We start from the raw sequence: 51,398 nt of genomic DNA, 5'->3' as shown, positions 1-51,398 counted from the left end.
TTCATGTCCTGGAGTGTCCAGTCCGACTCTTAACGTGACTCTCCTGTCTCTGCTTCAGAAGCGCTGGTGCATCTTTTTGAAGTCCCTGAGCTGCATGTCGGTGGAGACAGAAGATCAGGACGAGCCAATGGAAGTGGCGGAGACCGTATCTCAGGAGAGGAAGAGCGAGGGAGAGGAGGAGCAGGCTGCTGGGAAGGACAAGAAGAGGAAGAGGAGGTGCAGGTGAGCAGACAGGGGGGCGCCACCCGGTCGTGTCTGTGATTCAAGGAGGAGTCTCCTCTTGCTGTTTGATGTCATGGTGACGTCTGTGTCTGTGTCTGTGTCTCTCACACCTGCAATAACAATATTCTTTCCAGGTTCCTTTCCTGGTTCTGTGCCTGCTAAGATCTGGACTGGACTGGACTAGACTGGACCGGAGCTGAGGGGCCCCAGACTGTGCTGGACCGAAGCTGAGGGGCCCTAGACTGGACTGGACCTAAGCTGAGGGTCCCCAGACTGGACTTAATCTGTATTGTAATTTTTGTTCTTTTGTTAAGCATCATTAAAATGGTTTTAAAAAAAATCTGTTTAGCTTTTGGTTTTTTCCCTCCCCCCCCACCGAAACGAACGAACAGAGTCTGTCCTTCTCTTTCATCCCGGAGAGTTTGTGGTTGACGGATTGAGGCCGAGAGCCCTCGTCGTCGACGTGCCACCAGTTGGCGGGGATATAGCAGGGGGGGGCACCGTGTCCAATACTCCTTGAAACGAGACAGATTTCAAGCCACCTCCTTCTGAAGAGCAGGAAGTCGACCACGAAGTCCAGGGTGTCCTAGGAAGCTCTTTAGCCCTCGTTTGCCCAGCAGCCATCTCACCCTGCAGCTCCCAGCTGGCAGCCCCCTCCCCACTGGAGCCCAGCAGGTGGGAGCCTGGTCAGTACCTGGAGGGGAGACTCCTGGGAAAAACTGAGGTTGCTGCTGGGAGAGGTGTTAGTAGGGTCAGCAGGGGGCGCTCACCCTGCGGTCTGTGTGGGTCCTGATGCCCCAGTATAGTGACGGGGGACACTGGACTGTAAACAGGCGCCGTCCTTCGGATGAGACGTCAAACCGAGGTCCTGACTCTCTGTGCTCGTTAACAATCCCGGGGTGTTTCTGGAGAAGAGTAGGGGTGTTACCCCAGTGTCCTGGCCTGATTCCCCCCCTGGTCTTGACCCATCATGGCCTCCTAATCACCCCTGTCTCTGAACTGGCTCCATCCCTCTGCTCTCCTCCCCACTGAGAGCTGCTGTGTGCTGAGCGGACTGGAGCATCATCCAGGTGGGGGCTGCACACTGGGGGGACTGGAGGGGATCCCCCTGACCTGGGAAGAGCTCTGAGGGGAGGGTCCAGACTTATTAATTATTATTATTATTCGTGCTGCACTGGGCTTCAGTCCTGGCAGTGAGAGGGGGACTCTGTGATCAGGACAGATACTTATGACTGTATAATAATACACGATAGAAATGGAAACAGGGTAGCGCTGTAGTCTCTTCGAAACGTATTGAACTGCCAGAAGAAGTTTTCACAACCCGGACTCATGAAGGTACAGGTCTTCTCCCTTCGGCCGGAGCAAGGTGTATCGTGTCCTGGTGATTGCTCCCGTTTTGAACGGAGTTTAATGTTGCGTTTCTACTTTATTAGAGAGAGGCACTGAACATCCTGTGATGGACTGGTGTCCTGTCCAGGGTGTGTGAGTGTGTGTGTGTCCTGTGATGGACTGCTGTCCTGTCCAGGGTGTATGAGTCTGTGTGTGTCCTGTGATGGGCTGGTGTCCTGTCCAGGGTGTGTGTGTGTACTGTAATGGACTGGTATCCTGTGAAGGACTGGTGTCCTGTCCAGGGTGTGTGTGTGTCCTGTGATGGACTGGTGGATCACAATATTAATTCTCCTCCTTGATTCCCTCCTTCATCGCCAGAGTGAAAGCGGGACACGGCAGTAAAAGCTCAGCCCTGCGGGTGGTGGTCCTCTCGGCCACACGGGGGCGCTGTGGCTCCACGGGGGGGGTTATGTTCAAGTCCCGCTGGGAATCGCACCGACGCGGCGGAGTTCGTGAACGTCCCCGACAACAAAAAAACGAGAGAGAGAAAAAAGGTCGTTTTCGGGGTTCAAGAAGCAACCCCGAGATTCAGGGAGTTTCCCCGCTGAGCTTACTCTGCCGAAAACACGCAGGTTTTATTTTTTTCCCGTGCCCCCCCCCCCCCACACACACAGGCCGTTTCTGTAGCGTGAAGTTGTGTTTTTTTGCGCGGCGGTCGGTGAGGGGCGACATTTTATTTATTTTTATTTTTTCCCACGGTCTGAAACAGAAACAGCCGGGTGGTGTTGTAGAGAGGTCGACGTGCCTGGGTTTCCTCGTCTGCGAAGCCCGTTTTTTTTTGGGGGGGGGGGTCGTGAGGTCCCACGCAGCGCTCGGAAAAGAAAATGGCGTCTCTTTTCCCCGCAGGACGGGGGGGACCCGTGTTTTTTGGACGTGGCGTGGCCCGAAATGTCCGCCCTTGGGCGCTAAAGGGGGGTGGAGGTTGGTCTTTCTTTGACTTGGGGGTCGGGGGGGGTGCTACTTTCACTGAACCCCACCCCACGGAAACCCGTGTTGGACGTGGGGGTGCTGAATGCGCCCTCGACGTGATTTTGTCTTTAAATTCAAGTGCAGCTTTTGTCACCCTTGGGCCGGAAACAGCTGGACCCGTTTCCCCTGCCTGTCCGAGGTGGCGACTACCGGGGTCGTACAGGGACACCCGGCTGGCCGCTGAGAGTTGGAAAAATAAAATGTCCGCCCCCCCAAAAAAAACAACCGCGAAAAATGGCGGCCATTTTTGTTTCGCGGCCGAGCCGTGAGCGCGTCGGGGGCGACGTCACGGGGGCGTCACAATGAGCCGCCTGACGTCACAGAGCGGCGGATTCTAGCGGGGGGCGGCGCCGGAGCCCCGTGAGCTCAGAGGAGTGAAGAGAGAGGAGGAGGAAAGACCTATATAGCGCTTAATAAACAGAATCGCTCTTCAGTATCCCCGTGAAATCGGTAAGTCAGTCAAAAGCGCCGCTGGCAAGAAATAACAAAATAAGTGGAGAAATAAGTTGTTTTTTTTTTACCGTTACTCCACTCTTATGGGTGTGATCGTGCTGTAAAAAGATATTGAGAGGAGCTGCACCTCTACACAGAGGGTGGTGGGGGTGGGGAACAGGCCGCCCAGTCCGTGTGGTTGAAGCCGATACCCTGGCTTCTCTCCAGACACAGCTGGGTGAGCTCCTCCAGTCAGGACAGGGGGCTCTTCTGTACACAGAGGGGGGCGGGGGTGGGGAACAAGCCGCCCAGCGGTGTGGCTCCGCCCCCTCCCCTCCCCTCTGTGACTCTGCTTGTCTCGGCAGGACGATGGACCGACAGAGATGCCGCACGGCCGTGCGCGGTCGCAGCAGGACCCGGGCCCGGCGAGGCGTCGTAAGTCCTCCCCTCCAGCGTCCAGCGTCCAGCGTCCAGCCCTCCTCCGACTGGCCTCTCCGCCCCCAGCAGCGCTCGCTGTATTATAATAATAATAATAATAATAAACTTCACTGATAGAGCACCTTTCACACACATAGCAGCGCAAAGCGCTTGACAGACCAGGTCTCACGGTAGCACCTCCAGACGAGGAGAGACACTTCCAGTGGTGATCTTGACTGAGGACACGCCTCGGCTCAAGAGACAGGGTCGCGGGTCCGAGGAACACCAAGCTGCAGGTCCATTATGGCCTTCTGAGAGCACAGATTGCCTCTGGACGTCCCAGACTCTTCCTGGACACACTGGACACACTCACCTGTCCAGACTCTTCCTGGACACACTGTAGAGACTCACCTGTCCAGACTTTCACTGGACACACTGTACACACTCACCTGTCATGACTCTCACTGGACACACTGTACACACTCACCTGTCCAGACTCTCACTGGACACACTGGACACACTCGCCTGTCCAGACTCTTACTGGACACACTGTACACACTCACCTGTCCAGACTCTCACTGGACACACTGGACACACTCACCTGTCCAGACTCTCACTGGACACACTGGACACACTCGCCTGTCCAGACTCTTACTGGACACACTGTACACACTCACCTGTCCAGACTCTCACTGGACACACTGTAGAGACTCACCTGTCCAGACTCTTACTGGACACACTGGACACACTCGCCTGTCCAGACTTTTACTGGACACACTGGACACACTCGCCTGTCCAGACTCTCACTGGACACACTGGACACACTCACCTGTCCAGACTCTCACTGGACACACTGTAGAGACTCACCTGTCCAGACTCTCACTGGACACACTGTACACACTCACCTGTCCAGACTCTTACTGGACACACTGTAGAGACACACTCATCTGTCCAGACTCTCACTGGACACACTGTACACACTCACCTGTCCACACTCTCACTGGACACACTGTACACACTCACCTGTCCACACTCTCACTGGACACACTGTAGAGACTGCCCAAGGCCCCTAGTCTCGACACGACTGGGCTGGGCTGTGTGGTTAGAGCTGTCTCGGAGATGTGCTGTCTGGCGTCTTCACAGGTCACACCGGTCAGGCCGAACCCGGACTGGCAGCGGGAGAGGTCCCGGCCCAAGTCCCGGTGCTTTTCCGTAAGTCTGACCCGGTCGCCTTCCGCGAGACTGGACCGGCCGCCCTGTGGTGGGCCCGGTGCCCCACATCTACCCTACAGCTCCCCACACTGACCCCTAAACTCCCGATACCCCACAGCTCCCCACACTGACCCCTAAACTCCCAATACCCTACAGCTCCCCACACTGACCCCTAAACTCCCGATACCCTACAGCTCCCCACACTGACCCCTAAACTCCCGATACCCTACAGCTCCCCACTCTGACCCCTAAACTCCCGATACCCTACAGCTCCCCACACTGACCCCTAAACTCCCGATACCCTACAGCTCCCCACTCTGACCCCTAAACTCCCGATACCCTACAGCTCCCCACACTGACCCCTAAACTCCCGATACCCTACAGCTCCACACTGACCCCTAAACTCCCGATACCCTACAGCTCCCCACACTGACCCCCACAGTCCTGATGGCCGAGAGGTCTCTGCTTGCTGTAGTGATTGAGTGAGCTCTGTGGACCTGACCTCTGTCTTGTGTCCTCGTTTCCAGCGTCTCCTAGTGGTCCGGCATTTCAGCAGGCCTGAAGGTGAGATCTGGGGAGGAGACAGAGCACCCCCTAACACCCCTGAGCTGGGTTACAGGGTAAGACAGCTTCTTACTGTTGGACACACCTGTCCACACTCTTACTGGACACACTGGACACACTCGCCTGTCCAGACTCTTAATGGACACACTGTAGAGACACACCCACCTGTCCAGACTCTTACTGGACACACTGTACACACTCACCTGTCCAGACTCTCACTGGACACACTGGACACACTCACCTGTCCAGACTCTCACTGGACACACTGTCCACACTCACCTGTCCACACTCTCACTGTCCACACTCACCTGTCCAGGCGTAGTCTCATCCCCCCTGCGTTGTGTCTCCCCCTCTCCCCGCTGGACAGAATCCCGAGGTGTCTTCGTGTCTCCCTGAGCTCGTCCAGAAGCTGGAGAGGGCGGCCGAGCTGCATCTGGAGCTCCCAGAGTCGCCCGGCTCGTCCCGCTCGGGCTCGCCCGGCTCGTTCCGCTCGGTGTCCCCCCCGTCCTCGCCCGAGAGCCCCCTCCGCCCCCCGCCCCCGGCCCCCCCCTCCGGCCCCCTCCGGCCCCTGACCGCCCCGCCCCGCCGCCACCCCTTCCTCGCCGCCATGCCCCTCGAGCCCCCCCTGCTGCCCGGGGCGGTGCCCCTGCCCCTGCCCCCACCCGTCCTGCCCCCCATCGCCCGCCCGGCCCCGCCAGGCCCCGCCTGGGGCTCCCCGGTGCGGAGGGCAAGGAGAGAGGCGGAGATGTCTGACGAGGCAAGTGGGGCAGAGTCTGTCCGTCTGTCCGTCTGTCTGTCCGTCCATCTGTCCGTCCATCTGTCTGTCTGTCTGTCTGTCTGTCTGTCTGTCCATCCGTCTGTCTGTCTGTCTGTCTGTCCTTCTGTCCATCTGTCCTGCTGTCCTTTTCTCTGTCCATCTTTCCTTCTGTCCATCTGTCCCTTTCACTGTCCTTCTGTCTTTCTGTTCTTTTCTCTGTCCATCTGTCCTTCTGACTTTCTGTTCTTTTCTCTGTCCATCTGTCCGTCTGTCTTTCTGTCTGTCTGTCCTTCTATCCTTCTATCTTTCTATCCATCTGTCCTTCTGTCCTTTTCTCTGTCCATCTTTCCTTCTGTCCATCTGTCCCTTTCACTGTCCTTCTGTCTTTCTGTTCTTTTCTCTTTCCATCTGTCCTTCTGACTTTCTGTTCTTTTCTCTGTCCATCTGTCTGTCCGTCCATCTGTCTGTCTGTCCATCTGTCCCTCTGTCCTTCTGTCCTTTTCTCTGTCCATCTTTCCTTCTGTCCATCTGTCCCTTTCACTGTCCTTCTGTCTTTCTGTTCTTTTCTCTGTCCATCTGTCCTTCTGACTTTCTGTTCTTTTCTCTGTCCATCTGTCCTTCAGTCCATCTGTCTTTCTGTCCTTTTCTCTCTTTCTGTCCATCAGTCCATCTGTCCTTTTCTCTGTCTTTTTGTCCGTCTGTACTTCTCTCTTTCTGTCTTTCTGTCCTTCTATCTGAGTCTCTGTGTTTGTCCCTCTCTCCCTGTCTCTCTCCCTGTGTCTCTCCGTGTGTCTCCCTGCTCTCTGTCTGTCCTGCGTTGTCCCAGCTGGGTCTCCCTCCCTGTGTCTCCCTGCTCTCTGTCTGTCCTGCGTTGTCCCAGCTGGGCCTGTCTCCACGGCTCTCTGCCTTCAGCTCTGTTCGCCGATGTCCCGCCAGCCCGTCTCTCTCTCAGCCTGTCTCTTGACTTGCAGGAGGAAGAGGAGGTGGAGACAGCTCCTCCGGCAGGAGAGAGGAAGGAGGTCAGTGCTGGTCCCACCCTGCCCCCTGTCCTGTCTGTGGTGGAGTTTCGCCGTCTTGTCTGTCCCTGGGTCTCAGTGTCTCTCTCTCTTTCAGCCCTGTCTGTCAGTGTCTCTCTCTCGGCCTGCTGTCTGTCTGTCCCTGCCTCTCTGTCTCTCTCTCTTTCAGCCCTGTCTGTCAGTGTCTCTCTCGGCCTGCTGTCTGCCTGTCCCTGCCTCTCTGTCTCTCTCTCTTTCAGCCCTGTCTGTCAGTGTCTCTCTCGGCCTGCTGTCTGCCTGTCCCTGCCTCTCTGTCTCTCTCTCTTTCAGCCCTGTCTGTCAGTGTCTCTCTCCTCCTCCTCTCTGTCCTCAGTGTGTCTCTCTCCTCCTCCTCTCTGTCCTGTGGTGTCCAGGCAGTGTGTCTCTCTCCTCCTCCTCCTCTCTGTCCTGTGGTGTCCAGGCAGTGTGTCTCTCTCCTCCTCCTCCTTTCTGTCCTGTGGTGTCCAGTGGGTCGGTATTAGTGGGCTACACCCAGGCTCACTCCCTGCGAGTGTGATCTCAGCAGAGTCTCTGTACTCTTGGGACACTTGACTCACCCGTCTCTGTCTTTCTCTCCCTGTGCTGTCCCTCTCCTGCCCCCTCTCTCCCTCCTCGGACTCCAGCTGGAGGAGGTCCAATCACCACCTCCTGTGAGACAGAAGAAAAAGAAGGTGGGTGATGCTCTGATCCTCTCTTTACTCCTGTCCAGTGTCCAGTGTCTGTATGAACCCTTCTCTCTCTCTCAGTGCAGTGTTCATGTCCTGGAGTGTCCAGTCGGTGTGTCTGTATGAACCCCTCTCTCTCTCAGTGCAGTGTTCATGTCCTGGAGTGTCCAGTCAGTGTGTCTGTATGAACCCCTCTCTCTCTCAGTGCAGTGTTCATGTCCTGGAGTGTCCAGTCAGTGTGTCTGTATGAACCCCTCTCTCTCTCTCTCAGTGCAGTGTTCATGTACTGGAGTGTCCAGTCAGTGTGTCTGTATGAACCCCTCTCTCTCTCTCAGTGCAGTGTTCATGTCCTGGAGTGTCCAGTCAGTGTGTGTGTATGAACCCCTCTTTCTCTCAGTGCAGTGTTCATGTACTGGAGTGTCCAGTCAGTGTGTCTGTGTGAACCCCTCTCTCTCTCTCTCAGTGCAGTGTTCATGTACTGGAGTGTCCAGTCAGTGTGTCTGTGTGAACCCCTCTCTCTCTCAGTGCAGTGTTCATGTCCTGGAGTGTCCAGTCAGTGTGTCTGTGTGAACCCCTCTCTCTCTCTCTCTCTCAGTGCAGTGTTCATGTACTGGAGTGTCCAGTCAGTGTGTGTGTATGAACCCCTCTCTCTCTCAGTGCAGTGTTCATGTACTGGAGTGTCCAGTCAGTGTGTCTGTATGAACCCCTCTCTCTCAGTGCACTGTTCATGTACTGGAGTGTCCAGTCAGTCAGTGTGTCTGTGTGAACCCCTCTCTCTCAGTGCAGTGTTCATGTACTGGAGTGTCCAGTCAGTGTGTCTGTATGAACCCCTCTCTCTCTCAGTGCAGTGTTCATGTACTGGAGTGTCCAGTCAGTGTGTCTGTATGAACCCCTCTCTCTCTCTCTCAGTGCAGTGTTCATGTCCTGGAGTGTCCAGTCAGTGTGTCTGTATGAACCCCTCTCTCTCTCTCAGTGCAGTGTTCATGTCCTGGAGTGTCCAGTCAGTGTGTCTGTATGAACCCCTCTCTCTCTCTCAGTGCAGTGTTCATGTACTGGAGTGTCCAGTCAGTGTGTCTGTATGAACCCCTCTCTCTCTCAGTGCAGTGTTCATGTACTGGAGTGTCCAGTCAGTGTGTCTGTGTGAACCCCTCTCTCTCTCTCTGTGCAGTGTTAATGTACTGGAGTGTCCAGTCAGTGTGTCTGTATGAACCCCTCTCTCTCTCAGTGCAGTGTTCATGTCCTGGAGTGTCCAGTTAGTGTGTCTGTATGAACCCCTCTCTCTCTCAGTGCAGTGTTCATGTACTGGAGTGTCCAGTCCGACTCTTAACGTGACTCTCCTGTCTCTGCTTCAGAAGCGCTGGTGCGCCCTTCTTAACTCCCTGAGCTGCGTGTCGGTGGAGACAGAAGACCAGGACGAGCCGATGGAGGTGGCGACCGTAGCTCAGGAGAGGAAGAGCGAGGGAGAGGAGGAGCTGGCTGCCGGGAAGGACAAGAGGAGGAAGAGGAGGTGCAGGTGAGCAGACAGGGGGGCGCCGCCTGGTCGTGTCTGTGATTCAAGGAGGAGTCTCCTCTTGCTGTTTGATGTCATGGTGACGTCTGTGTCTGTGTCCCTCACACCTGCAATAACAATATTCTTTCCAGGTTCCTTTCCTGGTTCTGTGCCGGCTAAGATCTGGACTGGACTGGACTGGACTGGACTGGACTGGACTGGAGCTGAGGGACACCAGACGGGACTGGACAGGAGCCTAGGGACACCAGACTGGACTGGACCGGAGCTGAGAGACACCAGACTGGACTGGACTGGAGCTGAGGGACCCCAGACTGTGCTGGACCGAAGCTGAGGGACCCCAGTCTGGACTGAAGCTGAGGGACACCAGACTGTGCTGGACCGAAGCTGAGGGACCCCAGTCTGTGCTGGACCGAAGCTGAGGGACCCCAGACTGTGCTGGACCGAAGCTGAGGGACCCCAGTCTGGACCGAAGCTGAGGGACACCAGACTGCACTGGACTGGAGCTGAGGGACCCCAGACTGTGCTGGACCGAAGCTGAGGGACCCCAGTCTGGACTGAAGCTGAGGGACACCAGACTGTGCTGGACCGAAGCTGAGGGACCCCAGTCTGTGCTGGACCGAAGCTGAGGGACCCCAGACTGTGCTGGACCGAAGCTGAGGGACCCCAGTCTGGACCGGAGCTGAGAGACACCAGACTGTGCTGGACCGAAGCTGAGGGACCCCAGTCTGTGCTGGACCGAAGCTGAGGGACCCCAGACTGGACTGGACTGAAGCTAAGGGACACCAGACTGGACTGGACTGGAGCTGAGGGGCCCCAGACTGGACTGGACTGGAGCTGAGGGACCCCAGACTGTGCTGGACCGAAGCTGAGGGACCCCAGTCTGGACTGGAGCTGAGAGACACCAGACTGGACTGGACTGAAGCTTGTAATTTTTATTCTTTTGTTAAGGATCAATAAAAAAAAAATTAAAAAAAATCTGTTTAGCTTTTGGTTTTTTCCCTCCCCCCTCCCCCAAGGCTGCTGCTGGGAGAGGTGTGAGTGGGGCCAGCAGGGGGCGCTCTCACCCTGCGGTCTGTGGGGGTCCTGATGCCCCAGTATAGTGACGGGGGACACTGGACTGTAAACAGGCGCCGTCCTTCGGATGAGACGTCAAACCGAGGTCCTGACTCTCTGTGCTCGTTAACAATCCCGGGGTGTCTCTGGAGAAGAGTAGGGGTGTTACCCCAGTGTCCTGGCCTGATTCCCCCCCTGGTCTTGACCCATCATGGCCTCCTAATCACCCCCCCCTCTCTGAACTGGCTCCATCCCTCTGCTCTCCTCCCCACTGAGAGCTGCTGTGTGCTGAGCGGACTGGAGCATCATCCAGGTGGGGGCTGCACACTGGGGGGCTGGAGGGGATCCCCCTGACCTGGGAAGAGCTCTGAGTGGAGGGTCCAGACTTATTAATTATTATCATTATTCGTGCTGCACTGGGCTCCTGTCCTGGCAGTGAGAGGGGGACTCTGTGATCAGTACAGATACTTATGACTGTATAATAATACACGATAGAAATGGAACACAGGGTAGCGCTGTAGTCTCTTCGAAACGTTTTGAACTGCCAGAAGAAGTTTTCACAACCCGGACTCGTGAAGGTACAGGTCTTCTCCCATCGTCCGGAGCAAGGTGTATCGTGTCCTGGTGATTTCTCCCGTTTCGAACGGAGTTTAATGTCGCATTTCTACTTTATTAGAGAGAGGCACTGAACTTTGGGGAACATGACATCCACCCAGTATTACTAGTAGGTTGATAAATATAAATGTTCTTTTTCCCCCCGTATTATACCTCGCGAAATATAACGATGGCCAACTCCTTAAGTCGAAATTTAAACCCTTCTCACGCTACAAGACAGTCCGTCAACATCGCCGCGGCCCGAAGCGCGACCTTCGGTATGACGTTGGCCGAAGGGGGTAGGGTAAGTACGTCACAGCCGGGGGAAGCCCCTATCACGTGAGAGGGGTGCGGCGGGCGACGACCCCCCGGGGGCGAAGAGAAGCTGATTTGCGTGGGGTGTGGAAACACTACACGACCAGGCAAGCGAGCCGTTTTTTTTTTGTTTTGTTTTTTCCAAAACATCAGAACAACCGCAGAGATGACCATCGATCCACCTCCGGACGTTTCCTTTTTTGTCCTCTTTGGCCTCCAAAACATAAAAAAAACTGGGATCCATCGTGGCGTTGCCAAATTAAAACGTCAACCACTTTTCGGGCTTTCGTGCTGTCCATGATGAAACCGTCATGGTTGTGTTAGGATACGTTACGTCACAGACCGGCGGCGCTCGGACGTGAGGAGTGTCGTTACGTTTTTGAAACGGGCACGTCAGACAAGATCTCTGACAAGATCTCCGAAAAACCCAAACCTGTAAGATTCAATTTCAATTTAGTTTTTTTATATAGCGCCTTTCACAACAAGAATGCCCCAAGGCACCGAACAAAGGAGTTGTTCCACACCCCTGCCACCCTCTGTGTACAGTAGAGCCCCCTGTCCTGACTGGAGGAGCTCACCCAGCTGTGTCTGGAGAGAAGCCGGGGTATCGGCTTCAACCACAGGGCTGGGCAGCTTGTTCCCCACCCCCACCCCCTTCTGTGTACAGAAGAGCCTCCTGTCCTGACTGGAGTGCCAGTAGAGACGGGGTTCAGGGGTTATCTGGGTCGGGCCGCAGGCCTCACCTGGAGGCAACACACCGGCTTCTTTTAACAGATCACCTCGGGAATCGGGAACAACGGAGCTGTGTGCGGCCGTCTGTACGGAGGGGTTCAGCGCGGGGGGGCTCCGGGCTCGGGTCTGGACCCGGGGGGGGGGGGACGGGACTGTCTGTGTGGAGTCTGCATGGTCTCCCTGTGTTCTCCGGGTCCAAAGACAGGCTTTTGGGCTAATTGGCTTCTGGGAAAACTGGACCTGGTGTGTGTGTCCTGTGATGGACTGCTGTCCTGTCCAGGGTGTGTGAGTGAGTGTGTGTGTGTCCTGTGATGGACTGCTGTCCTGTCCAGGGTGTGTGAGTGAGTGTTTGTGTGTCATGTGATGGACTGGTGTCCTGTCCAGGGTGTGTGAGTGTGTGTGTCTGTGTGTCCTGTGATGGACTGGTGTCCTGTCCAGGGTGTGTGAGTGTGTGTGTCTGTGTGTCCTGTGATGGACTGGTGTCCTATCCAGGGTGTGTGTGTGTCCTGTGATGGACTGGTGTCCTGTCCAGGGTGTGTGAGTGAGTGTGTGTGTGTCCTGTGATGGACAGATGGTACCCAGCCTGGACACCCATGAGACACTGGCTTCCTCAGAAGACTCTCACGGAGGGCACACTGTCCCTAACCCGGGTCCAGAAGAAACTACAGTGATCTATAATTCCTGCGCCTCGGAAGGGGTTATGACGTCTATGTCCAGCGCCCGCGCCCGCGGACCGGCGGTTCGGCGTCGCGCTCCGCAGCTCGAGCTTCGGTGCGAGGCAGGGCGGGAGGGAGTCGATGTGGCCTCGGCGCCATCTTTGCTGGTGAGTCAATTGTGACCGTTGCGGTACAATAAACCATCAATAAACCTTTTCCTACTCCGACCAGTATTTCTGTCGCGGCCCACGTCCCCTACAATCGACAAACTATAAAAAAACAGTAGCCCTTCGCAACATTACACGCCATTTTTTTATTTTAAACGTCCGTTAGATACGCAGGTGGCTCGATACCTGTCTTAACCTCGCCGGCGTCTTCAAACAGGCAAGTGAATTTTATTTGTCAGAATTGTGACAGAAATGTCAGTGAACCACAATAAAAAACGAAACTTTTTTTTTAAAGGCGATGAATGGATTTTAAGAGTAACCGTGTAGCGACTGACGTAAGGAAAAAAAAGTTGTCTTTCCCTACGAAGACCTTTTGGTACAGGACTTTCTTTAAATATCAGTTGTGCATAGCGTTTTACAAAAAGTTGATGATGATCTTGGAGATAATTGCAAAGGAAAATTGAGATAACTACCAAAACATTACGTGTGAAACGACAGGACAGAACTTTGAACCCACAAAGAAACAAAGGTATGAAATATTGCCTCGTCATGGGGGGTTGATAATTGTAATAAGTGTTCCTAATTTTCGTAAAGAAATGTATATTATGGGAGTCACACGTGAGATTTAGTGTATATACGTTTCATATTGTGCATATATACGGGGTTAAAAAGTGGAATGAGTATGATTATAAACTCGTGTGTCCTATAATCAGATCATTTTTGAACAAGCTTTGATTAGATAGGTGAAAAACAACATCATAATATATTCTCACGTCTGAATATCAGCTTCTCCCCTCTGGCCAACATTTCAGGGCTCCCAGGTGTAGATCCCAAATTGAAACACATATTCATTTGTTACGCAGTTAAACAGTTAATAGAAGTGAGTGACCAGGTTAAATAAAGGTGGGTCAGTGTAAACTGTTTATTCTGGACCAGACTTTGTCATGTGTGATATGTCATGACTTCTTATATTAAGTTTTATCTTTATATTTAGTTCTACATGTGTAATAGATGCGATGTGTGTCCATAAAAAGGTTTCTCCAGGGGAAAATCAAGTTGGTTTTAAAACCGTGTTTCCTTTGTAGGGTACGTTTGCATTCCAAGTGTGGGGTTTTTGCCTTTTTATCATATTTTGGATGTGAATCCGTGGTATTTTTGCTGAGACAAGTTGCCTTTCTTATACGCGGAGGGATCTGCTTGTGAGATGTCCGCCCGGTCCATTTCTGAGCTCAGTATAAGGTGTAGAAAGCATGACTGTCATCATAACCCGCCTCTCACCCAGGTGTGGAATAATGTTGTGACTATTGCTTCAGCAATAACATGCTGATTGCATGTTTCTAGATGGGTATAACAGAGATCTCAACTACTGAGGGGCTGAGCTATATAATTGCTAACACTTATATAGCGCTTTTCTGGACACTCCACTCAATGCGCTGCACAGGGAATGGGGTATCCCTCTACCGCCACCAATGTACAGCCCCCACCTGGATGATGCGACGGGACCCCCCCTGGTCACTCCTCCTCGCTGTGCAGGGGGGGTCCCAGCCTCCTCGTCCTCTGGCCAGGAGCCCTCAGCCAAGCGGGTTCAGCCAGATCATCACTCCATGATCCTTTCAGTATGCTAAATTCCTGGTGTTGTTTTTTTTCTCCCCAGAAATCTGACTGTCCGCCCCACCTCTGCGCTAAGTGGACGATGAAGTCAGGTTCCAGTGTGCCTGGTGTTTACAGGTAATACTTCAGACTGGTCGGCCTCACCTCAGGGTGTCTGGGCTTTTGATATTATACAGTTGCAATGCTGAGGCCTGTGACTGTGATGCTGTAAGGCTACAGGAGTCTCTCTGGAGATCCTGAGTGATTTCTGGCGTTCGTGCGGAAACACAGCCCCACCCTCCCGCGGTGTCCAGTCCGCAGAATTTCCTGGAGACGTGGTCTCGCCGATGGGCGACCCTGCCAGCGAGAGACTAGCTGAGGCAGGATGTTCTGTACGGTTCAGTTAATTAGACGCGCACAGATGTTGAGCTCATCGTCCTTTTAATTGTGCCATCTATGCTAACTGTAGCCGAGATCGAACTATCAAGGTGACAGATCAATAATTTTAAATTAAATAGATGCATGATATTGCTAGCGCTGATGCAAGAGGCAAGTCAGAGGAACTGAACATAGAATGGATAGGAGTCGCAGTGAGTGAGAGAGGAATGAGCTAAATTATTTAAGAGGATTAAAACACTGAAGAACAGGAGACACAGTGAGAGAGAGGAGATCACAGGAAATACCTCAGTAACAAACATACTAACACACAGGACAGGAGACACAGCGAGAGAGAGAGGAGATCACAGAGAATCCCTCAGTAACAAACACACAGGACAGGAGACACAGCGAGAGAGAGGAGATCACAGAGAATCCCTCAGTAACAAACACACAGGACAGGAGACACAGCGAGAGAGAGGAGATCACAGGAAATACCTCAGTTTTAAGTGCAGACAACCGGACAGGAGACAGAGTGAGGAAGAGTAAATGAAACACAGTAGGAGATGGAGAGAAGGGAGGCGACAGTTGAACTCGCTGGCTGAGTTAATTGACGCTGCTGTTTCTTTGGCAGATGAAGTCGGGGTCCAGAGTTTCGCTGACGTGGCAGAACCGTCCCAGCTCGGTCTCCTCCCATTCCTGCAGGTCAGTGCCCCTTCAGTCAGACCCTGTGTTCGGGGAGACACACAGGGAAGTTGCACACTGTGACAAAAGGCTCCAGAGACATCGCCGAACCACAGAATAGCTCCAGAGCATTTGTGCACCTTTTGGAATTCTTCACGTATAGTGAAAGGTGAAAATAAAACCAAGAATGGGTGACGCGTCTTTACACAGAGGCGGGTGGGGAACAAGCTGCCCAGCCTTGTTGTTGATGCCGATACCCTGGCTTCTCTCCAGATACAGGAGGATGAAATCATGGGTCCAATTAATCACTAACTACCAGACAGGCTTGAAAAACCGAATGGCGTTCTCTCGTTTTTAACCTTTCTTCAATTCTTAGAAAACCTGCACGCAGAAAAAAAATAATTTGCATTTTTTTACTACTTCCAACGGTCAAGTCTGTGGGTATTTAAATCTGACTAGAATGTGTATTGTTCAAAATCTCTTGTTCACTATCAGTGTTGTTGTTTTTAGTGTCATTCTCATTACTCCTGTGGGTTTTATACTGTGGTAAAGAGTTAAAAAAGTCCTCACTTTGTGCTGCTCTCGGTTTGTTGACGGTGGCGTACTCCACATCACTGTTGGGTAGTGTGATGTCTGTAGAGAACAGGATACGGGTCAATACTTATGTTAACTTATACTATACGGGATAAGACTTACATTAACACCATACTGAACAACAGGGCTCACTGTTCACACGCGTATTGACACTGTTCAGACGACAGGACTCACTGTTCACGCTTGTATTCACACTGGACACAACAGCAGGACTCACTATTATTACAAATGTTCACACTTGTGTTAAAACTGGACAGAGCAGCAAGAGGTTATCATGATGTTTTATTTCTGCTAGTTTAATAGATAGAAGTAAAAGATCCTCACTTTGTGCGGCTCGGGGTTTGTTGACTATGGAGTATTCAACAGCAGTATCTGTCTGTGTTAATTCTGCAAAGAATAAAACACATGTTCTCACCCGTTAATACTGTGCAGAGCAAGAGTTTACACTGTACAGAACCGGACTCAGTGTTCACACTCGTATTGACACTGTACAGAACCGGACTCACTGTTCACACTTGTATTGACACTGTACTGAACAACAGGACTCACTGTTCACACTCATATTGACACTGTACTAAACAACAGGACTCGCTGTTCACACTCGTATTGACACTATACTGAACAACAGGACTCACCGTTCACACTTATTGATACTTTTTTGATCAACAAGACTCAGTGTTCACACTCATGTCGACACTTATCACACTCGTATTGACACTGTACTGAGCAACAGGACTCATTGTTCACACTCGTATTGACACTATACTGAACAACAGGACTAACCGTTCACACTTATTGATACTTTTTTAATCAACGGGACTCACTGTTCACACTCGTATTGACACTGTACTGACCAACAGGACTCACTGTTCACACTCGTATTGACACTGTACGGAACAACAGGACTCGTGTTGACACCGTTCACACTCGAATCGACGCTGCTCACACTCGTGTCGACACTTGACACTCGTATCCAGTAAGCCTTTGCTACCATTATCAAACACAGAAATCGTTATAATTTAATTTTAAAAACATGGCTAAGCATGGGTTTAAAGTATATTCAAGAGTGCAGGTGCATTCAAAGAAATAGAGTTTCCCAAGCCCTCGGAAAGAATTACCATTTCCAAAGATGTCTAGTCTCAAGCATTAACATCCAAAGTACCTGTCTTAGCTGGGGCAGGAAGTTTGCCAAGCCACCTGAAAGAATTACCATTTCAAAAGATGTCTGTTGTAAGCCAGGTTCAATCATTATCATCCAAAGTACCGGTCTTCCCTTGGGGCAAGAGGGTTTCCTGTTTGTCTAGGATGTGTACTTCCCTTAAATAAAGGATGAATATGGGTACCATAGGTATTAAATCTCTCAAAGCTCAGAGTTAAACTAAAAAACCCTTGGTGAGTGTGTTATAACATGGATGGGTATTTATAGTCCAGTGCCTCCTATTTTACTAGAGATTCTGTTTGGGATTCAGAACTCGGGATCAAAATACTCTGAACCAAATAACTGAACCAATTTCTGTGTGTGATAATGTCCTTGAATTCTGACAACATCACACTAAATTACATGATATAAAACAGCTAATGTTTCTAGAGATAAAGTTTCTGGGATGCTTCTAATTACTTTGCATTACCAGGGACAGTTTAATTCACCTTGTACAGTACTGAAAGACCAAAATGCTTTTTTTAAAAGTTATTTAACATTTTTTAGAACTTTGTCTACTATGGCAACATGATGAGCTTAGCCACTTATCTTAGGATAAAGATAGGATAAAGGTTTATCTTTTGCACCTACCTGCCCCCCAGGGAAGGCCAATGCTTTCTACGTTGATGGTTCCCTACAGTAGACTGTACCTTATCTTCAAAGGTAATGTATATTGACCCAAATCAGTTTTGGAATCCAATCTACTGACGAGATGGAGCACATCATTGTTTCAGGATTTTAGCATCATATGTTTAGTATATTTAGTCCCTAATGCTGAAAGAAATGATCATAGAACATTTGGACACTTTGTGGGCATGAAATACAAAGAAAATCATGTTCTATGGTACAAGATAAATACAAGACTTAAGCTTTTATTTTAATAAGATTTGTTGTTAAAGCATAAGCAATGATTTATTACAGATGCAGCCATTCAAAATGGGTGAGGTATTTCGCGGCATACCCCGGTGGGCGTGTCACAGTATCACGCAGTATCACGCGGTATCACGTGTGTCACGTGCGTCACGTGACTAACTGTCCGGCGTCGCCTTGTAAAACCGCCAGGGGGAGCTTAACCTCTCATGTACAGCATTTGAGCCTTTAATTTGGAACTGTGTATTACAGCATGTTAATCATCAGTCATTAAAATGTTGGTATATATTATGAAAGCAAGATTGCTCAGTTGGACAGAAGTACACAACCTACCTTTATCAGAAATATTTATGCATCAAAGCCTTTACTGAAGATATTACTAATAGTATTAATAATGGATGACTTTGGACAAGCTGTATACTCAAAGTATAATTTCTTTAGCACATTTGTACAAGCACTTGGAATCTGTCCAAGCCATACTTTGTCAGGCATTTTGTTTTACTTCAACGGGGCATAAAAACTTCCTTGCTTTTAACAGGGCGTTTCATAATTTCTAGCTACGAAAATGATTTAAAATGCGACACCTATCATTCAACTAGAGCTTAAAATATCACAAGGAAAAATACACACCGGTATTCCATTTCTCCCTAAACATTGTAAGCTTCGAAGTCTTTAACTAACGTGAAACCGGAGTCAACAAGCATACTTTTAGAATTTGATTAAAAGGGAATATAATATGGAATCGCATATCTCAATAATTTAATAACGGTATGATTATATCCGTGTACTGCGGCAGAGCTATGTAGGGCTGTTTCGCCTGCCTGATCATGTGAGCTCTCTTGTAGCCTACTGGTCTAGGTGCGTGACCACCAGCTGGTAGGTTGGGTGTTCGAATCCAGCTGGTACTGGACTTTTCATTTTTATTTATTTATTTTTTAATCGTGTAACATAAACATATTACCGTATGCAAACTGTACTGTATACAGTATGTATATGTATATTTAATGTCTTAACTGTGCCCGTTTAATTGAATTTAAAAAAAATATTTAACACGAACATTAAGCTGCTTACATCTTCCGCCTGAGAACAGTCACCCGTTGCTACCCAACGCAGAATGGTGATTGGCTGACACCATCTGACACCCCTCTGATTGGAGAAAAAAGACGTGCTGGTGTGCTATACCAGGAAGAGGATTTCTTTCCATTCAAAACGTGTATTTTAAAAGTTTAAGAAGTAAAAACCTTACAGCGTACACAGATTTCTAAACTGATCAGGATCGTTATCTTTGTCTTATGCATAATAATGTTCACCGCTCTGTCCAGCAAATTAATAATAAACTTTATTTTATATAGCGTTTTAAACGAATAAGAAATTAGATTGCTCATAAACCTAATCACTTGCTTTTTCTTTTTATTTAGGCTCAGATTTCAACTATAGATCGTATTATTAATAACCATAATAACAACCAACCAACAAAAACAACCATATAAACATAATGGTGGTGCTGGACCTTCCAGTTTTATTTATTTATTTTTTAATCGCGTAACATAAACATATTACCATATGCAAACTGTACTGTATACAATATGTATATGTATATTTAATGTCTTAACTGTGCCCGTTTAAGTATTGAATATTCATATCTAATTTTACCACTGAAGGGAAATCTTAACATAAACATACAGTATATGGCTGGTCTCGGTACTTTAAAGAAAAAAATACGCACCAGTATTCCATTTCTCCCTAAACATTGTAAGCTTCGAATGAAACCACTAAATAAAGACATAAATATAGAAATCTTAAGATTTGTTTTATTTAATGTTGGTAGCAGGATGAACTGTCAGAGTGTATATTTTGTCGCAAAGTTGCTACAAGATGTTAACAGTGAAAAAGGTATTTAGAAATGAGTTATTTCAAGATGAAAAAGAAAACATACACGAAACATGGTTTCATTACGACCAGAATCGTTCTTGAGATATTTTTAACTTGATTTACAGTATTTGAGAGGTAAGTCTTAACACCGATACTACAGTGCTTAAGTACTGCTCACGTATATGTTTCTAGGTTTATATTATGCATTTCATACGGTCAAATTACTTTTGAGCAACTAATAAGAAGCGCGAAACGGTATGCGTTTTACTTTCGTTTTGTGCTGGGACCCGTGGATTGATTAGAGATATCAAGTACATACAAGTCATTTTTTAAATGTTGTAGTTCGTCTTGAAAAAATGTTACGAGTACATCATCTATCAACAATTACACAGGTTCTGTTTCCATATTGCGGATTTTGGTTAGGTACAGTATTATCAAATCCACTGGCGCTGTGTGTTACTTTACTGAGTCCCAATCTGTGATTGAAACCTGTAAAACCGGTTTAATTCGTCACAGCCAGCACTCTTCAGGTGTGAGGGTCTTCTGCTCAGAATGAAACGCTAAAATGTTTGTGTATATTCTAATGGTAGTGGGGGCAGGGTGTGTGGGAACAGGTTTGTTCTTCACACCTGAAACATTTTCTCTGAAAGGATTTTCTTCGAAGTTTAACCGATCTTGTTACAGCATGTTACAGTTTACTATTATTAACCATATTAATTTTAAGTGCTTAATGTAAAATCTTGTAAAAATATATTTTCATTGTTCAAATATACATTAATATACATTAAGTCTGACTATCATATAATAAGTTAAATACAAAACTAAAGAAAAAATAGGGTTAAATATAATTCAAAATATTTTGCTAACAATGTTAACTGTTTATGAATAATAAAATGTATTAACTAAGGAGTAGGATGGCACAGTTGTTAGTATGTTTTTTGTTTTGTTTCTTTTTCATAAATACAACAGTAGTACCTGATGTCTCAGTGGCTTTCAAAATTAAATTATGCATGCAAACCTGTGAACTAGAAAGATAACTAAGATTTTAATACTAATTAAATGACCGCGGGCACTTCCCACCCCCCCCCCTACATTCTCAGAGTAGAACAGACTAACCTTCTAATGAAAGACGGTCCACCCCCCACGGACAGGAAAAGTGCCCACAGGCACTTAAACTTAATATGGTCAGTAACAGTAAACAGTAACATGGTAAGAAGGAGCACGTACAAACGTTTTCGAAATAACCACATGTAAGACTCTGATCCTAAAAATGTTTAGGGAGAAAGTGGAATACTGGTGTGCTTCCAGAAGAATCAGTATGGCTCAGAGATTAAATAAAACTTCACAGACATTAACGAAGAGCATAACGCGTGTACTGTATACACTGCAAGTACAACCCAACTCTCTGCAGGAGTGCTGGCTGTGACGAATTGAACCGGTTTCACGGGTATTTTCAAAGTAGGAGGCGAGATTTCCAGCGAAAGACACCCCCCCCCCCCCCCTCAAAAACCCAGTAAATACAGTACTTACTAGTTAAAGGCTAGGCTCTCGACTACGGCGAAAGGAACCCTTCTTTCATTAGAAGACAATGAACATATTTTAGCCCTGAATGAATTAATAGCAAACATGGTTTACATAAAAGACATTTTTCCAAGAAAGTTTAGCCTTTGTCACTAATGAAACCACTAAATAAAGACATAAATAGAAAAATCTTAAGATTTTTAAAATACATGACTTTGCTAAAATTTATTTGAAAATAAAAACAATTACAACCGCCAGGGGAGAGAGAGAACAGGGGAGGGATGTTGGTTTTGCATAAGGGGCGGGGCTATGGAAAGTAGGTATGTTTGGGAATGTGTAGTTACATGTTCTGGCTGTTTGTGAATTATCGTTGTTGAGTATGGAGTGTTGAGGTATTGATTTTGTGTAATGCTTTATGTTGAAAATTGAGGTGGATTTTGTTTATGATAAACAGGATAAACTGGGATGGGAGGAAGGTTTGGTTTTGCATAAGGGGCGGGATTATGATAATTGGATGACTTTGCGAGTGTAAAATGGTTTGATTATTTGATTTTGTATTGTGGTTGTTATCTATGTTTTTGGTTGGTATTATGTTTATATGGTTGTTTTTGTTGGTTGGTTGTTATTATGGTTATTAATAATACGATCTATAGTTGAAATCTGAGCCTAAATAAAAAGAAAAAGCAAGTGATTAGGTTTATGAGCAATCTAATTACTTATTCGTTTAAAAAGCTATATAAAATAAAGTTTATTATTAATTTGCTGGACAGAGCGGTGAACATTATTATGCATGAGACAAAGATAACGATCCTGATCAGTTTAGAAATCTGTGTACGCTGTAAGGTTTTTACTTCTTAAACTTTTAAAATACACGTTTTGAATGGAAAGAATCCTCTTCCTGGTATAGCACACCAGCACGTCTTTTTTCTCCAATCAGAGGGGTGTCAGATGGTGTCAGCCAATCACCATTCTGCGTTGGGTAGCAACGGGTGACTGTTCTCAGGCGGAAGATGTAAGCAGCTTAATGTTCGTGTTAAATATGTTTTTTAAATTCAATTAAACGGGCACAGTTAAGACATTAAATATACATATACATACTGTATACAGTACAGTTTGCATACGGTAATATGTTTATGTTACGCGATTAAAAAATAAATAAATAAAAATGAAAAGTCCAGTACCAGCTGGATTCGAACACCCAACCTACCAGCTGGTGGTCACGCACCTAGACCAGTAGGCTACAAGAGAGCTCACATGATCAGGCAGGCGAAACAGCCCTACATAGCTCTGCCGCAGTACACGGATATAATCATACCGTTATTAAATTATTGAGATACGCGATTCCATATTATATTCCCTTTTAATCAAATTCTAAAAGTATGCTTGTTGACTCCGGTATCACGTTAGTTAAAGACTTCGAAGCTTACAATGTTTAGGGAGAAATGGAATACTGGTGCGTATTTTTTTCTTTAAAGTACCAAGACCAGCCATATACTGTATGTTTACGTTCCAAAATTAATATCGTTTATGGCCTTCACACGCGTTACAGTATGCTCCTATTCTTTTTATGCTCAGCTACTAAGATTTCCCTTCAGTGGTAAAATTCAATATCTACAACGGGCACAGTAAAGACGTTTACAGTACAGTAAGTCTTTCTACGACAGACCAACGGACCACGAGTGCCCCTGTCGGTCAACCAATCACGCACCGCGGTATCGCGTGTCATCTTACCTGCGGTATCTGTACTGCGGTGTCTTTACCGCGCACTTTGAATGGCTGCATCTGTACATTAATATATGTGAAAATAACATTTTAGCATCATACGTTTAGTATATTTAGTCCCTAATGCTGAAAGAAATGATCATTTGTTTAACACGCACGGGTCTGTCTCAAAGGATGCAGTGCTCCTGAAGGCTCTCAAACCCTGCATTTCAGATGCCTAGCTGTATCCCCCACATGTGGCACCTCAGAATGACTTCTAACCTTACCTGTGGTGTCTTCAGTCCCTATTGCTCAATGCATGGTGTACGTCCTACATACATGTGTCTTGAGAATGAGGAATGGGCCCCTGAGACAGTCATTTGCCTGTTTCACAAATGATCGTATTTTACTAGAGATTCTGTTTGGGATTCAGATGTGCATTCGGATTTATTGGTACATGCCCAGGGCAGTAAGCAGTCTGAGGATTTATTTCCAGACAGCATAGAGCAGTGAAGCAGTGAAGTAGTGCATAAAGCATAAGCAATCATTTATTACATTAATATATGTGAAAATAACATTTTAGCATCATACGTTTAGTATATTTAGTCCCTAATGCCAAGGACTCCAGCAGTCTTACAACCACTGCCCTGTTTGCCTCGCCAGACACGATCTCTATTCTGTTGTAATCCACGATGTTCTTCAGGTGATTTATCATGTCCTTCCTCGCCTGTTGAGAAGCCATCCTGATCTTTTCTGCCGTGGCGTGCTTCATACACACCCTCTTCAAGTGAGCAGGAAGCTGATCAAAAGTATTCAGGCACATCTTGCACACCAGGGGAATCCTCGTGGGTTTCCTTTGAAAATAAATAATACCATCTGTGTATAGAAACAAGCTAAGACTGATTTCTTAAATTATCCTTAATTTTCTCTCTCATAGTTTGAGCATAATGATTTTATTGTATTTATATAAGAATTGCTCATTGCTCCAAAATAAATAATGGTTTCATAAAAAAGTGAACACTTACTTGGTCTCAGTCACAGACTTTCCATTAGAAGCCATTGTGGAGTTCAGCAACTGCAGGTCCTAGAAGTGGGGAAGGAATTTTAAAAGAGAAATTGAATTACAAAACAGAAGGAATGGCTGAGGGATCACTGAAATATATATACAAATTCCAAAGACTGAGTCCATATCTCCTTTAGGTGAGGACAGACTGGATCAAACAAAAACAACATTTGAAGTGAATTGCAAATGTATTGAGTTGTGATGCAACTGTAACTTGAACCTAACATGACTGGGGCGTGCATTTTTGAAATTGCATTTTCACAGCTGAAATACAAAATGAAGCTGATCGCAGTCCAAACTCAAGGTATTGTTGTAAAACTAAATATTCAACATGTTTCTACCTGTCCCTTTTCAGCTCACTCAGAAGTCCACAGCCTGCAGCCTGGTGCCTCTCTGTCTCTCCCCCTCCACACTGCTGGTCCAGTGGAGGTGCTGTTTGATCCTGCAGGATCTGTCCAGTCTTGTATAGTCTTACTGAGCAACACAGGGCTCCCTGGCCCCAGGTACGAACAGTGAGTGTCAGTGCAGAACAGCTCTCTGACACTCTGCTCCCTCACTCCAGCTGATCAGGGCAACTACACAGTGAGGGACCTTAAGGGAAGCAGTATCAGCACTGTGATCGTCACTGTGGGCGGTGAGCAGGTCTACAGTAGGGTCACTAGAGGGCTCTATATTCTTGACAGAGTGTGTTCTTCTATCATCCTCTGTCCTGATTGTCTTTCAGCTCACAGAGACACTGTCACCCTGCAGCCTGAAGCCTCTCTGTCTGTCCCTCTGTTCACTGGAGAGCCAGTGGGGGTGCTGTTTGATCCTGCAGGAGGTGGAAACTGGACCTCAGTGTGTTCTGTCCAGAACAGCACAGCCAGCTGTGTCCCCCAGTACAGTTTTTTTATTTTTGATGATTAGCCATATGTTGATTATAATATTGTACATAATGTATAATTTGAACTCGATATTTTTCAGGAGAGAATGATTGTATATTTTCAGAATAAATTTTGAAACCAAATTATTGTCCCTCGATCTCTGTCTCTCTCTCGTCCTGCTGTCTGTCTGTCCCTGCCTCTCTGTCTCTCTCTTTCAGCCCCGTCTGTCAGTCTGTCTGTCCCTCGATCTCTGTCTCTCTCTCTCCTTCCTCTCTCTCTCTCGGTTTGTTTGTCCCTCAATCTCAATCTTTCTCTTTGCCTGCTGTCTTTCTGTGCCTTCATCTTTGTCTCTCTCTCTCCTTCCTTTCTGTCTGTCTCTCTGTCTGTCCTGCGTTGTCCCAGCTGGGCCTGTCTCCCCGGCTCTCTGCCTTCAGCTCTGTTCGCCGATATCCCACCAGCCCGTCTCTTGACTTGCAGGAGGAAGAGGAGGTGGAGACAGCTCCTTTGGCAGGAGAGAGGAAGGAGGTCAGTGCTGGTCCCACCCTGCCTCCTATCCTGTCTGTGGTGGAGTTTGGCCGTCTTGTCTGTCCCTGGGTCTCAGTGTTTCTCTCTTTCAGCCCTGTCTGTCAGTGTCTCTCTCCTCCTCCTCTCTGTCCTCAGTGTGTCTCTCTCCTCCTCCTCTCTGTCCTGTGGTGTCCAGGCAGTGTGTCTCTCTCCTCCTCCTCCTCTCTGTCCTGTGGTGTCCAGTGGGTCAGTATTAGTGGGCTACACCCAGGCTCACTCACTGCGAGTGTGATCTCAGCAGAGTCTCTGTGCTCTTGGGACACTTGACTCACCTGTCTCTCTCTTTCTCTCCCTGTGCTGTCCCTCTCCTGCCCCCTCTCTCCCTCCAAAGACTCCAGCTGGAGGAGGTCCAATCACCACCTCCTGTGAGACAGAAGAAAAAGAAGGTGGGTAATGCTCTGATCCTCTCTTTACTCCTGTCCAGTGTCCAGTCAGTGTGTCTGTATGAACCCCTCTCTCTCTCAGTGCAGTGTTCATGTACTGGAGTGTCCAGTCAGTGTGTCTGTATGAACCCCTCTCTCTCTCAGTGCAGTGTTCATGTACTGGAGTGTCCAGTCAGCGTGTCTGTATGAACCCCTCTCTCTCTCAGTGCAGTGTTCATGTATTGGAGTGTCCAGTCAGTGTGTCTGTATGAACCCCTCTCTCTCTCAGTGCAGTGTTCATGTACTGGAGTGTCCAGTCAGTGTGTCTGTATGAACCCCTCTCTCTCTCAGTGCAGTGTTCATGTACTGGAGTGTCCAGTCATGTGTCTGTATGAACCCCTCTCTCTCTCAGTGCAGTGTTCATGTCCTGGAGTGTCCAGTCCGACTCTTAACGTGACTCTCCTGTCTCTGCTTCAGAAGCGCTGGTGCATCTTTTTGAAGTCCCTGAGCTGCATGTCGGTGGAGACAGAAGATCAGGACGAGCCAATGGAAGTGGCGGAGACCGTTGCTCAGGAGAGGAAGAGTGAGGGAGAAGAGGAGCAGGCTGCCGGGAAGGACAAGAAGAGGAAGAGGAGGGGCAGGTGAGCAGACAGGGGGGTGCCGCCCGGTCATGTCTGTGATTCAAGGAGGAGTCTCCTCTTGCTGTTTGATGTCATGGTGACGTCTGTGTCTATGTCCCTCACACCTGCAATAACAATATTCTTTCCAGGTTCCTTTCCTGGTTCTGTGCCTGCTAAGATCTGGACTGGACTGGACTGGACCGGAGCTGAGGGGCCCTAGACTGGACTGGACCTAAGCTGAGGGTCCCCAGACTGGACGTAATCTGTATTGTAATTTTTGTTCTTTTGTTAAGCATCATTAAAATGGTTTTAAAAAAAAATCTGTTTAGCTTTTGTTTTTTTCCCTCCCCCCCACCGAAACGAATGAACAGAGTCTGTCCTTCTCTTTCATCCCGGAGAGTTTGTGGTTGACGGATTAAGGTCGAGAGCCCTCGTCGTCGGCGAGCCACCAGTTGGCGAGAATATAGCAGGGGGGGCATCGTGTCCAATACTCCTTGAAACGAGACAGATTTCAAGCCACCTCCGTCTGAAGAGCAGGAAGTCGACCACGAAGTCCAGGGTGTCCTAGGAAGCTCTTTAGCCATCGTTTGCCCAGCAGCCATCTCACCCTGCAGCTCCCAGCTGGCAGCCCCCTCCCCACTGGAGCCCAGCAGGTGGGAGCTTGGTCAGTACCTGGAGGGGAGACTCCTGGGAAAAACTGAGGTTGCTGCTGGGAGAGGTGTGAGTGGGGCCAGCAGGGGGCGCTCTCACCCTGCGGTCTGTGTGGATCCTGATGCCCCAGTATAGTGACGGGGGACACTGGACTGTAAACAGGCGCCGTCCTTCGGATGAGACGTCAAACCGAGGTCCTGACTCTCTGTGCTCATTAACAATCCCGGGGTGTCTCTGGAGAAGAGTAGGGGTGTTACCCCAGTGTCCTGGCCTGATTCCCCCCCTGGTCTTGACCCATCATGGCCTCCTACTCACACCCCTCTCTGAACTGGCTCCATCCCTCTGCTCTCCTCCCCACTGAGAGCTGCTGTGTGCTGAGCGGACTGGAGCATCATCCAGGTGGGGGCTGCACACTGGGGGGGCTGGAGGGGATCCCCCTGACCTGGGAAGAGCTCTGAGTGGAGGGTCCAGACTTATTAATTATTATTATTATTCGTGCTGCACTGGGCTTCAGTCCTGGTAGTGAGAGGGGGACTCTGTGATCAGGACAGATACTTATGACTGTATAATAATACACAATAGAAATGGAAAACAGGGTAGCGCTGTAGTCTCTTCGAAACGTTTTGAACTGCCAGAAGAAGTTTTCACAACCCGGACTCATGAAGGTACAGGTCTTCTCCCTTCCCTATGGTTTCCTGGTGATTGCTCCCGTTTTGAACGGAGTTTAATGTTGCGTTTCTACTTTATTAGAGAGAGGCACTGAACATCCTGTGATGGACTGGTGTCCTGTCCAGGGTTTGTGAGTGTGTGTGTGTCCTGTGATGGACTGCTGTCCTGTCCAGGGTGTATGAGTCTGTGTGTGTCCTGTGATGGGCTGGTGTCCTGTCCAGGGTGTGTGAGTGTGTGTGTGTCCTGTGATGGACTGCTGTCCTGTCCAGGGTGTGTGAGTGTGTGTGTCCTGTGATGGTCTGCTGTCCTTTCCAGGGTGTGTGTGTGTACTGTAATGGACTTATATCCTGTGAAGGACTGCTGTCCTTTCCAGGGTGTGTGTGTGTACTGTAATGGACTTATATCCTGTGAAGGACTGCTGTCCTGTCCAGGGTGTGTGTGTGTCCTGTGATGGACTGGTGGATCACAATATTAATTCTCCTCCTTGATTCCCTCCTTCATCGCCAGAGTGAAAGCGGGACACGGCAGTAAAAGCTCAGCCCTGCGGGTGGTGGTCCTCTTGGCCACACGGGGGCGCTGTGGCTCCACGGGGGGGGGGTTATGTTCAAGTCCCGCTGGGAATCGCACCGACGCGGCGGAGTTCGTGAACGTCCCAGACACCAAGAAAACGAGAGAGAGAAAAAAGGTCGTTTTCGGGGTTCAAGAAGCAACCCCGAGATTCAGGGAGTTTCCCCGCTGAGCTTACTCTGCCGAAAACACGCAGGTTTTATTTTTTTCCCGTGCCCCCCCTCACACTGGCCGTTTCTGTAGCGTGAAGTTGTGTTTTTTTGCGCGGCGGTCGGTGAGGGGCGAAATTGTATTTATTTTTTTCCCCACGGTTTGAAACAGAAACAGCCGGGTGGTATTGTAGAGAGGTCGACATGCCTGGTTTTCCTCGTCTGCGAAGCCCGTTTTTTTTTGGGTGGGGGGGGGTCGTGAGGTCCCACGCAGCGCTCGGAAAAGAAAATGGCGTTTCTTTTCCCCGCAGTACGGGGGGGTACCCGTGTTTTTTGGACGTGTCGTGGCCCGAAATTTCCGCCCTTGGGCGCTAGAGGGGAGTGGAGGTTGGTCTTTCTTTGATTTGGGGTTCGGGGGGGGGTCCTAATTTCACTGAACCAAACCCCACGGAAACCCGTGTTGGACGTGGGGGTGCTGAATGCACCCTTGACGTGATTTTGTCTTTAAATTCAAGTGCAGCTTTTGTAACCCTTGGGCCGGAAACAGCTGGACCCGTTTCCCCAGCCTGTCCGAGGTGGCGACTACCGGGGTCGTACAGGGACACCCGGCTGGGTGCGATGTCACGGAGGCGTCACAATGAGCCGCCTGACGTCACAGAGCGGCGGATTCTAGCGGGGGGCGGCGCCGGAGCCCCATGAGCTCAGAGGAGTGAAGAGAGAAGAGGAGGAAAGCACTATATAGTCCTTTCTAAACACGTGTTTCTTCCAATAAAGTTACTTCGACTTCAATCGTTAGTTTCAGCTTCAGAATCGCTCTTCAATATCCCCGTGAAATCGGTAAGTCAGTCAAAAGCGCCGCTGGCGAGAAATAACAAAATAAGTGGAGAAATAAGTTGTTTTTTTTACCGTTACTCCACTCTTATGGGTGTGATTGTGCTGTAAAAAGATATTGAGAGGAGGTGCATCTCTACACAAATAGTGACGGGGGTGTGTAACAAAGCCAATACCCTGGCTTCTCTCCAGACACAGCTGGGTGAGCTCCTCCAGTCAGGACAGGAGGCTCTACTGTACACAGAGGGTGGCGGGGGTGTGGAACAAAGCTGATACCCTGGCTCTTCTCCAGACACAGCTGGGTGAGCTCCTCCAGTCAGGACAGGAGGCTCTACTGTACACAGAGGGTGGCGGGGGTGTGGAACAAAGCTGATACCCTGGCTTCTCTCAGGACACAGCTGGGTGAGGTCCTCCAGTCAGGACAGGAGGCTCTTCTGTACACAGAGGGGGGCGGGGGTGGGGAACAAGCCGCCCAGCTGTGTGGCTCCGCCCCCTCCCCTCCCCTCTGTGACTCTGCTTGTCTCGGCAGGACGATGGACCGACAGAGATGCCGCACGGCCGTGCGCGGTCGCAGCAGGACCCGGGCCCGGCGAGGCGTCGTAAGTCCACCCCTGCCGCCCACCGTTCAGCGTCCAGCGTCCAGCCCTCCTCCGACTGGCCTCTCCGCCCCCAGCAGCGCTCGCTGTATTATAATAATAATAATAATAAACTTCACTGATAGAGCACCTTTCACAGACATTGCAGCGCAAAGCGCTTGACAGACCAGGTCTCACGGTAACACCTCCAGACGAGGAGAGACACTTCCAGTGGTGATCTTGACTGAGCACACGCCTCGGCTCAAGAGACAGGGTCGCGGGTCCGAGGAAAACCAAGCTGCAGGTCCATTATGGCCTTCTGAGAGCACAGATTGCCTCTGGATGTCCCACACTCTTCCTGGACCCACTGTAGAGACTCACCTGTCCAGACTCTTCCTGGACCCACTGTAGAGACTCACCTGTCCAGACTCTTACTGGACAGACTGTACACACTCACCTGTCCAGACTCTTACTGGACACACTGTACACACTCACCTGTCCAGACTCTTCCTGGACACACTGGACACACTCACCTGTCCAGACATTCACTGGACACACTGGATACACTCACCTGTCCGGACTCTTACTGGACAACACTGTAGAGACTCACCTGTCCAGACTCTTACTGGACCCACTGTAGAGACTCACCTGTCCAGACTCTTCCTGGACACACTGGACACACTCACCTGTCCAGACTTTCACTGGACACACTGGATACACTCACCTGTCCGGACTCTTACTGGACACACTGTACACACTCACCTGTCCAGACTCTCACTGGACACACTGGTCAGACTCACCTGTCCAGACTCTTACTGGACACACTGGTCAGACTCACCTGTCCAGACTCTCACTGGACACACTGTAGAGACTCACCTGTCCAGACTCTCACTGGACACACTGTACACACTCACCTGTCCACACTCTCACTAAACACACTGTAGAGACTCACCTGTCCAGACTCTCACTGGACACACTGTACACACTCACCTGTCCGGACTCTTACTGGACACACTGTAGAGACTCACCTGTCCAGACTCTCACTGGACACACTGTACACACTCACCTGTCCAGACTCTCACTGGACACACTGGACACACTCACCTGTCCACAGTCTCACTGGACACACTGTAGAGACTGCCCAAGGCCCCTAGTCTCGACACGACTGGGCTTGGCTATTTGGTTAGAGCTGTCTCGGAGATGGGCTGTTTGGCGTTTTCACAGGTCACACCGGTCAGGCCGAACCCGGACTGGCAGCGGGAGAGGTCCCGGCCCAAGTCCCGGTGCTTTTCCGTAAGTCTGACCCGGTCGCCTTCCGCGAAACTGGACCTGCCGCCCTGTGGTGGGCCCGGTGCCCCACATCTACCCTACAGCTCCCCCCACTGACCCCTAAACTCCCGATACCCTACAGCTCCCCACACTGACCCCTAAACTCCCGATACCCTACAGCTCCCCAGACTGACCCCTAAACTCCCGATACCCTACAGCTCCCCCCACTGACCCCTAAACTCCCGATACCCTACAGCTCCCCACACTGACCCCTAAACTCCCGATACCCTACAGCTCCCCACACTGACCCCTGTAGATTAAGCCGGTTCAGGGAGCTGAATATGTAATCATAGGGGCTCTCTGAAGGCACCAGTTCTGTAGGGTTTGGGCATTTACTGAGACAATTATTAATTGTAGCAGTAAATCACAAAGTTGATTCTTTTGATGGCTTTAGAATCCAACCATGCGACATAACTCAAACAACGCGCACACACAGGTACTAATACACGAGGATACATTTATTAATACATAAAATATGCATGTAAATCTAACAGATCTTATCGAGAGGGTTATCAGAATACAAAAGATATATATTCAATCAGTTACAAAGAGTTACACATATCAAGAGGACATACGTTCAGTATATCATTCATTAAGACCGTTTCGTAAAGTGAACTTGGTTACAACTTCTACATTAGATACTCAAACAAGTACATAACTCTTAGGAATTAAATTGATATCAACTGGTTGGGATAACAATTGAATTCTCGAGCTGTAATGCATTGAAGTTGAATACTCATCCAATCTTTGGGGATTCAGATCTCCTGCGGGCACAAAGAAACAGTTGCAGGCTGTTGCTGTCCAATCCGCGCTCTCTGGCTCCGTGCCAGGCTGTGCTGTGCAGCTTGCGACGGTGCGCTGCTGATGCTCACTGTCCGCTTTAACTAGCAAAGTTTGTGCACAGGAGAAAAGATGACTGTGGGTCCCAGCAAGTCAGGAAGAGGACCGGTTCGTTCCTGATGAAGAGCTAGTTCTGAATAGTGATTCAGCTGTCCACAGTTCCGACCTGTTCACGAGGCCTGCTGCTGGTTACTCTCTGGCAACCTCCACTCTAGACTCTTAGAACAAAGGAAAGTTCTGGCACTCGGACACACTGGCCGTTCCGTGGTTGTCCGGGCTGAGTCTCAGGATGGTCAGGAGGCGCGCTGCGAGAATGTCCTGCCCTTGGGAGCCTTCTGCTCCTGGGCCGTCCTGCCCTGGAATTCTCCTTTGAATTCCCTTTAGAATTGTTGAATCTGAATCTGAATCTGAATCTCAATCTTGTCGAATCTCTGTGTTGCCTGTTTTTACCTGGAGGAACTTCAGCTCATTGATTGGATGAAAGTTCCATGGGCATCAGAGTCCCACGTGGGTTACTCGGCCCTACCAGTCCCTGATTGGTTGATCAAGGTGAGATATGAGTCACTCCTGACACTTAGTAATGCAGTCCAGATGTCCAACTGGCACTCCCTAGACAGATAGGCGCCAATGGATGACCATTGATCATGATAGCCAGGCTTAGCTAAGTGCATCCCCCTTTGGGAGCTGTCCTTATCAAAAGAAAACATCTTGCATGAATAGTTTCTCTGTGGCTGCACCACAGAGATGAACAGAGAAATGGGGCCTCATTTGGGAAGGCTCAGAACACTTAATTCTGCCTTATTATTAAGCCTCGCCGCTACATATCCCCCCTTTTTGAAGGTCACGAGGTCCTGAGGCGTTGTTGCCTTCAAAACAAAACAGAGTTAAGTGATGTCCCTTGCCATTAGAACATTAATCTTAAATGTCTACATTACTCCTCGAGAATTCATACCGGAACCAGCATTGGATACAAACAGGATGAATAACATCTGGAGTATGTATAAACACGGTAGGAGACATTATCTAAGTCTAGGAATTACACATCAGGAAGTTCACTGTCAATATCTGATACCTCTGTGGTAGATATTTGGGGAGAAGTCACTTCCTTTCTTTTGACATGCTACCTTTGACTCATTCATGCTACCCAGAGTACATCTTGATGTGAGAGTACAGCATTCAGAGTACACTGTCAGTCATGATCCAGCTACCTGGCAGTAGTGTTACAATAACAACAGTTCCTGTTCCCAGCCCCCGATAAACCACAACACCTGTGTTGGGTATCTGCTAGGGTGGTTTGGAGGTTTGTTCCATTAAAGCAAACTAAACCTTTACCTCTTCAGGGCATACTGTTTCTTGGATTTCTATCCAATTCAATAGTGTGGCACCTGAAGGCATCCACGGCCTCAAGTTTGGTCTTATATTGTCTGGTTCCAGACCGTACAGTGTTAAGTTACCATGCTGTACTATGGCCTCCTCGGGAAAACTATTGGTTAGGTAGCTGCATTGTGGTAGCTGTATCATACCTGTCACAAGTCACAGTGTCTGTTAAATGTGGTGTGCTGACCAGCCATTTACTTCCCACCTGCTCTTCATGGGGTTCATTAACCTCCCTCTGCTCGTTAGTAGCTTTACACCCTTCATTGGTGAATCGTTTAGACACAGCCAATGGATAGCTTTGGTAGCCATACCCATCTCAAGATTTGGAACCGAATTCAATCTTGGATTGCCTTCTGGGTGAGCTATGAGCGATGGGGTTAATGTCACATACTCCTCTACTGAGAAGAGTGGAATCAAGTGGGTTGGGATTTGTGCCGTGGTTAGACTGGCTACAGTGGCACTAAACTCCCTTAACAGGTCTTGTGTCAACATTCTGGCCTGTTGCACACAAGCATAAACCCACTGTATAACACCAACAATCATGTCCACTGATTGGGGAATAAGATTTAACCCTGTTGCATAGGAAATTGCCTGTAGGGTTTTCCCTAAGCTTTCCAACTTTCGCTGCTGTCGATACAGTCTGTCACTACCCTCTGGCATCTCTGACCCCTGCCTTCTTGGGGCAGTCAGGGTGAGAGTGCCAGTAGCACACAAACCTACCAGAAATAGCAAATGCACAACAGTGGTGGCAGCAATCAGTCCTCCCAAAAGTCTTTTCGGGTGGCTGATCCCAATCATCTCCTTCTGAGTGACTGTTGCCTTTCTAAGCTGGCACAGCATGTACATGGTGTCTTTCTCAGTATGCCCTGTGGCATCTTGGGCACCAACATCCTGGAAATCTGGGGAGATCTGACGCAGCGGCTGATGCTGCTCATCCGTTTCCAGGGCATCTGCTTTTTCGATTTGTTCATGCCTGTGCTCTAGGAACCCTGCAGGGGGCGGTGCAGCGGTGGAGAATGCCTGACCCTCGGCTGAGTGGTCATCTGGAGCACCTGAGTGATCTGGGATTGTTACCCTATTCTCACTGTTCAGGTCCACCCTGCACACTTCACGATTGAGGAATCCTTCTATCGTTCGCTGGGGGTAGGTGTAGGACACCTGCTCGCTCCCCCCTTCCCTCCCTAGGGATTCAGGGAGCTGCCCCAGCACTGGGATAGCTAGTTCACTGTCTTTGAACTCACTATCATTCACCAGGCCCATGTCAGTGCAGGCGGGGATTCTGACACCCCTCTTTGCGATGTCCTGCACTGGCAGGCGGGTGGCTTGACCATCCAGCTCCAGTCTGGCTGAACCACTGTTGGTCAGACTCAGACTGACAAACTGAGCTGGTGGCTGTAAGAAAACCGGCTCGGCTTTCATTCCCTGTCCCTTCTGGGGGACTGGGTGTGTTGGCAACCCTGCCGTTGAGGCAGGAACAATCAGGTCAGTCTCACTCACTACCTGGTAGTTGTGAGAAATAATATTACCTGACTGCAGGTTCCCTGGGTCACAGCAGAGGGAATCGGCATCTGGGATCAGGTGTGTCCACAGCGCAGTAGTCTCAGCGTCCAGCTGGACCTCCTGTCTAACCTGTGAATGTTGCACCAGGGGCACCTGGCGGTGGCCCTGCGACAGCTGCTCAAGCAGATCCTCACTAATAGAGGACCTGTCAGGGCTAAGGGTGAGGGCTTCATCACCAACCTGCTCTCCTGCCATCTGGATCCCTTCCACCACTGCAGGGTGGTGGTCCTGACCCCTCTTGGGTGCCAGGGTGCACAGGGAAAGCTCCTTTTCATCGCCAGGTGGGGAGATCTGCTCCTCTTTAGGGACGTAAAAGGTGTGTGCTTTACCTGGTGGATCAGCCGGCTGCTTGGAGCACCGCTCCTGTGGCAGGGAGGCTGTTGTGACCTCAGCCGGGACACGACTTCCCTGTATATCCGGGGAACAAGAAAATATTTTTATTTCTTGTCCAGAGGGAACAGAAGGAATCTCCGCATAGGCTTCTGTGTTCGGTGGGCACTTTGTGAGCACAGTCTGCCTCTTGGCCCCCCTTTCCTTCTGTACAGAAGGCTTAGGAGCCTTGACCTGTTTCCACACCTTGCCTCTCTGGTGATCCACCAAAGGTTCCTCTCTGAGTCGCATGCCCTTTTCTTTTTCTACCCGTTTGAGCTTGCCGTGTGACATCAAACACCTTTCAACCTCAGTGTCAATCAGTGTCTCACTGGGTAAGACATCTCCCATGGCAGCCTTGAGGTAAAAGCTTCTTGTTTTCCTCTGTGTTTTACTGCCTGCTCTGTGACTTCAGGGGTGGAGTCAGCACTCACTTGGGAGTGGCTGAATTCATCCAGGCGGGAACCCTTCCGCTCAATCAGATAGACTGAGGGAGGGAGAGGGGGCGGGTCTCCGCCTCCTCCAGTGAAGAGTATCAGCTCATTCATGCTTCCGGCAGCCTTGGGGAGCGGTTGTCCCTGTCCTAATAAAGCTTGTTCAAGCCTGGCCAGGCGGGCGGCTACTGAATCCTTTTGTTCAGCCTTTTCTAGCCCTTTCCCTCCCCCGGTGTTCTCATGGCACTTAGGACGCTGGGTGCGGTCCCGTGTGAGTGCTTTGGAACGGGGCTTAGCCAGCTCAGGAGCCTGTGCTCCTTCGAGCAGGGGGGAGTTAACCCTCCTGGCTCTGACGGCGAACACAGACGCTTTAACAGCTTTTTGCTCAGAGCGCTTTTGGTCATCATACTCCCAGGCTTTCTGCACGAATCTCTTAATATCAGTCATTTTCATGGTCTGTGCATCTGTATGCATTAAGATCATCTTTCTGACTGACGGGTGGAGATTCGCAATGAATAAACCCTTGAAATGTGTGTTCTCTTCGCAACCCTCATCATTTCGCCCTGCAAAATAAGTTCGTCTAAGTCTCTCGTAATATTCGCGAGGGGACTCTGCTCTCTCGTGCTTAATGTTAAGAGCGGCGGCTATCGCAGCAGTCGGGTCAATAAACGCACTGTATTCTTCGATAAGTGCTTGACACAGCTCCTCTAAATCATTACAGACTTCTTTCATCTGCCTAGCCATCCACTCATGTACAGCTCTGCTGGTAGTTTTCCTGACCAGAAACACTTTCTCCTGTTCTGTGGCGTTTGGCAGGTACTGCAGGGTATACCTGAGGTCTTGAATATAACTCTCGATATTCTCTGACACTGCGGGGTCAAATCTCTCTATGTCCTTCGCTAGCTCTCTCAGAGAATGGAGATTTATTCTACTAGCTTCTCCACTGACGGAGATATGGAAGAGATCGTGGTCAGACCTGTCGCTGCTAGAGAGAGTGCTTAATAGCGACTCGAATTCAGACCTTTTAGCAACCATCGTTAACTTAAAGAGTATTACTTTTAAGTACGAAATCACAGTTTTACCACAGAAAACCACAAGATCAAGTATGCAATCAACCCGGTAGATTGCAAAAGATCACAAGACAATCAAGCACTGCTTAAAGAGCAAGGGGAACTTTTTCTTTCGGCTTTCAGCACACTGTATTGTCGTGTATGAAACCCGCGGCGTTTTTTATTGAATTATTCCGCTTGGTTGACTCATTTCAGTCTTGCCACGCCCGTGCCAGGGACGCCAAATAATGTAGGGAAAACTGGTTCAAGGACGCCAAATATGTAATCATAGTGGCTCTCTGAAGGCACCAGTTCTGTAGGGTTTGGGCATTTACTGAGACAATTATTAATTGTAGCAGTAAATCACAAAGTTGATTCTTTTGATGGCTTTAGAATCCAACCATGCGACATAACTCAAAAAACGCTCACACACAGGTACTAATACACGAGGATACATTTATTAATACGTAGAATATGCATATAAACCTAACAGATCTTATCGAGAGGGTTATCAGAATACAAAAGGTATATTCGGTCAGTTACAAAGAGTTACATATATCAAGAGGACATACGTTCAGTATATCATTCATTAAGACCGTTTCGTAAAGTGAACTTGGTTACAACTTCTACATTAGATACTCAAACAAGTACATAACTCTTAGGAATTAAATTGATATCAACTGGTTGGGATAACAATTGAATTCTCGAGCTGTAATGCATTGAAGTTGAATACTCATCCAATCTCTGGGGATTCAGATCTCCTGCGGGCACAAAGAAACAGTTGCAGGCTGATGCTGTCCAATCCGCGCTCTCTGGCTCCGTGCCAGGCTGTGCTGTGCGGCTTGCGACGGTGCGCTGCTGATGCTCACTGTTGGCTTTAACTAGCAAAGTTTGTGCGCAGGAGAAAAGATGACTGTGGGTCCCAGCAAGTCAGGAAGAGGACCGGTTCGTTCCTGATGAAGAGCTAGTTCTGAATAGTGATTCAGCTGTCCACAGTTCCGACCTGTTCACGAGGCCTGCTGCTGGTTACTCTCTGGCAACCTCCACTCTAGACTCTTAGAACAAAGGAAAGTTCTGGCACCCGGACACACTGGCCGTTCCGTGGTTGTCCGGGCTGAGTCTCAGGATGGTCAGGAGGCGCGCTGCGAGAATGTCCTGCCCTTGGGAGCCTTCTGCTCCTGGGCCGTCCTGCCCTGGAATTCTCCTTTGAATTCCCTTTAGAATTGTTGAATCTGAATCTGAATCTGAATCGGCCCTACCAGTCCCTGATTGGTTGATCAAGGTGAGATATGAGTCACTTAGTCCTGACACTTAGTAATGCAGTCCAGACGTCCAACTGGCACTCCCTAGACAGATAGGCGCCAATGGATGACCATTGATCATGATAGCCAGGCTTAGCTAAGTGCATCCCCCTTTGGGAGCTGTCCTTATCAAAAGAAAACATCTTGCATGAATGGTTTCTCTGTGGCTGCACCACAGAGATGAACAGAGAAATGGGGCCTCATTTGGGAAGGCTCAGAACACTTAATTCTGCCTTATTATTAAGCCTCGCCGCTACACTGTTAAAGACATTTCGGGAAGCACTTTTTTTGGGACACTGATTTTTCTCCTTTGGGGAGCTAAAGAAGACTATAGGGTGGGGCACAGTGGTAGTGTAGTTGATTCTAGCTCAGAAAGTTGCATGTTCAAATTAGGTTGGGGTCAGCTAAGAGTTTTTCACCATCTGCTGGTGCTGAACCTAGAATTCTCACCATGTAGTTGAGTTCTTCTCAATATCTCAGCATCTCCAAAACATCATGTCCAACTTTAGAGGCAGCTACATCAGACAATGAAAGTTTGAGACCACTTTATTATTACAGGTTCTAGCAAACCTGAAAGCTAAGGCGTTTCAGGTCACTTTTTTAATTAAAAAAGTGTCTTAAGCCTCTAAATAAAATTAGGCTTTTTTAATTGTGTATGAAATTCACTCCCATGGGCTCTGAAAGGGGAAATATACTGTTGGGATCCTCGCAAGTGAGGTGTCTCTTCTTGTGGTGAAGCACAGTTATACGTGACTTGTCCGGAATGACCCAAGACAGACTATCCAGAAGCGACGGCACCACTCCAAGTAGAATGAGAGAGAAACACAACACAGGGAGTCAAGAGGCTCCCACAATTCACCTTTCCTCACATTACTGATTTCTTCACTAACATTTTGACCGTTTTACAATCACAATGCCTGTTTCACATTAAATAAGTTTTTAAACCATCAATATTTAAGAAAAAAAATAGTACATTTTTTTTCCAATTATTAAAAAAAACATTAAATGCCTTGATTGCATAAAGTTTCACAGACAGAAGCAGCACGCTAGCACAACCAACATTAAAATGGAGGGCACACTACGATTTGCATTGACTCAAAAGTGATCGGCAGACGTCATTCCCTGCATAACGCAAAAGGTGGCAAACCGCATTTGGTTTGAGTGGACGCAAGAAAGTTTTTGTTTTCTGCCTTGATGTCAAGCTGACAAAGTATCTTTAAACACTTTGCTTAGTTTCTCGAGAGACTGCCAAAAAGCAGCTCCCTCCCTTTCGTTTGAAGTCAGTTGGAAGGGGTCTCAACAGAAGCACCTAACAAGGTGAGATTCAAACCCAAGCCCCTGAAGGGGCTGGAGCCTTAATCCAGCACTTTCTAGTGAGATCTAGACTTCTTTAACACCTCTGGATATAGTTCTTCTATGAAACAGGCTTCACACCTCTGCGTACAGCGCCCTTGATGTCATTTTATTTTTACAGCAGCCGCATCCGGAAAGTTGTGTCTTTTACGTTTTATTTGAACAACAAAACTACATACAATACAAACAAGAGCACATATAACGTATCAAGAAAATCGTCAGTGGCACATGCTATAATACAATTACACTTTATGAAAAACGTTTACACGACGTAAATAAAGATAAGGTCCGCACAGGTTGTTCTTACATTTCGAAAGAGTCCGTAAATACCCCATTACATCTATTTTGAACTGTTGAAACGTAGGACTCTTCCCAGACCATTTCACTTTATACCACATTCCTAAATGAGGATGCATCTCCTGTTTTAGAACTATTTTGGGCGGTATGGCTTATACAACACACCCACAGTATTCTAATGGTGGACTGCAGATCTGTGCTATAGTTCAGTCGAATTCGAAGGATCCAGCAATCGTACTGGATTGGACTGGGATTCTGAAATGTCTCTTGCAAAAGTATTCGGGTTTGCTTGAACCTTTGATAAAAAAAAGTGATGTTATCTGAAACTACCCAGCTTACAATCTCTGAGGTAGTTGTCACTAAACTCGGAAGTGATGTGGCACACATGTGCCGTGTGCCTTTACTTTTGTAAAAAACTGGTATCGGGAAAGTTTCTTAATATTTCTTTCGATTAGCATGCAAGAAAATGTGATCATTACCTATGGAGCCTGCCTTTTAGAAGTTCTCCCTCTAAACACCTTGTGCAGCCTCCCGACAGACTAACAAAAAGCGCCTTTTCACCAACTCAATTATAATACGCCCCTCAAAACTCACAACCGAATAACAATCCATCCGTATATTTGATTTCCAAGATCCATTCAAGGCAACTTGGCTCTTCGCAAGCAAATCATTTCAGGGAAGAAACTCAGTTTAATCAACTACTGGTGCATTCAGCACACCACTTGCTCTTGTTTGTCAGGGTGGCCGAGTGGTCTAAGGCGCCAGACTCAAGGACATGTGTCTTTCCAGCTGGCTTGGGTGGTCTGGTCTCCAAATGGAGGCGTGGGTTCAAATCCCACTCCTGACAGCTTCTGTTTTTACCTCTCTTGAATTGTTCCAGTGCTAGCTGACAGTGAATGACTGAAATATAAAAGCAGCAGAAGAAAGCAAGCAACTCAGTGCAATTTGTGAGTATTCTGCACTGTTAAAATGCACAGGTTTTCATACTTTTTGGAATTCGTAGCTCAAGAAGTGACTCCTGTTTCATTTTCTATTCACCAACTCGATTTCCATTCCACCCCTCACAACAGACTAACAAACGGCTTCATGTGCCACAGCATTCCCCTGTAGATTCGGTTTGCATTATGAATTAGGCGACCCCGAATGAAATATTTTAGTGTTGGCTCAAATGTGAGGAATTTCATGAACCCTCAAAAAGGAACGCTTGCAGAAAATGCCAGCAATTCAAAGCGTGTAGGCAGCATGAACAGACCAATTCTGCAATTTCTTTTATCGCGGGCGGTGCTTTCCGAGTCGATGGCTCTGCATTAGAAATGAGAAGTGCTGAACTCTAAACACGTTCTTGCCATTACTGCTACTCCTGCTGCTACTCCTTCGTCCTCGAAAAAAGAAAAGACAGGCATGTTTTGATTCTCAAAATGATCTTCTGGATCCACAAGAAACATGTAAATTTGATTGATTCCGCAGTATTTTGGATGTACTGTACTTATAACTTCCATCGAAGAGAGATTTCATCAGATGCATGAAATTGAAACTTTCGACTTTTTGTCTGGTATTGAAAATATGTTTAAAAAAAACCATAAACAATTTTCTAACGAACAACTCATGAAGTATTGCCAGGATCTATATTTAGCGTTCGGTAGTGATAACACTGCTGATATTGATTGAGTAGAAATCTGTGATGTATTGATAGCTTTATCTGAAGCGAGAAGTCCTAGAACGCCATCTATGAAGTTTTAGGATTCATACCAAGAAATGCCTTTTGTTTCCCACCCCAACTGCTGCTTTTGCATTACACATTATGTGAACATTACCAGTTTTGGTAGCTTCTGGGCACGATTAAACTGAAACTGAAACTTATTACAAAATTCTTAAGTCAGGACTAATTTTAATATCAAATGAAATTACTACAGAAGAAAAGGTTTAACTGAAATATGAATAAGACTATGCAAGCCTGAAAAATAGAACAATTCAATTTATACAGATGCAGCCATTCAAAGTGCCCGGTACAGACACGTACTGGAGGTAATTGGCTACGGCGTCACGCATTTTGGCGCAAGATGACGCAAGATGACGCGGGGTACCGCGGTATGTGATTGGTTGACCGACAGGGGCACTCGTGGTCCGTTGGTCTGTCGTAGAAAGATTTACTGTAAACGTCTTTACTGTGCCCGTTGTAGTATTGAATATTTATATGGAATTTTACCACTGAAGGGAAATCTTAATAGCTGAGCATAAAAAGAATAGGAGCATACTGTAAGGCGTGTGAAGGCCATAAACGATATTAATTTTGGAACATAAACATACAGTATATGGCTGGTCTCGGTACTTCATACATGAAACATGGTTTCATTATGACCAGAATCGGTCTTGAGATATTTTTAACTTGATTTACAGTATTTGAGAGGTATGTCTTGACACCGATACTACGTAAATACTGCTCACTTATATGTTTCTAGGTTTATATTATGCATTTCATACGGTCAAATTACTTTTGAGCAACTGATAAGAAGCGCGCAACGGTATGCCCAGGGCGTTTTAGTTTCGTTTTGTGCGGGGACTCTGCTTTAACTATATCGCCGTGGATTGATTAGAGATATCAAGTACATACAAGTCATTTTTTAAATGTTGTAGTTCGTCTTGTAAAAATGTTACGAGTACATCATCTGTCAACAATTACACAGGTTCTGTTTCCATATTGCGGATTTTGGTTACGTAATATTATTTTCTAATTTCACGTTGTGAATATATGATTTGGGCAAACAGAGCCGCAAAGAAGTACGTTATGGGTTGTTGTTTTTTTTTATTTGCAGTTTTATCTAGAACAAGCGATGCTTAAACCTTTGTCTGATTCTTGTGAAACTATCCACACGACAGTTACCTAGGAGTTGACTTCAGTGATGTCACTGATGGGATGTTTCTAAAAATCCATCCACTGTAAAACGTCTTCTCCAGTTGTCCTGCATATGTATTCGCTAATGAAGCTGTGTGTTCTGATCCTGGTTCTCTACATTTCTGTATGAACCAGCTTAGAGGGCTAAAAAGCTTGTGTTTAAATTGAGTGTAAGGTAATTTATGCTTCTAAAGTCGTGGTCAGTATTTCAAGTGTTTTTTTTAACTTCCTGAAAAACAACTAATAATTTAACTATATGTGCAAACGTTTTATGATATGTCGCTGTTGTGAGTGTCTGTGGACATGTGCTGGCTGGACAGGAGGCTCTACTGTACACAGAGAGGGGCGGGTGGAGGGGACAAGCCCCTCTCTGTGTAGAGTAGAGTTTGATTAATAGGGAATATAATACAAACATTGTTTGGTGTTAATGTGTTGTTAAGTGTGAATTTGTACCTGTTTCCCTGAGGTCTGGCTTTTTTTCTGGAAAACCATAACTCTGGTCTTGTCCAGATTGACTGTCGGCGCCCAGGTCTGACAGTGCTGCTCCAGCAGCGCCAGGTTCTGGTGCAGCCTCTGTTCTGTGGGCGACAGCGGGACCAGGTCGTCTGCAAAGAGCAGGAACTCGATTTCCATAATTAATGCAGATCAGTAAATCAAGGGACAAAACAATTATTGCGCCCGGCTCCTCAATGGGCTTTGACGTGCTAATGCGTTGGTTTAACAGTCCGGGTGTGGCAAGCCTCTAATGTCTCCAGACTTCGGCAAGAGGCACCCGCCTTTCATTGGAAGACAATGAACATTCTAGCCGTACATGTGAATATAACATAAATACACAAAGGGATTGGGTGAGCTCCCATCACAAAAAAAACTGCGAACCTGCACTACAGCGACCACAGTACAGTATGGAGACCAAGACCTTTTACGGGAAGAGACGGGGTGCTTCTGCTGCCCCAGCTTCCAAAGAGCGAAGGGTAAGCAAATACAGCAGACTTCATCTGAAATACACGATTACAGCGCATATTACAAGGTATTATTGCCGTTTTTAATTTTAAATTCAATTATAATTATTTCTTCGTAGCCTGTTCTTCAAGAAAACACTGCACGGGCGAAACGATCTTCGAAATCTACCACCAGGACAGTATAAAAGAAAGCGGTAAGACGGAAAAAAAGAAAAGTTTATTTTGATGTCTGTTCCGCGACTGATGAATACTACTGTGTGACTTTATTTCTTACATGAATTATGTTATTTTGCCACAGGCCGTGGGTCTCTGCTCTCGGCCACTGGCCAGGGTGCCAACCTGTAGAAGCAGCACCTGTGTGGAGACATTTCGGCAGCAGCGGGAGCAGTACGATGCATTACTGGGGAGGATTGGGAGGCTAGAGACACTCCTGAAAATGCAGAGGAAGGAGACAGTATGTTCCAGCAGTCAAACAGTTGAGCAGCTGTCTCCCGAAAAGTGCCTCTCCCCGCCACGCAGGTTGCAATGCCTGGCGGAAGCTCTGCCCCCCGCAGAGCACACACCGCCTCAGGACACTCCATCCCGGCCTCTCCGTTCACCACCACGCAGGAATCTGTTGATGCTGTCCCCGCCGTCTATCTCCCCCCAGGAAGCACTGTTTACAGAGCGGAATTCACAGACGCCAGTGGGACGAATAATTCTCCCAGATATCCAACTGCTACCCATCACTCAGGAGATGGAGGGGGGGTTGTACTTGCAGTGCATCGGCATAGACGGGAAAGCAAGAGCCGACCGCTACGCCGCCCTCGTGTTTCGAAATCTTGTGACTTTTTAAATTTACTGGGGGTGGACCATGTCTGTTAATTTCGATGGGTCCAGAGGCAAAAGTGCCTTGCCTTGCAATCTCCGGGAAACCATTAGTAGCATGGTGAATCAGAGATTCTCAACCCTTACTGCGTGCGGCTGGAAAAGAATTAGTGATCGGATCAACGAAATGCTTCGTAGAAGGAGGCGCTCTTTTCCTCTAGTCTAACAGTCTGTCCACAAACAAAACATTCCTGTTAGACAAGAGGAATTGAAAAAAAACTATTTTGTCAATGGAAACCGGTGTGTGTGTCTCTCTCTGCTGGATGTCCCTCTCACTCTCTGCTATATGAATAAAAGCATTTTATTAAAAACGCGTTTGTGTTTGTCTGGTATTTACTTTGGTCCCTTTTAACTGTTTTTCGATCTACTGTATTGCTTTGAGATGCCACTTTTAAAGGTGATATGTAAAATAAAGTTTTTTTTATTATTGTTATAGAGAAACATGATTAGATTTTCCTTGCTTCAGAAAAAAAGATCTAAAGTCCTACACATAACTTTCTTAATTCGATGTATTTAAAGCAGTGAACTACTGTAGGTGTAACATAACATTCAGAAATACAATCGAGAATAGTTTTGTGGTGTTTGTTTAGATGAAACGTTCCTAAAACGTATAACGTAACAAAATTAAAGACGATTAAAATCTGTAATCTTTCCACTTGTACTGTATGTCATCGGAAAGTTTCTGCTTTGTGTAAGGATGGTATCAAAAAGCAATCTTAAGTGGTGAGTAGCTGTGCTCAATGCATTTAAGGGACTTAAAAGTAAAAGGAGATGCTTCATATTGCTTGACTAATTTTAAAAACGAAGTTATAAATGCAGACGCTCCCTCGGTACTAGTATTTTAGTACTTAGTACTAAAGTACTAAGTATTTATTTTAGTACTAAAAATAAGATACACTCTACAGACATTCACAACGGTGACTGTCAGAAGATAGGACACACCGGCTCAGGCACCTGCTGAATGGAAAAGGGGCACTTTAATTTTCTGTATGGCTAATACTAAAGCCAATACTAATATTCAATACTTTAATATTCTTTTCTGTATGTTTAACAATAGTGGGTACTGGCCTTATTCGTCCCTGCTCCCGTTGTTAGGTGTTAATGTGTTGTTAAGTGTGAATTTGTACCTGTTTCCCTGAGGTCTGGCTTTTTTTCTGGAAAACCATAACTCTGGTCTTGTCCAGATTGACTGTCGGCGCCCAGGTCTGACAGTGCTGCTCCAGCAGTGCCAGATTCTGGCGCAGCCTCTGTTCTGTGGGGGACAGCAGGACCAGGTCGTCTGCAAAGAGCAGGAACTCGATTTCCATAATTAATGCAGATCAGTAAATCAAGGGACAAAACAATTATTGCGCCCGGCTCCTCAATGGGCTTTGACGTGCTAATGCGTTGGTTTAACAGTCCGGGTGTGGCAAGCCTCTAATGTCTCCAGACTTCGGCAAGAGGCACCCGCCTTTCATTGGAAGACAATGAACATTCTAGCCGTACATGTGAATATAGCATAAATACACAAAGGGATTGGGTGAGCTCCCATCACAAAAAAAACTGCGAACCTGCACTACAGCGACCACAGTACAGTATGGAGTCCAAGACCTTTTACGGGAAGAGACGGGGTGCTTCTGCCGCCCCAGCTTCCAAAGAGCGAAGGGTAAGCAAATACAGCAGACTTCATCTGAAATACGCGATTACAGCGCATATTACAAGGTATTATTGCCGTTTTGAATTTTAAATTCAATTATAATTATTTCTTCGTAGCCTGTTCTTCAAGAAAACACCGCACGGGCGAAACGATCTTCGAAATCTACCACCAGGACAGTATAAAAGAAAGCGGTAAGACGGAAAAAAAGAAAAGTTTATTTTGATGTCTGTTCCGCGACTGATGAATACTACTGTGTGACTTTATTTCTTACATGAATTATGTTATTTTGCCACAGGCCGTGGGTCTCTGCTCTCGGCCACTGGCCAGGGTGCCAACCTGTAGAAGCAGCACCTGTGTGGAGACATTTCGGCAGCAGCGGGAGCAGTACGATGCATTACTGGGGAGGATTGGGAGGCTAGAGACACTCCTGAAAATGCAGAGGAAGGAGACAGTATGTTCCAGCAGTCAAACAGTTGAGCAGCTGTCTCCCGAAAAGTGCCTCCCCCGCCGCGCAGGTTGCAATGCCTGGCGGAAGCTCTGCCCCCCGCAGAGCACACACCGCCTCAGGACACTCCATCCCGGCCTCTCCGTTCACCACCACGCAGGAATCTGTTGATGCTGTCCCCGCCGTCTTTCTACCCCCAGGAAGCACTGTTTACAGAGCGGAATTCACAGACGCCAGTGGGACGAATAATTCTCCCAGATGTCCAACTGCTACCCATCACTCAGGAGATGGAGGGGGGGTTGTACTTGCAGTGCATCGGCATAGACGGGAAAGCAAGAGCCGACCGCTACGCCGCCCTCGTGTTTCGAAATCTTGTGACTTTTGAAATTTACTGGGGGTGGACCACGTCTGTTAATTTCGATGGGTCCAGAGGCAAAAGTGCCTTGCCTTGCAATCTCCGGGAAACCATTAGTAGCATGGTGAATCAGAGATTCTCAACCCTTACTGCGTGCGGCTGGAAAAGAATTCGTGATCGGATCAACGAAATGCTTCGTAGAAGGAGGCGCTCTTTTCCTCTAGTCTAACAGTCTGTCCACAAATAAAACATTCCTGTTAGACAAGAGGAATTGAAAAAAAACAATTTTGTCAATGGAAACCGGTGTGTGTGTCTCTCTCTGCTGGATGTCTCTCTCACTCTCTGCTGAATGAATAAAAGCATTTTATTAAAAACGTGTTTGCGTTTGTCTGGTATTTACTTTGGTCCCTTTTAACTGTTTTTCGATCTACTGTATTGCTTTGAGATGCCACTTTTAAAGGTGATATTTAAAATAAAGTTTTTTATTATTGTTATAGAGAAACATGATCAGGTTTTCCCTGGTTCAGAAAAAAAGATCTAAAGTGCTACACATAACTTTCTTAATTCGATGTATTTAAAGCAGTGAACTACTGTAGGTGTAACATAACATTCAGAAATACAATCGAGAATAGTTTTGGGGTGTTTGTTTAGATGAAACGTTCCTGAAACGTATAACGTAACAAAATTAAAGAGGATTAAAATCTGTAATCTTTCCACTTGTACTGTATGTCATCGGAAAGTTTCTGCTTTGTGTAAGGATGGTATCAAAAAGCAATCTTAAGTGGTGAGAAAGCTGTGCTCAATGTATTTAAGGGACTTAAAAGTAAAAGGAGATGCTTCATATTGCTTGACTAATTTTAAAAACTAAGTTATAAATGCAGGTATAGATTACACTTTTCTAAAATGTATTTGAAAAATAAAAACGATTACAATCTAATCCTTCCATGTTTGATCCCAAAATCCCAAGAAAAATAAATCTAAACGGGCAGAAAGTTATGCTGAAAGTTTATTAAGATACTTAGAAGACAAAGATACTGTATCAATTTATGTTGCATTAGCCTGATTATGATTAAAAAACACATATAATTAAAAATGCGTTTGCGATTTAAATCAAAAGACTATTTAAATCAATATAAATGTTTATATTGTAACGCATACTGTCCAGCCTCCATTTCTCTATAAAAATTTACTCTATTACACACACACACAATAGAAGCAGGAAGCAGAAGCAGGGACCGTTGTCAGAAGGGAAGAAGGTGACTATTCATTGTTATCAAAAATGACTTAGAATCGATCATGTTGTGATACTTTGAAATATAAAAGTCAATTGATTGTCCATAATATTGCTATTCTATTTTTTCGAAGAAATGTTTGTTAAAATGAAAGTCCAGCACCAGCTGGATTTAAACACACAACCTGTGAGTTGGTAGTCAGGCATGTAGACCAGTGGGCTACAAGGGAAATCACATGAAGATTGAGGCGAAACAGCCCTATACAGCCCTGTCGCAGTACACGACTATAATCATATCGTTATTAAATTCTTTAGATACGCGATTCCATATTATATTAGGAGAAAAGCTTAAAACTACCACTTTTTCACACGCTATTTCACATGTTAGTTAAATACTTCGATGCTTAAAATGTTTAGGGAGAAATGGAATGTGTGTATTTTTCCTTTAATCTACCGGTTCCCGGAATCTGACTGGCTGACACCCTTCTGAAGTGGTTCCATAAGATCTGGTATACGGAAAAGAAAGCGTTGATAAAAAAAGCCTGGATTCTCATGTATCTCATACAAGTATCTTTTAATACAGTCTTTGCTGTGCTCTTGAGGATCCTTGTGATATTTTGAGCTCTAGTTGAATGATAAGTGTCGTATTTTAAATCATTTTCGTAGTTAGAAATTATGAAACGCCCTGTTAAAAGCAAGGAAGTTTTTATGCCCGTTGAAGTAAAACAAAATGCCTGACAAAGTAGGGCTTGGACAGATTCCAAGTGCTTGTACAAATGTGCTAAAGAAATTATACTTTGAGTATACAACTTGTCCAAAGTCATTCATAATTAATACTATTAGTAATATCTTCGGTAAAGGCTTTGATGCATAAATATTTCTGATAAAGGTAGGTTGTGTACTTTTGTCCAACTGAGCAATCTTGCTTTCATAAAATATACCAACATTTTAATGACTGATGATTAACATGCTGTAATACACAGTTCAAATTTAAAAGCTCAAATGCTGTACATGAGAGGTTAAGCTCCCCCTGGCGGTTTTACAAGGTGATATCGGATACTTTCTGGCATGGCGTCAAAGGACGCGATTAACCGCGTGATACTGCGTGATACCACGACACGCCCACCAGGGTATGCCGCGACATACCCCACCCATTTTGAATGGCTGCATCTGTATGTCACACGAAGAGAGCACAGCCTTTTCCACCCTGCCCCGTGTGTCTCAGTAACTCGCCGTGATCATATAGTGGTCAGTACGTTGTGATGTGGCCGTAACAACCAGGGTTTGAGTCTGGGTCACGGCAGAATAGGGGCATCTGCTTTTATTACTTGCACGAATGAAGGCAAAAAAAAGCCAATCGATGTGAACGAACGGCGCTTTACAGAGGAGTACTGCCTGACTGGGTCGTTGGTGAACGACAGAGGCCACTCCGACCTCTTCTCGGTTTTCTTCAATGACTTACTAAGGATCTTCTTCACATTCGCCCATGCAGGGGAAGCCAGTTACACCAAAGCAAACGCAGGAAAGTGCATTTCAAGCAGAGACCAGGAGGGACTTGTTAACACCGAGAGTGGTCGGAGAATGGAACAATCCGCCCAGCCCTGTTGCTGGAGCCGATTCTTGATGAGATCTTGGGCTCAGTAAGAGGCCCCCACTAGATGCTAATCTTTCTGTTGTTCTTGCAGGTCCTGCGCTGCTTTTGAGCCGACAGAGCTCGTCCTGGTCTGTCGGCACCGCCCAATTGCAAATGATCGGCTCCGCGTACAGAAGGAACATGCATTTGGTACAAGAGTGCATGAAGGCACCGGAAATACATTGGGAACAAATGACCGGTCGCTCAAGACCTCTGTGAAGTACAGGAGCGTGCAAAAAGAGACTGTTTCCTGAATTCTACAAGAGCGGAGAATTCTACAAGGCAGCGCCACATTCTGCACATTCTACTGGGCCCGATTTCCACGGTTCAAAACCGGGCGGGAACAGGCCCGTTTCGTTTGTCGCCACGCACACTGTTTGGGGATTCGTCTAGCGCTGTGATCGAACAGACCCACTCACCTCTTAGTGTGGCGGGATCTGCACAGTGCATGTCGCAGCACATCCTGCTTTCACTTCAATGCACGTCCTGATGTACCCCTGTCTCCCGCGTGACAGGTGGGGATACTCGCCACTATACTAACGAGGAAGACATCGCTCTCTGCTTAGTGTGCAAAACACTTACTTGCAGCATTGTGGGAGCTGTGGTTTAAATGCTATTGGTTTGTGAACAGAATACCCCTATCCCAGTGCATTGTGCCACATTAAATAAACGCACGAGAAAAAGAGATTCAGAACGCAAAGCTGTGTTAGTGTTCTGTGTAAAAAATCGGTTTGAACATCATGGGAGCTGTTTTTAATAAGCTGCTGAGTAAAGAATATTTTAATCTTCCTGCTGTCAGCAGTATTGTGAATATAGTTGACTCTTACCTTGAATGAAAACAGGACGTAAAGGAAGGGTTTCAGAATTCAGACAAAGCTTTATTCCCGTGCTTACAGTCTGAGTAATTGGAGACTGCACTATTCTGTTGCCTATGGTCATATACGGGTTTTTCGCATGAAGCCGTATTGAACAGTATTTCTCGCGTTGTGAACTTGTGTATACAGCGGTCCCCCGGGTTCCAGTTAGTGCGTAATTACGCATCGATGAAAAACCGGAGGTTTAAAAAAAGATAATTAGCTCACTGATACTTAGATGTAGAGGCTGTGGAAATATCCACATGTCGTGGTCTTTAAAATGCATTTGGTTTGAAGGCGTTCTGTGCTTCTGTTGCGAAGATATGGACAAAAGAATATTCGTGCTTGGTCAAAAAAATGTCATATAAACGAAAAAGTAAAGGCTGAGAAAGCATTCACAATGTATTTTATACACAAAGAAAGTATTCTCGCGATTCTAAGAGGTTTCGTGTAAACGCTACAGGCGTGCCAAAATCGTTTTCGAACTTCAAGCTAACTTTACTCCGGTCTGGTACCGTAGGTCACGTAGGTTAAAATCCCAGTCATGTTTTTTTTCCTATCTTGTGGTACATAACGTACCATTTCGGACTATCACAAAGGGCTTGATTT

The 51,398-nt window shown here is 47.2% G+C and overlaps 2 long non-coding RNA genes and 1 other non-coding gene across 3 annotated transcripts; 2 read left to right on the top strand and 1 right to left on the bottom strand.

The window, feature by feature from the left end:
- The first annotated feature begins 12,610 nt into the window (after window positions 1-12,610).
- On the top strand, window positions 12,611-25,162 carry LOC148665097 (uncharacterized). The gene is made up of 4 exons (XR_015936536.1): window positions 12,611-12,688; window positions 14,343-14,416; window positions 15,288-15,358; window positions 24,512-25,162. It is a non-coding gene; the product is annotated as an uncharacterized LOC148665097 (long non-coding RNA).
- Window positions 23,617-24,299, bottom strand: LOC148665098 (uncharacterized). The gene is made up of 2 exons (XR_015936540.1): window positions 24,119-24,299; window positions 23,617-23,947 (listed from the first exon to the last, which is right to left on the bottom strand). It is a non-coding gene; the product is annotated as an uncharacterized LOC148665098 (long non-coding RNA).
- A 15,488-nt stretch (window positions 25,163-40,650) lies between the features above and the next one.
- trnal-caa (transfer RNA leucine (anticodon CAA)) lies at window positions 40,651-40,763 on the top strand. The gene is made up of 2 exons: window positions 40,651-40,688; window positions 40,718-40,763. It is a non-coding gene; the product is annotated as a tRNA-Leu (tRNA).
- Window positions 40,764-51,398: the final 10,635 nt, after the last annotated feature.

Source organism: Lepisosteus platostomus, chromosome 5, assembly GCF_059453375.1.
Source record: "Lepisosteus platostomus isolate fLepPlt1 chromosome 5, fLepPlt1.hap1, whole genome shotgun sequence".
NCBI lineage: Eukaryota > Metazoa > Chordata > Actinopteri > Semionotiformes > Lepisosteidae > Lepisosteus > Lepisosteus platostomus.
Note: the sequence above shows the minus strand (reverse complement) of the source record. Positions and strands in the feature narration are given on the sequence as shown.